At 43.1% G+C, this 63,124-nt stretch overlaps 2 protein-coding genes across 7 annotated transcripts; both read left to right on the top strand.

The window, feature by feature from the left end:
- The first annotated feature begins 13,929 nt into the window (after nt 1–13,929).
- On the top strand, nt 13,930–20,775 carry LOC120440858 (inositol hexakisphosphate and diphosphoinositol-pentakisphosphate kinase 2-like). Its single transcript, XM_039614279.1, has 6 exons — nt 13,930–14,062; nt 18,237–18,770; nt 19,043–19,238; nt 19,464–19,554; nt 19,686–19,771; nt 20,702–20,775. The coding sequence occupies exons 2-6, from the start codon at nt 18,627–18,629 to the stop codon at nt 20,773–20,775; spliced, it is 591 nt and encodes a 196-aa protein (XP_039470213.1). The 5' UTR covers nt 13,930–14,062; nt 18,237–18,626.
- A 3,216-nt stretch (nt 20,776–23,991) lies between these two features.
- On the top strand, nt 23,992–46,528 carry LOC116323947 (inositol hexakisphosphate and diphosphoinositol-pentakisphosphate kinase 1-like). 6 transcript variants are annotated; one of them, XM_039617545.1, is made up of 26 exons: nt 23,992–24,262; nt 24,614–24,775; nt 24,865–24,986; nt 25,068–25,169; nt 25,761–25,847; nt 25,926–26,001; nt 26,102–26,211; nt 27,097–27,182; nt 27,273–27,398; nt 27,912–28,033; nt 28,191–28,373; nt 29,368–29,509; nt 29,628–29,851; nt 31,719–31,846; nt 31,930–32,044; nt 32,142–32,249; nt 32,812–32,940; nt 33,031–33,171; nt 33,462–33,555; nt 35,255–35,380; nt 37,363–37,425; nt 41,107–41,166; nt 41,810–41,989; nt 43,310–43,447; nt 43,549–43,662; nt 44,685–46,528. In XM_039617545.1, exons 1-26 carry the CDS (start codon nt 24,236–24,238, stop codon nt 45,308–45,310), a joined length of 3,591 nt encoding a protein of 1,196 aa, XP_039473479.1. In that variant the 5' UTR covers nt 23,992–24,235; the 3' UTR covers nt 45,311–46,528. The 6 variants fall into 6 exon arrangements, with proteins under 6 accessions (XP_039473479.1, XP_039473529.1, XP_039473604.1 ...); XM_039617595.1 differs by lacking the exon at nt 41,810–41,989 and having other exon boundaries at nt 23,996–24,262; XM_039617670.1 differs by lacking the exons at nt 37,363–37,425; nt 41,810–41,989 and having other exon boundaries at nt 23,998–24,262.
- The last annotated feature ends 16,596 nt before the right edge of the window (nt 46,529–63,124 follow it).

The following is a 63,124-nucleotide window of genomic DNA, read 5'->3' as shown; positions in this document are numbered from 1 at the left end:
ACCTAGTGTGAGTGCACTCTTTGTCTGTGCTGGTTCAAGCTCCCCTTGACCACGTCTTTGGTACTGGTTCAGTCCAGAACCAGGAGCCTCAAACCTTGAATTTGACAAACTGCAGAATCAATTTCACATTAAAATATTTTTTTAAATCAAAGTTTCAGTAGAGTGGCTTTAGTTTGCAACTCCTCCTTGTGTTCCAGTGTTAAAGGAAATAAGTGTTTTCAGCAGGGAAGCCCTTATGAAGTTTTTTTTAGCCTTTGTTCATTTTTTAGTTGTATTTGTTTTTATTCACTATGTGAGCTGATATTGCATTTCAAACAAAGAGCAAAGAAAAAGCTGATAAAGCTCACCTGTCCTAAATGAATGTTTTACTTTAACACAGTTGTTATATAAGTTTGATGGGTTTCAAGCTACTTCCTTTTGAACTTTTGAGACCTGAGAAGCTGTAGTCAGGAAGTCTGCCCTCCAGTGCTGACAGGATTGTGTTAGAAACCCCCCTGGAGAACTTCTCCTGGAAGCACAGCCTGTTTATTTTTGCTTGCTATGTGAAAGAGTGGAACTGCAACAAATCTCTTGTTGGAGTCTAAAATTTAATCCGGTCAAACAGAACAAGTTAAATTTGATGTTTTGTGTTTATTTTGGAATTTTTTTAGGAACTGAGGTGTTGCAGAGTTTACAGCATCAAGCTTAAAAGGAAAAACAAACACTGGCATGAAGTGACTTTGGCCAAGGACTCTGTAGTCCACAGGAACACAAAGTGTTTAGTCAATGGGAGAACATTTACTAAAAGAAAACTATGTGCACACCACGTCAAAATAAAAGGAAATGTTTTATTTCACATTTGCGTGAGCAATAGATCCCCAGTTTGATCCCGGGAGGAGTCCGAAACGGGCAGCCCAAAGTAGCATTAGCCATCTTAGTGCACATGTTTAAGACAGAAAATGAGCCCAAATCACGATGTTTTTCTCAGCTGGGCCCACCGGTTTGACCGTCTTTATTTAGAGGGACGATTCGCTACCAAATCTGGGTCAGGCACATTTGATGATGATTGAAATCAGGCAGGGCATACATGGAACGCCATAACCAAGTGGCCGGCATAGTGTACAGGAACATCTGTGCCGAGTATAACCTGGAAGTCCCGAGGTCAAAATGGGAGACGCCCCCAAGGGTGATGGAGAATGACTGAGCTAAGATCCTGTGGGACTTCCAGATGCAGACGCACAAAATGGTGGTGGCTAACCAACCGGACATAGTGGTGGTAGACAAACAGAAGAAGACGGCCGCAGTGATCGATGTAGCAGTTCCCAATGACAGCAATATCAGGAAGAAGGAACACGAGAAGCTGGAGAAATACCACAGGCTCAGAGAAGAGCTCGAGAGGATGTGGAGGGTGAAGGTGACGGTGGTCCCCGTGGTAATCGGAGCACTGGCGCAGTGACTCCAAAACTAGGTGAGTGGCTCCAGCAGATTCCAACATCTCTGTTCAGAAGAGCGCAGTCCTAAGAACAGCTAAGATACTGCGCAGGACCCTCAAGCTCCCAGGCCTCTGGTAGAGGACCCGAGCTTGGAGGATAGTTTGAGACTGTTTCCTAAATCTAAAAACACTTTTTAATGTGTCATCATGACAGTGTCACAGTTTTGTCAGCCAATATATCATCTTAAACATCCAGCTACCTTCCCATTAAAATGAGATTGGGTAGTTAATTTGTTTATGGTGTTTGTCATAGAGCTGTGTGTCCTGTGGAGGACAGAGCAGACCTTCTTCTGCTGGGCCAAAAACACAGCTAATAAAACACAAGTTCCCTCAACCACACCACTGCTGGGTCCACTCCCAGAGCCACTGATTACTCTATCAAGGCACTACTGTTGAGACATGTGTCCCCACCCTTTACAAGAAGTCTTATAAGTGTTTTATATGACTTTCTGACCCCAAACTCATTGAAGTGGGCCAAGCAGGATGTGTTTACAGGTGGTGGCAAAAAAGGTTAAAGCTACTCTAGCTTCTTCATAAAGCGAACCCTTTGAATAACTAGCACAATTTGCACCTGTATTTATTTTTATTTATTTTTTTCTAGTATATGCAAAAAATGTAAATGAGGAAGTCACTCTACCTGTTTAGATACAGGCAATGAATAAACATAAATGATTTCAGGTAATTTTATAATGATGTCACTAATGGCTACCGCAGACCTCATTATTCACAAATAGGTTTCTGACCTGGTATTTTGAAACTTTTCTATGTTTCGGCCATAAATGGCTGCATGTTTGGAAGAAAGGGTGGAGTGCTAAGCTATTAGCTGATGCTAGCAACAATGGTTAGCAAGTGGTGCATCCATGTAGGGTGCATGCACAGACACATATAAACGTAGTAGCTAAGTAAGATACAAATATAAGGCTTAACTTTCACTCACCAAAGAGCAGAAATCTTCTTCCACAATAGGTCAAATATTTGTTCTATAATTCATTTTAAAAAATCAACCTACAGCAGGCCCAGAGGCGCAATTTCATAGAAAAAGGCCTAGCAAACAGCCGTTAGCTAGTCTACACCCATCAAAGTGGCCACAGCTAAACCAGCTTAACCAGTATCCAAATGGTAGACTTGTGAACTTTCGGGACTAATAAAATACCTTACCTTATGTTATCTCGTAAAAAATATTCACCCGTTGTACAGTTTAAGAGGAAAACTACCTACTGAGGAGTGTTTGACATTTTAATACTAGAGTCTATGGGAACTGGTTCACTTTCCACTGGTTCACCGCGATGGCCAGAATCCTTATAAGAATATTATAATGAAATTATAATAGAATATATGTTTAATTGGTGTTGAACAGCAGTCAGTTAGTGGAATTAAACTTCTGAGGTGTCAGATATTTAAATAGTTGTTGGGGAATTTTAAGGCTCATTTCAAGATATCATCCCTATCAGTGATGAACTGAAGCTTATTGTTGCAGTCAACTTGTGCTATGATCTCCAAATCCACGGTAGGATACACTGATCGTGTTTTTCTAACAAAAAGAGGAAATCCATCATCTCGTTCAGCAACCTGGAGACAGGAAGCGCAGCAGCAGCAGCAGCAGCAGGCTGGTGTCCAGCGGCACAGAGACTGGATCTGCATTCATAATGAAACCTCTTGACGTGCGCTGACCTACTGGTGTAAGTCGCAGAGAGTGTAACGCCCCTGACTTCGGCAAATGGAAGCCATATGAGGGTGGAGGGCAGCAGAGGCCTCCTCACAGAGGGTCTTTGTGGCAGACGCTGGTAGTAGTGAAAGAGAATACGCAGATCATTTAGATTTATTTGACTGAATGTGTGACAACAGATGTCTCTTCACCTGACAGCCTGCTATACTCTATACACTGACAACTAAAAGGTAGTTTTATTTCTTACCAGCAATATTTGTGGATGTGGGTGTCCCCACTCCTCTGCACGTTCACTTACAGAAGAGCCTTGTTACCACCCTATTGAGCTTGCTGTTAATAAAATGCTCTTTTCATAGCAGCCCTCTACAGCCGCCCATTGGCCTGCACACAAGTATGTAACCAAGTAGCCCGTGGTTACACGATCCTGTCTGCACACAGTGGCTCAGAGAAACACCGACGTCAAAGCTGGCATCAACAGCAGCAGCAGCGGCAGGACGGAGGTTTTGTTCCAAGAGTGTAGGGTCACCTTTTAAAAATGCTGAACCTCTGAATTTAAGGAATTAAACATCTCTAATTCCTGAAAGGTGGTTTTAAAAGCCTTGAATTCAAGCTGAAAGTCTGCACTTCAATCACACCTTGATTGATTTAAAATTCACTGTGGTGGTGCACAGAAGCAAAATTACAAAAGTTCATACTTTAAACAAAACATATATGGTTTTAGATCATCTTCTGTATGTCCTCCTGTCCTGACTCCTGTTAGGTTTCATGCTTGATACCTTCAGTCAGCAGTCTTATGTGGAATTCCCATGTTCTCCATGAGCCTGGACAGTCTGAGCAGTCCAATGCTCAGAGTGACTACACAAAGTTGTGAGTGTGAAGGAAGTTTTAGTTCACTACCTCAGAAAGTACAGGGTGGGCCATTTATATGGATACACTGTAATAACATGGGAACGGTTGGTGATATTAAAGTCCTGTTTGTGGCACATTAGTATATGTGAGGGGGCAAACTCCTCAAGATGGGTGGTGACCATGGTGGCCATTTAGAAGTCGGCCATCTTGGATACAACTTTTGTTTTTTCAATAGGAAGAGGACCATGTGACACATCAAACTTATTGGTAATGTCACAAGAAAAACAATGGTGTGCTTGGTTTCAATGTAACTTTATTCTGTCATGAGTTATTTACAAGTTTCTTACCACTTATAAAATGTGTTCAATGTGCTGCCCATTGTGTTGGATTGTCAATGCAACCCTCTTCTCCCACTCTTCACACACTGATAGCAACACTGGAGGAGAAATGCCAGCACAGGCATCCAGTATCCGTAGTTTCAGGTGCTGCACATCTCGTATCTTCACACCATAGACAATTGCCTTCAGATGACCCCAAAGATAAAAGTCTAAGGGGTCAGATCGGGAGACCTTGGGGCCATTCAACTGGCCCACGACGACCAATCCACTTTCCAGGAAACTGTTCATCTAGGAATGCTCGGACCTGGCACCCATAATGTGGTGGTGCACCATCTTGCTGGAAAAACTCAGGGAACGTGCCAGCTTCAGTGCATAAAGAGGGAAACACATCATCATGTAGCAATTTCAAATATCCAGTGGCCTTGAGGTTTCCATTGATGAAGAATGGACCCACTATCGTTGTGCCCCATATACCACACCAAACCATCACTTTTGTTGGTCCAGCAGTCTTGGAGGGATCCATCCAATGTGGGTTAGTGTCAGACCAATAGCGGTGGTTTTGTTTGTTAACTTCACCATTCACATAAAAGTTTGCCTCATCACTGAACAAAATCTTCTGCCTGAACTGAGGGTCCTGTTCCAATTTTTGTTTTGCCCATTCTGCAAATTCTGTGTGCCGATCTGGGTCATCCTCGTTGAGATGCTGCAGTAGCTGGAGTTTGCAAGGGTGCCATTTGTGAGTAGCTAATATCCGCCGAAGGGATGTTCGACTAATGCCACTCTCCAGTGACATGTGGCGAGTGCTACGCTGTGGGCTCTTGCTGAATGAAGCTAGGACAGCCACTGATGTTTCTTCATTAGTGACAGTTTTCTTGCGTCCACATTTTGGCAAATCCAACACTGAACCAGTTTCACGAAACTTAGCAAGCAGTTTGCTGACTGTAGCATGGGAGATGGGTGGTCTCATAGGGTGTCTTGCATTGAAATCTGCTGCAATGACCCGGTTACTGCGTTCACCAGATATCAACACAATTTCGATCCGCTCCTCACGTGTTAACCTCTTCAACATGTCAATGGCTGTGAACAAAGAGAAACTTGTAAATAACTCATGAAAGAATAAAGTTACATTGAAACCAAGCACACCATTGTTTTTCTTGTGACATTACCAATAAGTTTGATGTGTCACATGGCCCTCTTCCTATTGAAAAACAAAGTTGTATCCAAGATGGCCGACTTCTAAATGGCCACCATGGTCACCACCATCTTGAGGAGTTTGCCCCTCACATATACTAATGTGCCACAAACAGGACTTTAATATCACCAACCATTCCCATGTTATTACAGTGTATCCATATAAATGGCCCACCCTGTATAAGGCCAGACTGTTTGACGCTAGATCCCATCAGCAGTGAGCGCTGTAGAACAAGACAATGAACTAAGAACAACCCCAGGTTTCTCTTCAGCACTGTAGCCAGGCTGACAAACAGTCAGAGCTTTGTTGAGCCAACAATCCCTTTAACGTTAACTAGTAATGACTTCATGAACTTCTTCACAAATAAAATTTTTATCATTAGAGAAAAAATTACCAATAATCATCCCACAGATGTAATATTATCTACAGCTACTTTTAGTACCATTGATGTTAAGTTAGACTCTTTTTCTCCAATTGATCTTTCTGCGTTAACTTCAATAATTACTTCCTCCAAACCATCAACGTGTCTTTTAGACCCCATTCCTACAAAACTGCTCAAAGAAGTCCTGCCATTAATTAATTCTTCGATCTTAAATATGATCAACCTATCTCTAATAATCGGCTATGTACCACAGGCCTTCAAGGTGGCTGTAGTTAAACCTTTACTTAAAAAGCATCTCTAGACCCAGCAGTCTTAGCTAATTATAGGCCAATCTCCAACCTTCCTTTCATATCAAACATCCTTGAAAGAGTAGTTGTCAAACAGCTAACTGATCATCTGCAGAGGAATGGCTTATTTGAAGAGTTTCAGTCAGGTTTCAGAGCTCATCACAGCACAGAAACAGCTTTAGTGAAGGTTACAAATGATCTTCTTATGGCCTCTGACAGTGGACTCATCTCTGTGCTTGTCCTGCTAGACCTTAGAGCTGCGTTCGATACTGTTGACCATAATATCCTATTAGAGCGATTAGAACATGCTGTAGGTATTACAGGTACTGTGCTGCAGTGGTTTGTATTAGAGATGGCACGATACCACCTTTTTATGTCCGATACCGATACCGATATCATAAATTTGGATATCTGCCGATACCGATATGAATCCGATATAGTGTGTTTTTTAATCAATAAAACTGTTTTTTTAATATCTTGCTGCATTTTGTATAAGTTCATACTCAAGTTTAAATAAACAACAACACTAAAGCTATTCTGTTATACTTGTGTGTAAAAAATACACTGCGCCCAAAATATTTCATAGTTCAGCAACACTGATCAATCTAATAAACCTTACCTAACTTAAAACCTAACTTAAACCTACTCCATCCTTCCTATTCTGGTATTTTAAAGAGTACTTAGCAGAAATATTAAGTAACCTAACTAATAGGGTTGCAAACTCCCAGCAAAAAAAAAATAGGGAACCACCCCCCACCCTCCACCTCATGATGCTTAATCGATGTAATCAACTTTAATTTGATGCAGGGTGAAAAAAAATGCACAGAAACAAATTATTTTTCAAGAATAATTAAATAGAGTCAACATCTTTCTTCAGCAGAATTGCAGAATTCATAGATGGAACCTTCCCAAAGGAAAAAGTACTATAGCTTACTAGGGTATATAGACTTAACAGTTACTATATACAGTAATGGACTTCTATACATTTTACATCAGATTAAAATTTTGGGTGTAAGATTCAGATAATTATTTATTAAAAGCTAGACTATGGGCAGAAATCTGTGCCATCAGAAACTGAATTTGAATAAGTTAAATTTGAATTTGAATTACTTGGATTGAATCTGAATTGTAACTTGAATGAAAGCTTTTGAAAACTGAATTTGAATTAGTCTAATTTGAAATTGAATTTATGGTTTGAAAATGAATTGATTTGCTTTGAAACTGCATTTTATCTTTTAAAAATTCAGCTCTCGAATAATTTCAGATTCACTTCTCACCATTCAGTTTCAGTTCTACAATTCAATTTCAGTTCCAAAATTCAGTTTTTGGGACTTACATCCGGTTCGGTTCAAGCGCGAGATTAATAGAACTACGGACTGATAGCGTTACTGGACGGAATCTACAGCGTCTTGAGCTGAATTAAGACTTCAGTGTTAGGATGCCTGGGTCGTTCGGTTCTAGTCTTTGGTTTCTTTGAGTTCTGTCTTATGGTTTATGTCTCTGTCTTCTCTAGTTGCTCTGTCTCCCCTGTCAGCTGTATCCCCTTGTTAAGTTCGCGTCTCTGTGTTATGTTTCCTGTTTTACTTTGAAGTCCGTGTTTCATATTTGTGTATCTGGTTTTGACTTGATGATTTGCCCCAGCTGTTGTTTAAGCCCTGTGTTTTCATCAGTCCTTGTCGCGATCTACCCTTAACTTGCTGTGTGTTTTGTCTACGTAAGTGTATTTTGTATTCTTAGTTTTGTTACACTTTTGGGTTCAGCATTAAAGCTGTTTTGAGTCTGAGTCTGCAAGGTCCTCTTCCTGTTCACACAGCCTACACTTCATTCAGAAGTCATTCGTCATGTCGAATGACCAGCGGATAAACTCTCAGGTTGGTAATAAATGTATTACATGTATAAGAACAAGCGTCATGTTAACAATTGATAGCCGTACAGTAACCTTTATGCTTATTGTAGCTGCTAGCTAAAAACGCTAATTTAGCGTAGTTTGCCCTGAATTCAGCTTTGACAAACAAATATGATCGACTGTTTCTAGTAGAATTCCAAAGTTGTCATCTTGTACCCTGTCAGAGCCCTGTATGCTTGCAGAGACCCCTACAGTAGGGAAACATGCAAAACAGTGTCCAAACCTTTGTATTTGAGCTTTATTTATGTCTTACACAGCATCCCAACTCTTTAGCTAACTTAATAACTTTAGCTAAAGTGAATAGTTAGTCTAATTCATTAGTGCAGCGTTACTGGATCACCTCTGTTTGAAGTGATATAATATGATATACAACTATCACTGAAACAGCAAACTTTGTAAATAAACAAACAACACTTCTCATTCTCTAAACGTTTGGCCACAGCTGTAAATTACACTATCAGTGCTTGTTCACTCTTGACAATAATTACATTTCTAAATTCTCTTTGTGCATTTACAGGTAAACAATATCTAATATTTTATCTAAATGACTGCTTTGTCTTTGAAAAGGTGAAGAGCCTGAGGCCGGTGACAGTCCAGTTCTACTCTAAGTACATCCTTACGGTGGCTCACAGGACAAGGCTACATTCCTGTCCTGCCAGAAGAGAAGAGAAACTTCAGTCTTCATGAAGTTCAACCACACCTGTCATATGGAATATGACAGGGGTCTCAAACTCCATTCCTCGAGGGCTGGTGTCATGCAACTTTTCCATGCCCTCGAGGACTGGAGTTTGAGACCCCTGCTGTATGGTGTTCATGCAGTTTTCTACCCCACAGTTACAGCATGTCTGACTGCCTGTTCAGCATATGCAAAAATATATGATGAGTTTAAGCATGTGATGACTAAGGCCTTCCATTATGGTGTTTGTCATCACATGTCACAGACATCTGGATGATCATTTGGAATAAACAAAAAAACAAAAACTTGTTACTTCATCTTTTATCTTTATTATTATTATTATTATTGTTCTTATTTTTACATTTTTCATTGTTAGGCATTGGGTTTATTTGTAGTAGTCCTTTCCAGCTTCTCTCCCTCTTCCATATTACTGTGTCAGCTTGTCAGCATCTATTTGGGGTTGGGAGTGGAACAGGAAGTAAGGAACAGAAAGTGCCATTTAAACCAGGAGAGGTTCTTATATTTCAGAAGAAGGGATTAATTCAAAAGAAATGACCTCAATGCCATATTTTATTTAGGAACCCTAGAGAGCACTTTGCAAAATAACACATTCTTATAATTTCACCCTCAGATGAACCAAGCTACGACTGTCAGGGAAGGTGATGTAGGTACAGAGCATGTGAGAGTGGTTATGTCTCTTGTCTAGATGAAGGCACAGGAGGGATCAATGGCACGGCGTAGAGATTCAGTATCTTCAGTCTTCAGTGGACACTCCATTTCTGGCACAAAACACCTGTAAAAGATGGTCGATTTAGGAGGAGACCCGACAACTTCAGCCTGTCAAACATAGCAATGGAGCAGCATGTTTTTAAAAAAAACAACTAATAAGCATGCACTCAGTACCCTAAGAATTATTATGATAGTTAAACACAGTGATAGTTGTATATCATATTATATCACTTCAAACAGAGGTGATCCAGTAACGCTGCACTAATGAATTAGACTAACTATTCACTTTAGCTAAAGTTATTAAGTTCGCTAAAGAGTTGGGATGCTGTGTAAGACATAAATAAAGCTCAAATACAAAGGTTTGGACAGCGTTTTGCATGTTTCCTTACTGTAGGGGTCTCTGCAAGCATACAGGGCTCTGACAGGGTACAAGATGACAACTTTGGAATTCTACTAGAAACAGTCGATCATATTTGTTTGTCAAAGCTGAATTCAGGGCAAACTACGCTAAATTAGCGTTTTTAGCTAGCAGCTACAATAAGCATAAAGGTTACTGTACGGCTATCAATTGTTAACATGACGCTTGTTCTTATACATGTAATACATTTATTACCAACCTGAGAGTTTATCCGCTGGTCATTCGACATGACGAATGACTTCTGAAGTCTTAATTCAGCTCAAGACGCTGTAGATTCCGTCAGTAACGCTATCAGTCCGTAGTTCTATTAATCTGCGCTTGAACCGGAACCGGATGTAAGTCCCAAAAAACTGAATTTTGGAACTGAAATTGAATTGTAGAACTGAAACTGAATGGTGAGAAGTGAATCTGAAATTATTCGAGAGCTGAATTTTTAAAAGATAAAATGCAGTTTCAAAGCAAATCAATTCATTTTCAAACCATAAATTCAATTTCAAATTAGACTAATTCAAATTCAGTTTTCAAAAGCTTTCATTCAAGTTACAATTCAGATTCAATCCAAGTAATTCAAATTCAAATTTAACTTATTCAAATTCAGTTTCTGATGGCACAGATTTCTGCCCATACTAGACATTTTAAATGAGAATAAGAAAGAAAAGTATGTCTTTGTGCCCCCTTTTCCCTGTTCATGCCCTATCGGCCCCCCTGGCTACACTTTGCTAGATCCGCCCCTGCACAGTTACCAGCCGTCAGCTACGTAGAAAAGGATCCTGGTGTAGAAAGTAATATTAAATACATTCTAACAACAGCTTATCAAGCTTAAACGTGCTGCTGTTGTTCAGCCGCTGGTTTCCTCTTTCTGGTGCAAAGTGGGCCAAAAACAAAGAAGAGAGACGGACTCGCGACAGAAAAGCCGATCAGCTGATCATTGATCAGTTTCACGATTGAAGTAGCAGCAGGAGAGAGAGAGAGAGAGAGAGGCAGTCGCTCCATATATCGGTTGTTAAGCTTAACGTGGGAACGCTTTACAAACATTCAGAGATGAACTTACACACTTGCTTTACTTCTCTCTGGGATAACTTCCTCGGAGATGAAATGCTGGTTTGGTAGCGAGGCTCCAAATACACACAGCCGCTCTATCACGTGAGGCACACTGCTCTGACGTGCTACGGTTATGAGCCGAGTTAAGCCATGTCGCAAGTTTTGTGAGATGCTTTTTTGATATTTAATGGATCGGATTACATTTTTTATTTTTCGCCGATATCCGATCCAGTAATTTAGGTCAGTATCGGACCGATACCGATACGTAATATCGGATCGGTCCATCTCTAGTTTGTATCATATCTATCTAATAGACTCCAATTTGTACATGTAAATGGAGAGTCCTCTTCACACACTAAGGTCAATTATGGTGTTCCACAGGGTTCAGTGCTAGGACCAATTCTATTTACATTATACATGCTTCCCTTAGGCAGCATCATTAGAAGACATAGCATAAATTTTCACTGCTATGCAGATGACACGCAGCTCTATCTGTCCATGAAGCCAGGTAACACACACCAATTAGTTAAACTGCAGGAATGTCTTAAAGACATAAAGACCTGGATGGCTGCTAACTTTCTGCTTCTTAATTCACATCAAACTGAGGTTATTGTACTCGGCCCTGAAAATCTTAGAAATATGGTATCTAAGCAGATTCTTACTCTGGATGGCATTACCTTGGCCTCCAGTAACACTGTGAGGAACCTTGAGTCATTTTTGACCAGGACATGTCCTTCAATGCACATATTAAACAAATATGTAAGACTGCTTTCTTCCATTTGTGCAACATCTCTAAAATTAGAAATATCCTGTCTCAGAGTGATGCTGAAAACCTAGTTCATGCATTTATTACTTCCAGGCTGGACTACTGTAATTCATTATTATCAGGATGTCCTAAAACTCCCTGAAAAGCCTTCAGCTGATCCAAAATGCTGCAGCAAGAGTCCTGACAGGGACTAGAAAGAGAAACATATTTCTCCTGTTTTGGCTTCCTTCATTGGCTTCCTGTTAAATCCAGAATTGAATTCAAAATCCTGCTCCTCACATACAAGGTCTTAAATAATCAGGCCCCATCTTATCTTAATGACCTTGTAGTACCATATCACCCTATTAGAGCACTTCGCTCTCACACTGCAGGCCTACTTGTTGTTCCTAGAGTATTTAAAAGTAGAATGGGAGGCAGAGCCTTCAGTTTTCAGGCCCCTCTTCTGTGGAACCAGCTTCCAGTTTGGATTCAGGAGACAGACACTATCTCTACTTTCAAGATTAGGCTTCAAACTTTCCTTTTGCTAAAGCATATAGTTAGGGCTGGACCAGGTGACCCTGAATCCTCCCTTAGTTATGCTGCAATAGGCGTGAGGCTGCGGGGATTCCCATGATGCATTGAGTTTTCCTTTCCAGTCACCTTTCTCACTCACTATGTGTTAATAGACCCTCTGCATCGAATCATATCTGTTATTAATCTTTGTCTCTCTTCCACAGCATGTCTTTATCCTGTTTTTCTTCTCTCACCCCAACCGGTCGCAGCAGATGGCCCCGCCCCTCCCTGAGCCTGGTTCTGCTGGAGGTTTCTTCCTGTTAAAGGAGTTTTCCTTCCCACTGTCGCCAAAGTGCTTGCTCATAGGGGTCATATGATTGTTGGGTTTTCTCTGTATTTATTATTGTGCGATCTACTGTACAATATAAAGCGCCTTGAGGCGACTTCTGTTGTGATTTGGCGCTATATAAATAAAATTGAATTGAATTGACCTCCACAAGCTATAAGAACCACAGAATATGAATATTATATCAAATATTAGTACTTTTATTTAAAACAGAATCAATTAAAAAAGAGACAAATGTTAAAAAAGCCCTGGTGCATGTGGCTTGCCAACCCAGCCAGACTCATGAGAAAGCAGCCAGTGGCTTCGGTGGTCCTGCTGGATTCAGCAGCATCCAAGATTACACAGGAACAGGTATTTGCTATACTAAAACCTTGTAAACCTTGCCAAACACAAAGGGTTTTCCAGTTTTCCACTCGTAGATCAAACATGTTTGTCACTTTGTATTATCAGCCCACAACAGGCACCCAAAGGGCCTTTCCAGAACCCTCCGTTAGGACAGTTACTGAAGAAGATGATTCTTTTTCCCATTCCCGTTTGTGAAGTTGAGGCCTGAGTTCGAGGCTTACTGCTCCCAGTAGTTCTCCTCTGTGTTTCTGCCTGTTGACCTGAGACCTGACGTTTAGGGTGGGACTTTTAGCCAAAACCCACCTTCTTCCTCTTTGCCCTTACCAGCTCTGTGCAGCTCTCTTTCATGCTTCTCATTACGGAGGAGTAAAGGCTTTGGATTCCCAGCAGTCCTCTTTCCCATTCCTGCTTTTTGAAAAGCAGAGGTCTGGGGTTGAGGGAGCAGCCTCCTCTAATCTCTGTCCACAAAAGGTACCGGTGGAGTGGGGAAAAGACAAGCCAACAAGAGTAGTGACAGGAGCACGTAAGGCTACTCTCCTGCTGAAAGTCTTCTTCTGTGACAAGAGAAAGAGGCTGACCTTTATCATCTTCTAAGTCCTCATCCATGGAGTTTTACCCAGAATCCTCGCTGGTCCAGTAAAAATAACCACTGCTTCAAAAATTAAATACTATAGTAAATATCACATCATATTTCAATCTTATCAGACAGACTAACTACAAGCTTGTGCTTGTGTTTGTTTTGAAATTCTAAAAAACATTTCTCTCCTCCTCTTAAGCTCTGGAAAAAAAGCATAACAAGGGTTCATTAAGGTGAAAAAACTTTAAGATAACTGACAAAAGTATTTGCTGGTCTGCCTTCACACACATATCAACCTGAGCGACATCCCCTTCTTAATTCATGGGGTTTAATATGATTTATTGGCATCATCGCTAGAGGTCGCTAACGATCCTTTTTTTTGCGTTGGACTGAGTGTCCCTTATTGGCTCACGTGATTTTTTTTTACGTTACGCCTCCCAGGAAGTTCGCCTTTCTGATTGGCTGATTCACACGCTCATCGGCCTATGTCAACCTGAGAAAAATAAAAAGATTGGTTTCACATGCAAACTGTCAAGGGACGGAAGAGAGCCGATGGCAGTGGTAAATCTTCCAGTAACACCGTGAGTTCTCATTTTTGTCCTAAATCCCTGAGAACGGAAACGTGATTGGCATGTAGCTAGTGTTAGGCGTTACCACTGATAGTTGCTGGGCTAGCTAGAATGTGCTTCAGAAGCAGACAGAATGGCCTTGGGGAGACTTGTTTACATTGGCGAGCCAGCTAGCTGAATGCTAACATTAGCTAAATGTCAAAATGAAAAATGAGAAAATGAACGGCACCTAACGATAATTTCTTCACCGAGTGAGGCTTTTGCATTCAACCAGCTTTAGCGGTTTGGGGGTTAAATGTGGATATTAATAATGAGTCACGTTTGTGTAGCCTACATTTCGGGACAACAAGTCCTTTTGGCATACAAAGGTATTTAAAGTCGGATCCCTACATGTCAGGGGTCGTTCATGTGAACTACCCACCAGTTGGCTCTCTCCCGCCTTGGGTGTTATATTCATGTAGTTGAACCCATCAGGCCTTCTTCCAACTGGAACCCGAGCCGCTAAAACGTCTTTCTCCATGCTAATAATTCAGTCTCTTCTCGTAGTTAGTATCACTGTGTTTAGCTGTGTCAGTAGCTTTACTGACACAGGGGCAAGCAGGTTGTTTTTACTGACACGCGGAACCAAGAACCGGTTTGGTGGAGCCCACTGTAAACAAGAAAACTATATTCAAACATATTACTTTCATTAAAATTGGTTTTCGATATCTTGTGCTGTGCCCTTGTAACGATGGTATCACATGAAAAGGGGCGCTGGAAATAGTTTTGTATCGATACTTTCTCCACTATTGTGTAAAACTAATATTTAAATCATTGAGGAACGAAGTAGCAACACTGCAGTGGAAAATCACAGCGTTAAGCAGAACTGCATTAATACAAGTACAGTGTAAAGTAAATGCAGAACGAGCTATTTGCCAGTATAATCTTGGATCACAGATGTGCACAGGTCAGCAAAATAATAACTTGAAAATTAATTGAGTGGAGCACAAAGTACAACATATACTCACAAAATACAGTAGAGTAGAACTGCAAGTATATCTAAGGTTTACTTTAGTACAATACCTGACTAAATGTACTTGTCTCATTAAATATGTCTAATGTGATACTGAAATTCATTTGTTTAGGTCAGCAGCTGATGGTGGATAAATCATCCATTAGTTTTCTATAGACTGAAAACATGACCTGACAAAGGTCTTGTTTTCTCTGACAACAGACCAGCATGAACAACATTGTGTTTATTATTAGTTATTACAAAGAAAAGCATCAACTTCTCATATTTCACTAGAAGAGACCAAGAAATATTTCACTCTTTTTTTCTTTTTTTCTTTTCAGACATTGAACATCAGTATTGTTTGCTGTACTTCAAGTGTCACCTGTTTAAGACATTGATTTATTCTTTTTTTTTTTGGTAATACAATCAGTGTTGCTAAGCAGCAGTTTATCTCAAAGCTTCCATACATACCATCCGCTGACCGCAGGGGGTGAAGATTTGTCAGGAAATTTTTTTTCAATTTATCACGCCCGCTCTAAAAAAATAAAACCAAGTCAAGAGGAGAAGATTCGTTCCCTTTATAGAGAAGAAAGGAAGGTTTGTATTCTCAGCTCTTCAGCTGTGTTGCTATCAGCAACACCAGCATTTGGCAGTAAAAAGTATCTACACACAGTCTTAGGCTTACAGTCTTGTTTAAGTGGTCTGAACCTCCACTGTCGAGTGTCTTGGCTCCCCATTAAACATTAAAAGGAAGCCGGAAACTCAGTGATATGAAAAAAGTTTTATCTAAACAGACTGGGGAGTCTGTTCTGCTTCAATGTTAAGTCAAGCCGCAGTTTGTGAGACAGAAATCCCCAAAATTAGGAAAATGGCATCTATAAAGAAACGTAATAATGCTGAATTGAATTCTTGTCTCATCGCTTTGGTGAATTTGAGCCATCTTCCTCCTCCCAGTCGGAGTTGGTGGTGCAGTGTTATCTGTAAAGTACTTGCATCAGTATTAGAATTGTTCTGAATAATCTATTAATGACTTCAGTCCATTGCCCCAAAAACAAACAGCAACAACAGTATTTTTTTTTTTATCTTTGTAGATTTAAAAACAAAACATATTCCTAGGGTTAAAGCTTTCCCACATGTTTTTTTTATCTTCAGGGTCGTTACATATCACTGGGAATGATTTGGAGCGTTCTTTTTATACAGGACCCTTATAGACAGATATAGACAGTCCTGTTTCAGGCTGTAGAAATAGACTAGTTAAGGAAAATTGTCAAATAAATTAGTAATGAAAACTAAAGCTCTGTCATATTTAAAAACCCGCTAAAATGAGTAGAACAGGGCTCAGCTCACAACAGCTCTGTGTTAAACTGTGGAATTTAAACTAAGACTAAATCACCTCAATAGTCTTATGAAAAAAACGAAGGACTTGATGACCTTGGTGTCCTCAGTGGGAACTGCAGCCCTGCTGGTAGCTGGAGTCAGCAGGTGAAAGGAGCAGCCTAATGCTCAGGTTCTCACACACTGATCCACTTTGGTATGAAAACAGTTTAATTTAAATCACCCAGCAGCCAAAATGAAAGCGTGAGAGTGAATTTCAGCAGAAATGCAGTATTCATCAAAACAGGCTCGACAGGTGCTGCAGTCATTCAAAGCTGACTTTGAAATGTGTGTCTGTGTGAGTCTGTGTGAGTCTGTGTGAGTCTGTGAGTGTCTGTGTGTCTGTGTCTTATTATCTTAATATTTCATGTGTGAAATGATCAAAGATTGTCCCTAATTACACAGCTCAGTTTGTTGTTGTTGTTGTTGTTGTTATTATTATTATTATTATTATTATTATTATTATTATTATTATTATTATTATTATTATTATTATTATTATCATTGTAAAACAAGGACACCTAGAAAATTGTGATTTTGTTTTCTACCACATGTCCACACATATATATTTAAAACCAGTACCCAGTATATTTTTCAATATAAGAAATGCTCTGAACACTCAGTTTCAGATGCTTATTTTTTCTTGAATGGGTTCTATGTGATGTCAGTAAGAGCTGATATTCCTTATATGGTCATCTGGGCTACAGATGCCCATATAAGGTTCACCCTGCTGTTTTAAACTTTCGAATTTAAAAAAGAAAAAGCTGTTTTAAAAGGATGGTGCAGGCAGATTAAACAGCGTGTTTAAGACAGTGGCAAACTGAAGGGCATTATTACCATTACATTGTGTTCCAGTGAAGATCAGTATGGATTATTGTGAGCATGCAGAACAAGTCCAGGGGAGTCCGAGCTGGGAATGAGCTGTCCCTAAAACGATTGAACAACAACAAAATCTCAGTGGCGTCCTGCTGTTGTGTTAACTAATGAAAGCCGTTACGTAAGAGCAGTGAGTTTTCCGGTCACTGGAGGCTTAAAATAACCAACCACACTCTGCAGAGAGCTTGGCCTTTTTGTGTGTGTTCCCTGACTTTGAAATCCTCGGGTGTTTGTGTAATCGAGTACTGGTTCGTACTCTCATTGGGAGCCTTTGGAGCTTTTGCCTGAGTGACTGTGCCTGCTGCTGAAGTGGTTTGTTGTTCAGCTGTGTCATCTAGTGTGCCAGGGAGTAATGAGGAGTTGTGGTCTGTGGTCTGCTGACGTTCCCGTGCCCATGACCGGCTTATGTTGAGCAGAACAGAGCTGACGGCCAGCACCAGGCTGCAGCGTCACTTTAATGTGTAATCCAGTAATGACGAGGCTAATTCTGCTTAATATTGGGTGAGATTTGGAGCGTCAGGCTTGATGTTAATTTTTCTAATAAACACAAAGTTGTTATGGAGCTGAAAGACTAAAATGAAGACATTTAAATCAAACCACTGTTTGCATATTGGAGCTGTGGGGGGGTTAAAACAAAGGATTTTGTGAGTTTAACATGTCTGGATTCATTTGTCAATCCTTTTTGTTTCAATGTTGGTAAGAAAGAGTTTCTAGGTGTTTTTGCACACTCAGCAAATTGGCTTATTAGAACAAAGCCTCCAGGGCATGCTGACCACCACGAAAGTGAAATGAAATCATGAGCTAAACATAGTGTGACATTTATAACAGCTAATATTTGTAACCTGGTAACAAACAGACTACAGGCAGTGCAGATGAGCATTGCTCTGCACTGTGAAGCACAATCTCATAAATGTAGCTTTGATGTTGTGCTCTCGTTCGTTGCAGGACTGTCAAGTTTGCGTACAAATGGACGACGAGACCGTCGTTACACAAGTGGAGCTGTAGCTCATTGCTGGAGACTGAAGTACGAGCGAGTTGTTTAACACGTGAGTTTGCTGAATGAAGAATGAAATGCTCGAGTGAAGTCGTCACCACGGAGGACCGGCCTGGACCATAATTTCCTACAAAACCTTTTATGCTGGAGTGCCCTTCGTTCAGTCTCGTCTTGCCGCTCTGCCTTGCGCACCTTCGTCCACCGGCTCTGCTGCGTCGCCCCGGCAGAGCAGTCCCATCCCTCTCCCCAGGCCTCGCGCCCTCCCATCGGCGGCCCGCTCCGGCGGCGTGTTGGTGTACGATGGCGCGGCGGGATGCTGAGGGCTGCCGTGGGGGACTGTGATGTCAGAGCCCAACAGCCCGGGCGAGAGCCGGTGTGGCGCTCCCAGATTCTTCGTGGGCTGCGAGGACGATGAGAGCGAGGTCCTGGAAGATAGCATAAGGACAGATATGGAGCTGTATGAGGACGACGAAGACACAGACTCGGTGGGTGACTCTCCCGTCACAGCTGATTGTCACTGATTAGTCAGCAGCAGGAAGCTCTAAGCTATCACGTTGTAACCATGGCAGGCGTAGTGACCAGTATATCCATGGCTTTTGACCAGTCGATTAATCAGAAATAATCAACTGGAGAATGTGAGGCCCAGCATAATTCGTATTTAGCTTCGATTAAATACGTTTAGCTGTGCATGGATTAGCAGGGTTGATGTATGTAGAGCTGAAAGTTTACCTGGCGTGTTCTCCTCTTCCTCATTCAGCCCCCAGAGCGACAGATTGTCGTCGGGATCTGTTGCATGATGAAGAAGTCAAAGTCCAAGCCGATGACCCAGATCTTGGAGAGGCTTTGCAAGTTCGAGTACATCACTGTGGTCATCTTCCCAGAGGACGTCATCCTTAACGAGCCCGTGGACAAATGGCCTCTTTGTGACTGCCTCATCTCCTTCCACTCCAAGGGTACAGTGCCCTCCCCAACTGAAACACACATGCAAAAACACAACAGACTCACTGTGTTTCTTGTTTCCCTGCTTTGTCACATATTGATGATGTTTGTGTGACTGCTGTGTTTACCATCTTATAAAGTTCCCAGGCATTCATACACTGAACTGAGTGGCTCTCTTATAGTCAAGATTATGGTTTAAGAGTCTGTTTCAGGTTTCTCTGCATGTTTGTGTAAAACAGGATTTCCGCTGGATAAGGCCGTGAGCTATGCCAAACTAAGAAATCCTCTGCTCATCAATGACCTGAATATGCAGTATTACATACAGGACAGGTGCGCTCTTTTACCGAAACTCTCTATTTCCATCATTTGAACTAAATACACGTGAAGAGAATCGGGATATGTGAAAAAAAAAAACAGTCAGTGCTTGTTCCTCTTTTTGTTTCTTCATTTGATTTTGACAGGAGAGAGGTGTATCGCATCCTGCAGGAGGAAGGGATTGATCTACCACGCTATGCTGTGCTGAACCGTGACCCCGATAAACCAGATGGTCAGTCTCCTGCTGATAACAAGTCACTACATGTATGCACTGAGAACATTTGTGACGATGCCTCGGCAAAGAGTAGATGTTTCAGTTGAGGGGCCACATGCGTCTTTCAGGTCCCGTCAGGTCTCTTCTGGACTTTATTCCCCATATTTGTTACAGAATTTTAGATGCTGCATATCTACTATATATAGTTTCTTGACCTTTACTTGTTTAGTTCAAGACAGATTTGTCTGGAAGTAAAACATAAACGAATGAGTTAAGGTCATAAGGGTATTTGTTTTGTTGTTGTTCTTTCTGGGCACGTATTAAGAAAAGGCTTTTAGAAGCAAGCTTAAGCATCATATGCTCCTAAAAAGTAACTCCACAGGCTGAGGAAGTTCACCAAGGGAGTTGGGGCAGGTCTCACTTGTTGTTACAAAGTTACAGTCTGTTTCATGGTTGCCAATAACAGTGTTTCATACGTTATAAAAATGTTACCTTGCCACCATTAATTCTAAAACTTTAAAAAGCTCAGAAAAACAGCCCAAAGCTTCCATTGTCCATGCAGCATCCTTGGGTCTGTTATGGAAGGCTGTACTTGTGTTATTTCAGCTGACGGATAAATATAGTATCAAATTTGAAGCAGTCACAAGTGTCCCGTACTTACGTGCTGTGGTATGTTGGCTCTAGCATCCAATTCCCGTTTAAACACAGTGACACAAACTCTCCTGATTGATGAACGGTCAGATGTCTTAAGTGTCCTTATCCTTGACACTAATGACTGTGTTTTTTAAATGAGTGATGAGTATCACGTGGTCAAAAGGGTAGAGCTGCTTCACAGGGCACTAGAGTAAACACGGCAAGGTTGAATGTCATGTATGTGTAATATTGGGTGGTAATGAAAATAGGCTGCGTGCTAAATAGATGCATTTGATCTGTGTGTGTCTGTTTCAGAGTGCAACCTCGTAGAAGGAGAGGATCATGTGGAGGTGAACGGAGAAATCTTCCAGAAGACTGTGTTTTGTTGAGTGATGAGTATCACGTGGTCAAAAGGGTGTGTGCTTCCGAGGACCAAGGTTGAATGTCAACGTCTACATCTATTTGATCCCAGACATCGTAGGCTGGAGGGTGGAGGTGAGCGGAGAAATCTTCCAGCGACTCTTCATTAAAGGTCTCTGATTTCAGAAAGGTCTCTGATTTGGCCCTTGTGGCTTTTTTTCTCTATAAATAAACATTTCATGCAATGCGGTTAAAGTATGGAAAGAAAAAACAAAAACGTTTTGTTGTTGCCAGAAGAATTCAAAAAACCCAGTGTCACAAATGGACCAATCAGAGAACACGAAACAGAGAGTGCATTTTATTGGCTGATGTATTGTGCAGTGTGCAGTGCAGCAGCAAAGTATTCAATTTGTTTTTCACCTCAAAATGATACACACAATAACCTGTAATGACAAATATTCACAGCCTGTTCTCAGTTCTTTTGTTGAAGCACGTTTGGCAGCAAGTGCAGCCTCAGATCTCTTTTAGTCTGCTGTTACAAGCTTAGTGCATGTTCAGGCAGTTTCTCCCATTCTTCTTTGCAGAACCTCTCAGACTCCATCAGGTTGGATGTGGAGCGCTGGCGCACCTTAGATGTTCAGTCGGGCATTCATAGAGTGGTCCTGGAGCCACTCCTTTGTTATTTTGGCCATGTGTTCAGGGTCGGTGTCCTGTTGGCAGATAAACCTTTGCCTGAGTCTGAGCCAGAACCACCACCATCACTGCACAGTTATTTATGTGCACGTCGCAGCCTGTGGGGCTGGTTCCATTCACAGCCCTTCCCCTAAACAGCAGCCCAACTCATCAGAAAGCATAAAGAATTATTATTATAGAATAATATATCAAGCAAACCCTTTAGGGTCTCTCCAGTAATGGAGACCAGTAAACATTTGGGTGACAGTCGCATGATGCAGCCTCAGAGAAGACATCCCAAACTGTAAATCCCACATCTTCAGCGGCCCCTGAGGGGTGACTGAGGTTACTGTGGCCATGCTCAAATTTCCTCACATGATCTCACCACAGAAAAGCCTGAAAAACAAAGTTTATTTAGAAGCCTGGATATTCTGTGTTCTGACTGAGAGATGACACACTCTTGGTGTAAGTGAAGCCCAGCCTACACAGGCTTTTTTCTCTGCTTCGCCTCTGCTGGAGCTGCATGTTAGAAAACTGATTAAATATGCAAACGGCCTGAGCCCCGCCAGGCTCTGCGGGGATCGGCTTCGACACTCGCAAACGGCTTCTGCCATTTCCTGCTTGCAGGAGGTGAGGTATGTTTGACACCCATCCAGAAGAACCAGAAGGGATGGAGATGTTTCCCTAAGATTTTCAACCCTCAAGGAGGTGGACAGGGCCAGTGAGCGACATCTTAGGGGAGCTGTAGCTCATGGTGGGAGAGAAGCATCTCTATCTGAAAGGCTAAGGCTCTTCTCTTAATGATATACAGGGTTCAAACCGGTGCTTGAAAATACTTGAATTTTAATATTGTATTTCAAGGTGTGAAAAGTGCTTGAATTTCAGATGTGGTGCTTAACCCTTAAGAACCCACAGTGACACAGGTGTCACCGCCCCTTTACACATTGAGGATAGTTTCTGTTAATGTTTCAAAATTGACACTCCCATAGTTTTTATGACGGTAAAACATGGGTCTGGGCTCTTAAGGGTTAAAAGTGCTGGAAACTGTATTTCATTCATCTCCAAAAGTTGATTCTGTTCATCTGGACGTAGCGTTTTGTGGGAGAAACGTTTCGTCACTCATCCAAGTGACTTCTTCAGTCTCAGCTGACTGCAGGTTTCCCCAAACCTTATAAACAGTACATTTGCATAATGACTGAAACCAGCCCACTGAAGGAACAATGGGCTGTGAGGTCAGTTCCTTAATCATAATTATGCAAATTCCCATGACCATTGATCAACAATCACTGACCAAAACCCACTGATCAAAGAACACTGATCAATGGGCATGAGTCCCATTCACAGAGAGTTGGGGAATGGCTGCAATCACAGCATTGTAAGATGGTGACAGATGGACCCTTAGGCCCCCTCCTCGATTCAGAGATGGTCTTTTGCATAATTATGATTAAGGAACTGACCTCACAGCCCATTGTTCCTTCAGTGGGCTGGTTTCAGTCATTATGCAAATGTACTGTTTATAAGGTTTGGGGAAACCTGCAGTCAGCTGAGACTGAAGAAGTCACTTGGATGAGTGACAAAACGTTTCTCCCACAAAACGCTACGTCCAGATGAACAGATTCAACTTTTGGAGATTTACTTTCCTGGATGATTGAGAACGCATCAAGATGTATTTCATTCACCACAAATAACTTTCTGACCGAATAGTTTTCATATCAGACAGAGGAATAAGATGAGTCGCAAAGTCTAAAAGCAAACTTTCTTTGCCTGACCTCCGAGCGCTTCTGCAGGTCAGTCTGTTTCAATGTGTGACCCCGCCCCTCCCCGGACAGTCGGGGATGAGTGCACTAACATGCCTGTCCACAGAGTCATGGTGATGTAACTGCTCTTTTAACTGTTTGGTGTCTTTGCTTTGTTTGGTGTTTGTAGACATGGTTTATATGAGGTTGTAGCTGAGATTCAGAGGTTTCTGTGACGATACTCATGTCAGCACTTTTATTTCTGACCTCATGTTATAACAGATTAAACGTGATCTCCTCTCTTTTGCCCCCATTTTTGGGGGCATGGGTGCTTAACTAGTTAAAAAACAAACATCTGTCTCCTATTTTTGTGTCACACAGGAATGAAGCATCAGTATCTGATGAGCAGACTTATTCATTTGGCCTTGCTGTGTATTATTGTGGTGTTTGGTGCAGTTCTGTGGGGTTGTTGTGGTTTTTTTTCAAGTGGAGATGAATATCTCTGACAAGTTGATTTGTTCACATTTTCAAATCGTAATTTTTAAGAGAAATGTGTTTTTTGAGTTTGGACACTATATGCATAAAGTGCACCATATATGCACCATTTCCTTTTTCAGTTTTTGTCTGTGGTGGCATAAAGAAGGACATGTAAGTCAACCTAAAATGATTTGATTTTGACATGGCCTTACTGAGGTGATGCTAAGTAAAACATGCATTCTTTTTTTTTTTTTTTTTTTTTTTTTTTTTTGGTAATGTGCTGGAAAAGCTTGAAAATGGACCTTGAAAGTGGTTAAAAAGTGCTTGAATTTGACCCTGAAAAATGCATATGAACCCTGGATATGGGACGACTGCTGCTCATCAGTAATTGCATCGTCTTTGATCCACAGCAGCATTGTCAAACACAGTGTGGCCTTTAATTTAGAGTTTGATGGGTTTTATGGAAACCACGCAGAGGTGAACCTCATAAACCGAGAGCGGCGACTCAACAACTCTCTGGGTTTTGTAGATTGGGAGCCGGAGCAGCGTCTACTCGCCAGAGAGCAGCGTGAGGAAGACGGGCTCTTACATCTATGAAGAGTTCATGCCAACAGATGGCACAGATGTTAAGGTAGAGTTTGTTTGTTTTTTATGTCACAGAGTACATGGCAGATAAAATATGTGCAAAGAAGATTTTGTTAATGCTAATAAAGCAGCTGTAGAAGTCTCCAAAGGATTTCATCAACTGTCACGTTAATGCACGTTAACCTGAACTGTGCTGGTGTGTTCAGTAAAACCGTGATTTGGAGAGAAATCCTTGAGGTCATCTATCGTGGCTGTCGGGCAGCTGGAGGCACAGATCGTCTTTAGGCGATGTGTCAATAAAGGCCTCCAGTGTAAAACTTCATCAAGTCACACGACAAGGGGACTACCCACTTGGGTCATCTCTCAGGTTTTTGTGGGCGTTTTCATTTCATGTCAGGTGTACACGGTGGGACCGGACTATGCTCATGCCGAGGCCCGAAAGTCTCCTGCTTTGGACGGGAAGGTGGAGAGAGACAGCGAGGGCAAGGAGGTTCGTTACCCCGTCATGCTGTCAGCCATGGAAAAACTGGTGGCTCGTAAGGTCTGCCTGGCATTCAAGGTATGTGCAGTTGATACGTCAGGCGTGTTACAGTTTTCTGGTTTCTTGTTGTGGAGTATGAACCATGTCCTCATCTGCTGTCACTGCAGCAAACAGTGTGCGGCTTCGACCTTCTGCGGGCCAATGGACACTCCTACGTGTGCGATGTCAACGGTTTCAGTTTTGTGAAGAACTCGATGAAGTACTACGATGACTGTGCCAAGATCCTCGGGTACCACCTTTAGTTCTTTTCTCTTTTCTGGTGTTCACTGTCTTGTTCTGATCTGATGATGGAGTCTGCGTTTCTCTGCAGGAATATTGTGATGCGTGAACTGGCTCCGCAGTTTCAGATTCCTTGGTCTATCCCTACTGAGGCTGAAGACATCCCCATTGTTCCCACCACTTCAGGGACCATGTGAGTCATAACAGGAGCAGACACAGAGGACTAGACTTGCATAGTTATCACAGACGCCTGATTGCAGCTCGCACTGCCAAAACCAGTCATTAGATTTAGGGCCAATTATTTTTTTTCACATACAGCCAGGAAGGTGTGGGTCACTTTTTTTCTCCCACTTAATAAATTCAATCATTTAAAAAAAAATGAACAAACTACATTTTACTCCATTTTTGCCTAATATAGTAAAAGTAGTTTCATAAATGCAAAAAAATAAGAAATTCTGTCATTTTTAAAAAAGCAGAGTTGCTTCCTCAGTTTAACATAATAACGGTGTGTCAGCTACAGTAAATGACAGTAAGCATTCCCCTGAGCAGAGCACGCAGCAGCACACAAACTAAAGCCAAACAGATTTCTAAAATCATCGGTGTTGGTTTAAGCGTGCGCTGCATTCAGCACATTTTCACACAGTTCGTCCTGATCACACTCCCCGAAGCTCAGCTGCATAGCAAAAGTGCTGCCTTAGTTAGTTGCAGTCACTACAAGCACAGCTTTATTGAAGAAACGCGTCATGTACACAGATTTATACTGATGCAACTCAAATCTCTGCAGGATGGAACTTCGCTGTGTCATCGCCGTCATCCGACACGGAGACAGAACGCCCAAACAGAAAATGAAGATGGAAGTTCGCAACCCAATGTAGGCCTGCGTCTCTGTTAATATGCTCCTGTTTGCTGCAGGTTAAAGATTTTTGATTAACGTCTCTGATGCTTCCAGGTTCTTTGATCTGTTTGAGAAATATGGAGGATACAAAACTGGGAAATTAAAGCTCAAAAAACCAAAACAACTGCAGGTAAAGGAAGAAAACAATAGCCAAGGTTTCATTTGTCATGGCGGCCTCTGTGAGGACAAAGTGTGTGTGAACACGAGTGTGTGACTTTGAACCCTGACAGGAGGTGCTGGACATCACCCGGCAGCTGTTAGCAGAGATCGGGCAGCAGAACGACTGTGAGATAGAAGAGAAGAAGTCCAAACTGGAGCAGCTGAAGACGGTTCTGGAGATGTAAGTGAGAAGCATTTTATTAACTCCTGCGCTTATATTCATTTACTCTGTTTCTGGCTCAGCTCGGCAAACTGTTTGACTAAAGCAGGGGTGTCAAACATGAGGCCTGCTGCCCCACCAGGTGACTTTAGAAAATGTGAAGGAGGCCTTAAAATGTTGACTTTTTCTGCTAACATTCACACTACAGTTAGTAAAAACAGACACCCCCCAAGATTTGATATTACAAATTTCAGTTTTTACATTTTCTACAAGTTCAGTTTCATAATGACTGGACAGTCTGGTCAATGAACTGACAGGTTTTGTTCCTGTAATTTGACACACACGTTTATTACAGTTTAAACTCAAACAGTCGTGTCGACACATTTGTGTCAGTGACTCCAGCAGCATTTCTTTATCACGTGGAAACACTGAGACACACTGAGGTATAAGCACACTTCTTTGTCTTATATTCGCATGTCTCTGGGATTAAATAAACTTCTTTATGCTGACAGGAAGGAGTGTTTCAGTCTGGACCTCGATATAAAACCAGTCTGACATCCTCTGAACAATAATGAGTGAACTTAAAAACGAACCTTTCTAAAGGATGGGGATCGTTCCCAAAGATTTTTATAAAGCTTCTTGTTTTGTTGAAGGTGTTTTGTAGATCTCTTTCTCTGTGTTTATGACCGATGGGTTTCTCAGAAGTTACCAGTTCACTTCTTTTCTACATTTTCATAAGTTTTCAAAGTCAGTCTTTCTGTTATAACACTGCTCAAAATATTTACACTCACAGCCAAGGCCGTATTTTGGTAGCCATCATAAAAGCAAGCCCCTCTTTCCTTATCAGAAGTGACTTGTCATGCATTGCTAACCGTAAGTATCTTTGGCTTTTTCCCCATAACAAAGGTACGGTCACTTCTCGGGGATCAACAGAAAAGTGCAGCTTACTTACCTGCCCCATGGGCAGCCCAAGACCTCGAGTGAAGAGGAAGGTAGGAAGACAAAGACATGTTTTATGGCTTCTTCCCAAAGGAACAAGCTAAAGATGAGTGTTGACTGCCCGCCTCTGTGTTCATTTCCAGACACTCGTAAGGAAGGGCCATCGCTGCTGCTGGTGCTGAAGTGGGGGGGGGAGCTGACCCCCGCTGGCAGAGTGCAGGCTGAAGAACTGGGGAGAGCCTTCCGCTGTATGTACCCCGGAGGACAAGGTGAGACACACACAAGCCTGTTTCCTCTGGAACATGGTGTTTACCACACGCAGTGCTGCTGGCATTGTAACTTTGAGCAATAAGCTGGTGATGGAAAAATGAACATGCTGAAATCTCAGGTCCGTGTTGTTAACTCACCAGTTACATGTTATGTAAGGTCTTAAACAGAGAAATGATTTAAAACGAGCCACAAAGCAGCATCAGTCCCACACAGCAGGCTGCTGATGCATAGAAGCTCAGAGCTGTGTGAAATAGAAACACCCATAAATGTGTTTATTTTAGCTAAGGTGCCAGCAGGACCCTTACATACATGTAACATCAAGTTTTTTTTACATGCTTGGGTCATATGTGTAAATACTTGTTGGCGCGCTACTAAAACTTCAGTTTTTTATGCAGTGTGTTCAGCACCGTCTTCACTCTCTGTGCAGACGAGCTTAAAGTGTGTGTGTGTGTGTGTGTGTGTGTGTGTGTGTGTGTGTGTGTGTGTGTGTGTGTGCATACTGTGTTCTGTAGGGGACTATGCTGGATTTCCAGGCTGCGGGTTACTGCGCCTACACAGCACCTACAGACACGACCTGAAGATATATGCGTCTGATGAAGGCAGGGTGCAGATGACAGCTGCTGCTTTTGCAAAGGTACGCAGCATCCTGCTGTTCTAAGAGCTTCAGTCAGCACAGAAGTGTAATAACAGAAATAGGAAGGCTGAGACCTTTGAGCTTTAGTACAAGTCACGGCACACACCGTCCAAATAGCGGACGCGCAGTAACTAGTGAAATGTGTCTGTGTGGGCAGGGTTTGCTGGCCCTGGAGGGCGAGCTGACTCCCATCCTGGTGCAGATGGTGAAGAGCGCCAACATGAACGGGTTGCTGGACAACGACAGCGACTCGCTGAGCAGCTGCCAGCACCGTGTCAAAGCCCGGCTACATGAAATCCTGCAGAAGGACAGAGACTTCACCGACGAGGACTACGACAGGGTGACTGACCAGCTGTGTTTACCGTGACATGCCAAAGCAGTTTGTGTGGTTATGTTTGAGAACATGCGTGGTAGTAGGGCTGCACAAATAATCCGATTTGAATCTTAATGGCAAAGTGAAAGCAAGTTGAGTATTCTGTAAGCCACGGCCTGATGCTGTGGCTGCATGTGCGAGTCCCTGCGCTGCAGTGATGATGGGAGAAACAAGAGTCTGTCTGAGACAAACAGGAGGTGAAGAGCTTGGTTCTACAAGCGGATCATCAGCTGCTGTCTGGAAATGTCTGGATTTAGGGCAGGTGATGTTAACTTTTAACAAATCATATGCAAAGAGCTCTGCAGAGGTGTGCCTGCACCACAAAGCAGCACATCGACCTTATTCAGCAGCCTGACAGCACAGCAGAGACCACAGCGTGATGAATGTGCATGCAGGCCAGGAGGAGCGGTGCAGTGGTGATAATGTGAATCGTCCGAGTCAGATCTCCATAACTGTGAGCCCGTACAGCACGTCAGCATATCTGTAAATGTCACAAAGCCACACTGCATTTGGATCGCATGTGGCCAAAGACGTGCAGTAACCAGTGTGAGAACAAAGGCTTCAGGACGTTTTTTTAAGATAATCTTTTTTAAGCGATTCGCTGAGTTTAGGTGATTAAGGATGTTTGTACATAAGCAGGGATGTCACACAGCATATGTATGTGAGTCCAATACAAGTATTTGTGTCACTAATACCAATGAATTCATACGATTTCCATATTGATCCAAATACTGTGGCACTGATTTGCAGTGATACAGGGTGCGCCTCCCTGTGTGTCACCACATGGATCATGTTCCTTGAACTAAATATTTCAGTATTAATCGTTCATTTTTCATGTCACTTCTTTTTGCGTGGTTGGAAGTTTGGCTCTTTTAAGCTTTTGTAAAGTGAAAGTAGTCGTTCGGTTGAGAGAGCAGCTTTTTAATAAAAGCTTTTGCTTTTCTCCATGTGGCTCCTACAGCTAGCACCAACCTGTAGCGCCTCTTTGGTGAATTCAATGAAGATCGTTAAGAACCCAGTGGCCACATGTGATGAGGTTTACGCCCTCATTCAGAGCCTCACCTCCCAGATCCGCAAAAGGATGGAAGACCCCAAGTCTGCAGGTGAGCTCAGGCCTCAGCACGCGTTCTCAAGCTTAAATAAAAACGCCAACATTTTGCTTTTGGAGCTCAGAGTCCCTGAAAGGTGCAGCGAAAGCTGAAAACATCTGTTGCTCACCAGACCTGCAGCTGTACCACAGCGAGACCCTGGAGCTGATGTTGCAGCGCTGGTCCAAGCTAGAGAGAGACTTCCGCATGAAGAACGGCCGCTACGACATCAGTAAAATCCCCGACATTTACGACTGCGTCAAGTACGACGTCATCCACAACGCCACCCTCGGCCTCGAGGACACCCTGGAACTGTTCAGACTGTCTCGAGCTCTGGCTGACATCGTCATCCCACAGGTGAGGGGGCGGGGGGAGACAATTAGGACGGTTCTGAGCGACAGATCCATGCGTTAGTCTTTATATGACTGATGTGCCAATAAACACATGAAACAAGCAGCTCCTCCAGGTGCAAGGAAAAGATGACATGTTGCTGAGGCTAAAGGTTTTATGTGACGGCAGAATCATTTGTGCTGCACTTTACAGCTGATGTTGACTTTGTTTAAAAACACTCAGTATATGTTGAGTGCTATTGTAAACCTATATATAGGCTAGAGATGGCACGATACCACTTTTTTATGTCCGATACCGATACCGATATCATAAATTTGGATATCTGCCGATACCGATATGAATCCGATATAGTGTGTTTTTTAATCAATAAAACTGTTTTTTTAATATCTTGCTGCATTTTGTATAAGTTCATACTCAAGTTTAAATAAACAACAACACTAAAGCTATTCTGTTATACCTGTATGTAAAAAATACATTGCACCCAAAATATTTCATAGTTCAGCAACACTGATCAATCTAATAAACTTAAACCTGCTCCATCCTCCCTATTCTGGTATTTTAAAGAGTACTTAGCAGAAATATTAAGCAACCTAACTAATAGGGTTGTAAACTCCCAGCAAAAAAAATAGGGAACCACCCCCCACCCTCCACGTCATGATGCTTAATCGACATAATCAACTTTAATTTGATGCAGTGTGAAAAAAATGCACAGAAATAAATTATTTTTCAAGAATAATTAAATAGATTCAACATCTTTCTTCAACAGAATTGCAGACTGCACAGATGGAACCTTCCCAAAGGAAAAAGTACTATAGCTTACTAGGGTATATTAGACTTAACAGTTACTATATACAGTAATGGACTTCTATACATTTTACATCAGATTAAAACTTTGGGTGTAAGATTCAGATAATTATTTATTAAAAGCTAGACATTTTAAATGAGAATAAGAAAGAAAAGTATGTCTTTGTGCCCCCTTTTCCCTGTTCATGCCCTATCGGCCCCCCTGGCTAAACTTTGCTAGATCCGCCCCTGCACAGTTACCAGCCGTCAGCTACGTAGAAAAGGATCCTGGTGTAGAAAGTAATATTAAATAAATTCTAACAACAGCTTATCAAGCTTAAACGTGCTGCTGTTGTTCAGCCGCTGGTTTCCTCTTTCTGGTGCAAAGTGGGCCAAAAACAAAGAAGAGAGACGGACTTGCTTCAGAAAAGCCGATCAGCTGATCATTGAGGAGTTTCATGAAGTAGCGGCAGGAGAGGGAGAGAGAGAGAGGCAGACGCTCCATATATCGGTGGTTAAGCTTAACGCAGGTACGCTTTACAAACATTCAGAGATGAACTTACACACTTGCTTTACTTCTCTCTGGGATAACTTCCTCGGAGATGAATTGCTGGATTGCTAGCGAGGCTACAAATACACACAGCCTCTATCATGTGAGCACACTGCTCTGACTGCTACGGTTATGAGCCGAGTTACGCCGTGTCGCAAGTTTTGTGAGGTGCTTTTTTGATATTTAATGGATCGGATTACATTTTTTATTTTTCGCCGATATCCGATCCAGTAATTTACGTCAGTATCGGACCGATACCGATACCTAATATCGGATCGGTCCATCTCTAATATAGGCCCACCTATGTAAAATATGATTGATGATGGTAGTGCTGTGATGTGCTGTATAGCTGCTAAAACCAGTGAAACTAAAGGAAAGTTTAGTTTGTGCACAGCTGATATTTTCACTGTAACAAAGTGTAAAACTTTCTTAAGCACCTGAAAATCACACAGTTTACTTTAATTACTCTGATATACTCTGAGTATATGTTAAAGTCGTGTAGTATTTTAAGCACATTTGTCTGTTGTTGTTTTTTTGCAGGAATATGGCATAAACAGAGTGGAGAAACTGGACATAGCATACGCCTACTGCCTCCCACTGGTCAGAAAGATCCAGCTTGACCTGCAGAGGACTCACGAGGACGAGTCTGTCAACAAGCTGCACCCTCTGTGGGTCTAAGATTAGGATTTATGTGACTTAAATAGCGTTCTGACCAACGGGAGAATATTTGACCTCGGTTGTACGTTTGCAGGTACTCTCGAGGGGTGATGTCTCCTGGACGACACGTCAGGACCCGTCTGTATTTCACCAGTGAGAGCCACGTCCACTCCCTGCTCAGCATTTTCCGCTACGGGGGCTTGCTTGATGTAAGCAAATGTCGATCTCACTGAGCTTTGAATGTTTTCAGAGGAGGCACAAAGCTGAAGCTGACTTGTTCTGTGTGTCTGTATACATGTGCAACAGGAGGAGAACGACCAGCAGTGGAAGCGTGCCATGGATTACCTCAGTGCTGTCTCCGAGCTCAACTACATGACTCAGATTGTCATCATGTTGTATGAGGACAACAATAAGGTGTTTTTCTTTCCTTCTGATGTTCTGACTGTTTGTGGCAGACGTACAGTCACATGGTTCCATTTGTGACATGCTAGCTTTATAGCGTTTCTTCTTTTTATTTGAGTAATACACAGCTGTTTCAGGAGTGCAGCCATCTTTATCTTCTCCTGTTTGAACACCAGCGATTAGTCAGACCCCCCAGCCAAGCTTCACCTGATACCTGGTAGTTGCAGAGTGTTGTGCAGGGCAAATCAGAAATCTCAAAATGTTAGAATATTTTTATGATCAGTCTAAAAACAATAAGCAGCTGAAGGTGTGTCCATGCAGTCGGCTTGAGGTGAAGCTCAGGTTGCTTTGACAGCGTCGTGTCTTTGGTTTGGGTGTTTCATGATGATCATCATCTGCAAAACCGTCAGGTCAGCAGCCTTTGCCATAAATGTGGTTGAAGGTACTGACCTACGCAGAGATCCATGGTATTTATGCTGTTTATACTGAATTTGAGATGCCAGGTTTCAATTGTAAGTTATATTAAAGGCTCACCAATTACAAATTTCTAATAACCGATTTTATCTCGCTACAGGACATCTCCTCTGAGGAGCGCTTCCATGTGGAGCTTCACTTCAGCCCCGGGGTGAAAGGTGTTGAAGAGGAGGAGAACGCTCCCACCGGCTTTGGCTTCAGGCCCGCCTCTGCAGAGGTAGCACGGCAGGTGGGATTGCATCAAAGAGTCTTCCTCGTTGCTTTTGTGCAGGTGGCAGCGTTTGCCGTCAGTTTTATACAGTATGTCTGCTCAATCCAGAACGGGCAAAAACAACCCGACCCCAGCAGCCTGGAGGACCTGTCACGGGATGAAACCGACCGGGCTGTGCCGCTGTCTGAGCCAATCACCATTCAGAGGAAGTCCCCACTTATTCGCAACCATAAGACTGGATCCATGGAGGTGAGACTGGCACTGAATGCAGAAAGAAGCAGACCCAGAATAGGAGTTTTAAAATTGTTTCAACAGCTCTTCACTGTAGACACTATAAACAGTGTAACTGAACTCTCTGTTAGTTCCTATAGAGAAGGTGCATTGTTTAAGTTTGCCTGTGTTTTATCCACAGAAGACTTGGTTCCTGTGGTTTTAGCCTCTGGTCTTATCTACGGCTGTATTTCACTAAAAAAAGTAGCGGTGGCTGGTACGTGATGTAAAACATGCTTGTGGTATGTGTGGCGTGTTCTTTCCACCAGGTCCTGTCAGAAACGTCCTCCTCCAAAGTCGGCAGTTACCGCCTCTTCTCGCTCTGCTCTCGTCAGTCCCCGGAGATGAAACAAAGCGGATTAGGTAGGTATTGTAATGCTCTGTTGCCGCGGCAACTGTGTGACAGGACTGAGTGGGAGGCTTGGGTGCAGCTATTTCTCTCGGGAAGACATTTTTATTAATGGAAATGACACAGAATGAGGGCTGTGCTCATTGCTCTGGGAAATGCACACAAGCTTTTTTAGAGCTGAGCATTTTGCAGGTTTGTGATTTCATCAGCATTCAGAGGTAAAACATCCCTCTGTAACAGGGCGGCCTAGTTAACTGAAATAAAATGAATCCTGCATGGATACACGTGTCTGACACTGTTGCTAATTGCTGCTGACATGATTTGAAGGAATCAGAAAGGAAGTCATTTTGAGGTTGTTTCTGCTCCATTCATGCAAACTAAATATGATGAAAATGATTGGTCACCAGTGTCTGTGTGAATCTTGTATTCCGAGTTAAAGAGTGAACCTTTATGCAGGCCCATAAAACCTTGGAGCTTTCTCTGCCTCGGAGCAACTCCAGGGGCTGACTGTGATTGAGCTGTTGAAAAATCCACCTGAAATGTTTCCTCTCTGTCACTCTCTTTCAATGATGTGTGAATGACGTCTGAGCTAAAGTCTGAAACATGGATATTGCCAGGTTTGCTGTTAATCCTTCTCAGTTAACTTCTACACTGCGTCTGCACTGGAAGCAATTTGGAGCGTTGTGGTGACCAGAGACCACCGAAGGTGAAAGACACTCGGTGATTTCAACAGGCAGAGTAACTGCTGGCAACATGAATCGAGCAGGACCACAGAAAATTTTCTCTCTTCCAGCCGAGCATTGAAGTGGCTGCTAACGTGAGGATACTGTCAGCTGACAGATCTGGTAGTAAATACATTCGAGCGGGGATTTCAGACTCCTACATTTCTGTCATTGCGTAAAGAACTTGAATTAAACATGTATTCCCTGAGTTATTTTAATGTAAGAAAAACAAGTGCGGTTTCATCAGCACACCTTAGTTTTTCGACATGATAAAGACATGCTGCTTCAGGCTTAAATTATGAGAAATAAATGTGTAAAATTACAGAAATGTTCTGTTAGCTCGTTGTGCAGCCTCTTCTCAAGTTATAAAATGGACATTTTGGGGTTTTTTTCATGTGAAAATCATACATTTCTTAGACAGTTACTTTAATGTGTGAATGGCCATGGGGGAGGTGTTTATCATTAGGACAAGCTGTAAAACGTATGAAAATACAGTTAAAAGTTTAAACGTTCTGTCCTCCTCCACATTGCCCACATTGGAGTCTTTCGCAAGCCAGTTCTGGCCCCCAGGCCTTATATTTGACACCCCATGCATTAGAGGGTTACCTAGGCAATCGGGGCTTAGTGTCTGCAGCCAGCCATCAGCTTCAAAGCGAATTGTTTCCAGTGTGGACGCAGCGTACACTCCTCTCCTCTTTCTGTACTACTCTTTGATGTTCTTATTGATGTTTAAAGCATTCTGGGAAATGTAGGAATTAAATATGTGAAGCCTTAGCTACAAAGTTGCACTTGATACATTAAAGGGGACCTTTTATGTGGCGTAGTTCTCCGGCCCCTCGTGAGTGCACGGTCTCCCACGAGTCCTTTTTTCTGCTTGTCTCTTTCTTTTTCCTCTTTGTGTCTCTGAATCTGTCTCTGTCTCTTTCTGGTCAGTTGTTTGAGTAACAGCATGTGATGTAGTAGTGACTAACCCGGCCCGCCCCCCTCACAGGCTCTCAGTGCGCTGGGCTCTTCAGCACCACTGTCCTGGGTGGGTCCTCTAGCGCCCCCAACCTGCAGGACTACGCACGCGCGCACCGCAAAAAATTCTCCACCAGCAGTCTGTCCTACAAAGACGGTACGTGTTTGAGACCGCGCGCCTTCACAAACCTGCCTGCACAGGACAACAGCAAATCAGCACACACCTCCTCTGTGTCGTAATGTGTAAATTATATCTGTCTGACCTGCGATGACGTCTGAAAGCTGCACACGTGAACATGAAACATGTTTAAGCTGGAGTCATTACAGTAGATAATCAGTGGACTGGGACAAATATCAGACATGCCCATACATGTATAGAATTTTTTTTTTTTTTTTTCACATTTTTAGTCATATTTCTGTTAACTCCATATTCATTCTAGTCACCATATCCACTGACTCTTTTGTTTCCTCCTTTACTGCTTTGAGTAAACTTGATGTGCTCCTTTTTAGGATTCCTGCCTCAGGCCAAACCAAAACTTCCAAACAGATGCTGACTATTTAATATGTGCCAAACGGGCACCGGGAAATGCAGAAAGGTTTAGCACGGCTGCGCTAAAATGAGTTTTTCAGGATACACTTCAGAGAAGCGTGGCAGTAGATGTACTCTGAGTTTATGGAGTCTCACGTCTGTTTCTTAAAAAAAAAAAAGTTTTGTAGAATGTCAGTTAAAACCAATATCACTGCAACATCAGAGCTAATTTAGTTAATCAGTAGGTAGGTAACTATTTACACTGCTTACATTGTGGAATTCAGCTTTTAGTGGACGATAGATTCAAAATCTCACCAAAAATCTGAGTTAAACTTTGAAATCGCAGGCGGAACCAAATTGTGTCCTAATGTGGTTAAATGGTGTGTATTATCCTCGTGTCCCTGTATACACTCCCAGTGACATCTGTCAGCTCCTAATGAGCTGACAGATGTTCTTATTACCTGGATCAGGACGTCAGTGAGCTCCTGGACAGTCTTTGGTGGATTTGGATGCACCAATGCATAAGATCCCAGTCAGTGGCATCGATGCCTTCTTCATGCCCACTCTGGTCATGTGAGGCAGGGCTTTGTCCTGCACCAGTAGGGACACAGGACAGTGCCTAATGTCCGAAGCCAGGTTTGGTACCAGGATTTCATCCAGCCACCAGGTAGCAGTACTGACCAACCTGCAGGACCCTTTTTGTTTTGGCTCTCTACCTTGCAATATAAAGCACCTTTGTTCTGTAAGGTAGCACTTATATAGCGCCTTAGCACTATATAAATGGAATAAAGTCATACGCGTCCCCATCACTGTCCCAATGCCTGACTGGTCATGGCAGACGACCTGTTTCACAGTTTTACATTCCAACGTGTTTTTTAATTTCTTAGTCTATCATTATGTTTCTGTTTAGCTGCTGAAGCAACAGAAAACATCATCACTGAGCAGCTAACTGCCCCTCTTCCAAAGTAAGAATCTCATGCTGTACGTCGAAGGTTGTCATGTTGTCCACCAGGTGGCAGTGCGGTATCATAAAGCATCCACCCTCCTGGCTGTCTCACAGTTTGCTCTTTTGTCATCCATCTTGTTCCACCTCATATTCAAGGCTGCAGGGTTCCATTCTGTTTTCAGCCAGTGGACGTTCGCCTGTCAGAGTAGTCGGGGTCATATTTATATTTATGTTCTATGCTGAAGCATCGTAATGTGGGTCAGATTCACTGGTTGCTTTTAAATTGTTGCACACAACCCAGTCAGACTGCACCTGTCACAGTTAAACTTGGAGGCAATGAAAGCAGCATTTAGTCGTGACTATCGGGCTCGTGAATCCTCATGTTTTTAAGTTAAACTCATGTCATTTCACTTTATTAGAAGATGCTGTGCCAGCATTTCGGCCCACAGCCATCTTCAGCCATCTTTAACCATCCTGTTTGAACAGCACCTTCAGTCAGGGCCGCTTCACAGACTGATTCCTAAACCACACATTTGTAGTTGATGACTCTTCTTCTGCACTGCGTCCGCCTTAGACAAGAACAAGAAATGATCAAACCTAATCTACACTTTACTGTGGCTCATAGTAACACTAGTGATTTATTTTTTTTTTTTTATTTCCTCAGAGTTGTTGTCTATGCCGGCAGTAAAACGATTTTCTGTGTCGTTTGCAAAGCATCCGACTAATGGTACGTCTGCTTCTTTCAAGTATTTTTCCACTTCACCTACCTTTGTCTTGCATGTCTTCAAACTTTTATAATTTTTTTATTTACCTTGGATTTTTTTAATTTATTTTGTTTTTTCCACATGGCCCTCCAACATTCCAGGTTTCCATTATCTTTTTATTTCTAATTATTTTAATTATATTTTTGTTTACCCATACGCTTTGGACTTTTCTAACACTACCTGACATTCTCTCTCTAACCAGGGTTCCCACTAGTTTGTAAAATATAGTAAAGTAAATACAGAGACAGGGAATGTCAGAGAATCATACAAAGACCTCACACACATGTGGGAAAAGCCAAATAGGGACTGAAAAATAAAACATTGTTATTGCTGCTGCTCTGCTTTTCAAACTACCAAGTAGAGAAGGGATGTCTTAGAGAAGGGGAGTAGACTGTGCAGCACAGTTTGCCTTCTGTTTTAACAGCAGGTACCAGTTTATATACGTCCCCAGCAGTGCTGATGTAGTTTGGTCCTGACCAGGAGACTCACAGGTTTGAGATCACTGGGCCAGGTGGAACAAAAACGTCTGAATGACAACTATCAAAGATTTTTTTAATATTTTTTTTCATCAACCCTGCCTTATCAGAGGGCTGTTTTATTTATTGTTGGATTTCAAAAAGTTTTGAGGACTTGCTAAAGACAAAGAAGGCTCAGAAATGAAGCAGAATCTTTTACTGTGGGTCAAAAAGCCACAATTGCAATTTGTGTTCAGCTAATTAAGAACCAGTCAGATGTTTACCAGCCAAAGTCTCACGACTCCCTGTGAGGGTCTGTCTGTAGCAGACGACAGGAGATAGATCCGCGTCAGCGTCACCTTCAGGTGCCGGAGCTGCCGGAGCACAGCATGCCGGAGTCAGGAATTAGGATCCATCTGGTAAAGCTCCAACGATTCTTTTCCTCATTCCTCATCTCGATCGCATGCTCTTTCTCTGTGTCGTCATGTTCAGTGTAGCACTCGTTAGGAAGATTTTGATTGGTCACACGTGTTATCAACTCTGGATTGTGTCATTTCATCTGTCTGTCAGCTCAACTTCACGTGGAACAGGTTTGTTAAATTAGATGACAGTTTTTAGCAGTGATACTGTTAAAACAGTAAGAACACAAATCATGTTTTAAACTTCTCACGTCTTTTATTTTGGGCCTGTTGTCATTTAATATCTTACTAAATTAACCCAGTTCAGTGTTTAAGTTCTTGGATTTATTCATTTTTCATGTTTCATTTTATTTTTTTTACAAAGTTGGAAGAATGATGTAGAAGTCGAGCTGAAGTCGGCGTACGTTCCATTTACGATACAACCACCGTTTATTTGCTCATGCAAATGATTTTCAACTTAAGCAAACATGCTGCTGTTCAGTCCTCCAACATCGTTGTGCATCTTCTGCTTCTTCTTCATTTCGGTTGCGTGGCTCAAAACATTGAATTTACCTGAATAGTAGAATAACTTTCTGTGAGAGGCTGCTCCGGCTCCATCGACTCTCTGAAATAATCTCTCTGCCTCCTCAGATGTTGTCCCAAATAAACTGCCCCACTGACATCATGAAATATGCATGAAGGCAGTTTCAACTCCTGGATCAAACCATCAAATTCTCCTTGCTGCTGCTTTCTCTTGAGAACTGGATGAACCCAGAATTGTGCATATTTAGAAAATTTCCTGTTGCTTATTTGCAGCACGCTTGGTGTGTCATGGCCTTTACACATAAAAGAACAATTCTCAGTCTCTTCCTCACAGTGAGGAATACACCATATTACAGATAGTCTTTTGTTTATTTTTTAAGGTTATTGAATGGAAATGTGTTTGTATATTATGAATACATCTTCCAACAAATGAATGCATTCTCGTTAACTTGGAATTTATCCATTCATCCAAAACACTTAGGAGTGGGCACCAGTTTGCCAAAGCCGTCATGTTTCCTCGCCATCTTGAATACAGTAGCAGATATGGACATGGCCACATATGTAGTATGCCAGCTTAGTTATTGCCAATATTGTTACTTAAAGTCAGCAAATTGGACATGTGGGAGGGAGAAAGCTGTAAAAGCTGGTAGTAAGCTAACATGATGCCAGCTAACGTGGGCTAGAGTGTTCTAAACATCACCCTTTGATACAAAGTTTGATTACAGAGTTTATTTACTAAGTGTAAAAGTCCAACAATGTTAGTGAAACTGTCTTTGAAAAGGATCTAATGCCTGTAATAGCAGCTAACAGAGGCTAATGCTAACAGAGGCTAACAGCCTCACACACTGGCACAAAGCCACAAAGCCTTACCGCTTACTCAGCGACAAGCTCAGGATGTTCTCAACAAAATGCCTCAGCGTCGCTGTCATTGGACAGAAATGAGCTTTGCTGACTCGTCTTCTCATTTTGGACTCTATTTCTCAGAGTAAACAGACACTCGGCTTGAATTAAAGGAGCCAAGAAGACCCAATTCAGTTGACTGCAGTCTGCTGACATCTAGCCAATGTATCTGCATAAGGGAAGAGCACTTGCTAGCTGTGAATACGCCAGACTCTATAGTCTAGCATCACTGCAATCAGACATCAAGAAGGCATTATTAGAGGGAGCTTTTGGTTAAAGTTCAGTGCCAATATAGGATCACTCCTCAAGAGAACATGAAAGCAACTTCTGACTGGTAAACATCTGTCAAATCTAGTGTCATCAGGCTCTGTGTTAACACTGTAGCATGGTGCTGAGGGTACGTTACAGTGTATTCTCTAGCATTAATCTCAAACAGCTGTTAAAAAGAAAAGTAAAAGCCACAGTTCACTAAATGATCTTCCCACCTTCTCAGTTTCCTCTGTTAGAAAGCAGCAGAAGATTGTAAAGAGCCAAGGGTGGGAACCCTGTTGATTGATCACCATTACCCCAATAATTCAGTTATTGCCTTTTTTTTTTTTTATTTCCCCCTTCCCAGTCAATAGGTGTGTGTGTGTGTGTGTGTGTGTGTGTGTGTACACGTAACATATACACCTGTGGTCCTTATTGTAGAGGATGTCAGCTGAGCTCATTGTTCAAACACCACAAACAATAATCAGTGTTTAACCCGTCCCTTCTTTCCTCTGAGCTCAGCCTCGGTGATTTGAAACCTGCGACTTTTCCTCCTGGTTTGCTCGTCCAGTCACAGCCGATCAAACCAGGATCAGCTCCTACTGGCAAACTGGGAAAGGCTTAAGGCTTGGCTCATCCCATCTCCTTTGTCTGTTGGGTTTTCCTTTTTAAATTCATTAGCACACAGATGTTCACAAAACCTGAAACTTTCTTTTCCACTGCTTTGTGACGGGTGTTGAGTCAGGGGAGCTGTAGTAACCCTAGCAGCAAGCATGATATTGCTCTGGACCACATCCTGGTGTGCTCAGCTGGCTTTTCTGTCCTCCAAGGAACTGGTTTAAATGGGTTTAATAGACCTGTAGTTGGGATTTATATGGATTTCTCATCTGGGTTGAGCGGTTTCTTTCGTCTTGCTCGTGTAACTAGTGCGATGGCTGAAGGAGTTGTTGCTTTGGTGGCAGGTTTCCCTGAACATCACACACACGAAGACTCTGGATCTATTTAAACGTTTAAAATCGCCCACTTTCTTGCAGACACTGACGAATCCTAAATGAGTTTCTCCTGGTGTTGTTCACATACAGTATGTCATTCACCACAGGAACACAAGATGACACCTCCACCGTTGCAGTGGCCCCATCACCCTGGTGCACTGCGGCAGGTACGAGCACCCCGCACTCCCCCTGCCCCGCGTTGGCGTTTTTGTGTTGCAGAGTAACCGAGCGGCGTAGCCGGGTGGCCCTGATGTGGACAGTAGACGTAGCATTTAACAGCTCCTGGCATCTTTCTTTGGAGAGGTGGTGTCAGACTTAGGCTCTGCGCTTCCTGTTAACGTCCTGCGTCACTCTTGCTCCTTCGCGGGTTCTCGTGGTTCCTGTTACCACAGCTGTTTTAAGGCTGAGATGCTGCAAAGGAGCAACATGATGTGTGTTTGTGTGTTTTTGCTTTGTTTTTCCTTTTTTTACATTTTTTTTCTCTTGCTTTAAGCTTTACTAAAATGCTTGACGATCTGCCGCTTCTTTCTTTTTCCCGACCTTTGGCTGTGTGGCAGCCAGGAGACGCTGCTGGCTGCTGCTTGTCATTTTAGAGTTACCCCCCCTCATACACACATCTTTCCTCTACCTCTGTTCCACCCGTCTCCCGCCGACCTCTTATTTCTCCTCTCATCTGTGTCGTACTTCAGTGCTTCTCTCTCCCCCTTCCTTGCTTAAAACCTCTCGTTTCATGTCTTTTGTACTGCTCCCACTCCCCTCCCTTCTCCGACCACTGCTCTGTCCTTTCTCGCTCTCCCTCTTCTTCTTTAGAGCCCCTGGAGGAGCACCACGTGGCCCAGTTGTTGAGGCGTTTCTCCACCGACCTCAGCCTGGGCTGCCACCTCTCTCTGGACCGGGCACTGGCCCACCACCTCCACCAGTGCTCCTACCACCTCCGCCTCTTCCGAAACTGGCTCATCTCCGGCCACGATCCCCTAGAGTACCTCCACGGTCAGCCCCTGGCCCCGCCCTCCATACCCCAGCCTCACGCTCTGTTACAGCCACAGCTCGCGGTTTAGTTGGGACTGTGCTTGTTCTGTGGTTGACTCTCATGCTTTGCCTCTTGATGTTTCTGCATGCTTGCCTGTTTCTGTGGTTATGCAGATTGCAAGCTGGAGTCGTGTGAGCTGTCGGGGGTTTTGTGGGGGGCATCATTGTTTTGCAGCTACTGTCCTTCCTCTCTGAGGTGGTTGCTGCCTCTCAGGTTTTGATTGCCTTTTTCTTTAGCATAATGTCACATTTTTTCCAATTTAGCTGTAACTACAAGTCAAAAGTAGGGTTTCATGTTAATAACAGCGCTGTGATTGCAGTAAGCCAGCCCGCCCTCCTCCCAGTAAGTTGTGTAGTCTCAGCATCAGCTCGTGGACCTGTGGTCACTGTCCTCTCATTGGTCAGTCACCAGATTTACTTTAATAAGCAGCAACACTGTTAGACTTTCCCACAGGTGAGTTGACGGCGCAGCCTGTGCAGCACCCTCTTTGTACTGCACTGTCTGTTCAGGTGTCCATGTGCCATCACAACACACGACCACCGGCACACGTGTGCGTTTGGGGTCAGCTTCTCTGTTGGGGTTCGTGGGAATGCCAGTCGCCCTTCCACCTGACCTTAACCAGCATGTGATTCCTGCTTGTTTGCTGTACTGTGGCGTACACTCACCACCCCCTCCCCCCCAGCCCGTGCAGCTGAGCGCAGTACGAACACCCTCTGTGGAGGTTGTAGAAGGCCGAGGCAGGCTGCAGTTTGATGCTTTGTGATTGTGAACGGCTCTGGTGAAATGCGGCTTGGTTGTGAACTAACAGCGGATGAAGCGCCTTGGATGACGAGTCGGGGCTGAGCTGCGGTCTGGACGGCTTTGACTGCTAACGTGCTGCTGTTGCAGCTGTGTAACAGGACTGAGCAGAAGGGCTGACGTTGTGTATTTTTTGCGACCTGCTTGCTTTTGCAAATCCAGCGAGACGTCTGAGATACGTAGACTCGTTCCGTTTTTGATATGGTGTCATGTTGTCTTGGCGTCCAGCATGGTTTTTTGCAACTTGCCTGGGTCGAAATGAACCACGGAGGCTGGCGGGAGTCCACACGGGGTTAGAGCCTGTTCTGAAGCAGGAGCAGGATTTCAGAGCACTTTTTTTTTTTTTAGGTGTAGTGATGGGTGGCGTTGGGGGCAGCGGTGTTGGGTGTCAGCTGAAGTGGTTCTGCCTGCTCTTCTTTTGACTCCCTGGGCCGACTCGGGGCTGATGGGCCTGCGGGCCTCCTATCTCTCTTCTGCCGCAGGCTTTGAAGGATGCTCCATGGTGCCCTCCATCTATCCTCTGGAGACGCTGCACAACTCGCTGTCTCTGAAACAGGTTAGCGAGTTCCTCACGAGCGTGTGCCAGAACGCGGGGGATCCACACACTAGGACCACCAGAGGTGAGAGACACAAACCGACACACTCCTGTTTGTATTTATAGACATCGTAGCCACACCTGACTATGCTCAGCCTGACCTGCGATCCCTCCGTCTCTTTGTAGCTCTGTCAGCCATGTTTGGCGCACACAGCCAGCCATCAGTAGACTCGTACATCCCTCAAAGAGTCCTCTCTTCCTCCATCTCGCTCAGATCTCGTTCTGACAGACCTCCTTGGTGTGAGTATCGCAGCACATCCTCCATCTCTCAGGATCTGACATTTCTAGGTTTCTCTGCTGTGTCACTTCCAGATGTTTGTGGATTATTTATGGAAGCCTGTTTCAAACTAAGCTCACAGTTTAGGCTGTGATTTGTATTTATGTATTTTTGTCATAAATAAAGACTGCAGAAACCAGTGAACCGACCAGAGACCCACCCATGTGGGTTTTTCAGGGGCGATACACTTGGATTCAAATAAAACTTTAATCATTTGTGATGCATGTGAACAGCAAGGAGGAAATAGACTATTTAAAACTGTAGAAATTGGTTGTATCAGTAATAACGATATTTATATATTCAGCAATGAGTCTGACAGGAACAACAGATAAAAATGAGCATCTTTCTAAGTCTGCCCCTTTTACACGATGAACCTGTGTTCATGTTGCATCTAATTTTCTTTTGTCTTCTTATAGTTTAACTGTTTCTTTGTTTTTTTACCACTCTCATGGCTTTATCAAAAAACATATATTAAATGATTGTTATGACAATTGTGGTTTACCTGCAGTTGTTTTGGCTACTGCCTAACTTAGCCATTAGCATAATCTTACCCGTTTGCTGTTTAATTTTATTTATACAGCACCAAATCACAACAACAGTCACCTCAAGGTGCTTTATATTGTAAGGTAGACCCTACAGTAATACATACAGAGAAAAACCCAACAATCATATGACCCCCTATGAGCAAGCACTTTGGCGACAGTGGGAAGGAAAAACTCCCTTTTAACAGGAAGAAACCTCCGACAGAACCAGGCTCAGGGAGGGGCGGGGCCATCTGCTGCAACCGGTTGGGGTGAGAGAAGGAAGACAGGATAAAGACATGCTGTGGAAGAGAGACAGAGATGGTAGCATAGCCTTAGCAACTGTAATCTGTAAACTGCTAAATACAAACCACAGCAGTCACCCAGGCTGATGAGGGGTGATCCCTAGAACCAGTGTGCACAGTCTTCCTCTGCAGATCAAACCTTCTCTTCTGTCCCTGCAGACAGCAGCGGTCCATCCAGTACCGTATCCAGCGCTGGGCCCTCCTCTCCCACCACGGCTGACACCTCCCCGAGGTTCAGCTTCAGCGATAAGATCTCCCTGACTCCTCAGAGCAGCGAGGAAACCCACTCATCTCAAAACCTTTCTGCTCAGCTTGCACCTGCGGTTGCCTCACCAGCCCACGAATCAACCGACTCTGCTGTTCCAAACCTCACCGAAGTCCCTTTGACTCCAAATAACTCACCAGAAGATGATCCGGAGCCGTGTGCAGTCACCGACCAGAAGCCCGACAACCCTGCGCCGCTGCTGGAAGTGGAAGAGGGGCCTTCGTTAGCTGCCGATCCCTCAGATCCCACCAGCCTCAGGCCTCCATGCTCGGCTTTAGCTGAACTCTCTCTGGGTCGGATGGAGGGTTACTGCCTCCCGGGCTCCCTGCCTGTGCTGCTGGAGCTGAGAGAGAGCAGCAGTGAGGCAGGCTCCAGCTCCCAGACACCCCAGTCCCCAGAGGGGCCTGACGAATTCTTTGACACCCATGAGTCCATGGAGTTGTGGACAGACAGTCCAGAAAGCCTCCCACATCAAGAGACGCCCCTGGAGGCTGGACGCACTAACACGGGCGAGCCGTAGAGCAACACTGGGGCAACTGCTGTGGTTCTAGCATTCATCATTAATATGAACAGCGTAGTATTGTACTGAGCTACAACTATCCAAGCCTTCCCTTTTCTCTCTTGTGACTCTGATGAGTGATCTCGGGCAGCTCTGTGTTGGAGAATCAGATGACAGAGCTCACATGCTGTTCATCGCCTGCTCGGTCCTCTGGTTCAGTCCATCCACGTGTGAAGATGGGACAGCTTGGGAGAAGGTCAAGCTAAATAGAAAAGCTTTTTGTTACTGTCACCTGTACGCTGTTATAAATGCCTTTCTTTGAATGATTGTAGACACGCGGTGGGGATGAGTCTTAAATGTGCTATTAGGCTCAAAGCTTGAGCTAAATGAGGCTGAAAAGCTGCAGAAAATTGTCCAAGATGATTTTCTTTTTTCCTTGATTTATTGTGACCATAAAGTTACTGATTAATGGAGCTTTAAACTGTGTTACGTGTGCTGGATGTATATCTACTTTCACAGTACCAGCTTTCAGGGCATGTTGATGTGGCTAATGATCGCTAGCGAGCTTTCTGTTTGTTCCTCAGTACAGGAACTGAAAGATCAAACGCAGACTCTGAAAAATACAATCAGCAAATCTTCTGCTTTTCGTCAGTCTGCAGCGTCCCTCCGGTGCCAGGCGTCCGTGGCACTGCATGTTTGATTTTTAAAGAAGCTGAAGCTGAGTGGAAGTGTTCAGTCTCCGGGTCAAACCGTGTGTGCACTGCTTACTGCCAAAGTCCTCAAGCCTCATTACAGAGTTAATATAATCAGTAGGAAATGATAGAGGAAATATTTATTTTGAAACGGCATCTAAAAACAAAAGTCTGTATTTTTAATACCCACACATCGGATATGGAATTGTACCACAGCTAATGTGTATATTTGTGTTTTTGTAAAGTCACGACGTGATGCAGCAAGGATCCGAAAGCTAATCTTTTATGTCATCACTGAACAAACGGGAGGGGCATTTTACATTCGGTGTGCTTTTTAATGTGGCGACCAGTTATGTAGCAGCCGTGTGCGTGGAGGCGGGCACACGCGCTTGATTCAGGTAGTCGAGGACGCTGACGTGCAATTCCGCATTCAGTCAGTCTGGTTTCATGTTACATCACAAAGTACTGCAGGTGAAAACCATGACTGTGAGTTTGGGAAACTCTGACCTGTCTGTGTGTGCAGAATAAAAAAACCTGACACCAGTGTGGCCCTGCTGTCTTCTTGAGATCATGTTTTTTGTGCCCTTCTGACTTACTTATAGCCTGCAGGTTCTATCCCTCAGATATAAGACTGACAGGCAGTTGTGACCCTCCCTGGGGGGCCTGCAGGGAGGGTCCTTTGTCTAAAGGACGTCATCTTTGGTTTCTGCAGCTTCCATTTCACTCCACACAGTCGCATTGAAGCTGAAGTTTCATGTAGCCAAACTGTTGGGAGCAAAAGAGAATTAAATCTCCAAAGTAACGAGTAACAACCATCTTTAAATACTAATTTATCTGGATCACTCAGGAACGAGCTGTCCCAGCCTGGCACTGGGGCCAGTGTTCCCAGAAGTTTATTCGCCATGGTCGCTGATGGGTTCCCAGAGCAATAAACTACTGAAGCAACATGAAGCTGTCGGCGTGTTGCTGAACAGAATGTGGTTGTGTGGATCATTGATGCAAACGGGGGACGAAGGCCGCATGCTCCGATCCAACAGAGGAGCTGCTGCAGCTCAAACTCCAAAAAGAGTCTAATGCTGGTTCTGGTAAAAAGGTGTAATAGCGGGTCTCGCCACTGGCGATATGAGTGCCTACAAAGTGGCCTCATACGGCGCGCGGTGAGAGATGCCAAACGCCGGTACCGGGAGCGCGTGGAGTCTCGCTTCCACCAGGGCGACACACGGAGTATGTGGCACGGACTACAAAGCCAGGGACACTGTGCCGATCAACGCCGACTCTGCATTCACCAACGAGCTGAACCAGTTCTACGCTCGTTTTGAGGTTAGCCAGGCAGCTAATGCCATCTACCGCCTGACTACCGAGGACAGTGACGTCATCAGCGAGAGACCGGTGATCAGCATTGCGGAGCATGACGTCCGAGCGGCACTGAGGAGAGTGAACACAAGGAAAGCGGCGGGGCCAGACGGCATCACCGGCCGTCTGCTGCGCTGCTGTGCTGACCAGCTAGCAGGTGTGTTCACGTCCATCTTCAACGAGTCCCTGGCGAAGTCTGTGGTCCCCACATGCGTCAAAAGATCCACCATCATCCCTGTGCCCAAGAACAGAAAACCCTCATCCCTGAACGATTACCGGCCAGTTGCACTGACCTTGGTAGTAATGAAGGTGTTTGAGAGGCTGCTGAAGAACATCATCTCCTCCTCCATCCCAGACTCCACAGATCCGCTCCAGTTCGCCTCCCGACCCAACAGATCCACTGAGGACGCCATCGCCCACGTCCTGCACACCACCCTCAGCCACGTGGACAAGAAACAGGGTAACTATGTGAGACTGCTGTTTGTTGATTACAGTTCAGCATTTAACACAAGAATAATAATAATAACTAGAAAGCGAAAATTTCAGAAGAAATTTTATGTGTGCCTATGCCGCTGCTAATCACTGTAGTTTGCCATTCATACGGCTACAGAGAGCAAAACTCAGAAGAGCAGCCATTCTCCACCATGAACTATGGTAAAAACAAACACCGCTCACGCTTCACAGATGACAGCTTACAGTTTTGTGTAAAGATGAAGTTACTTTGTACAGCGCCGATTTGCAGACGCTGTGCACACAGGTTCATGAGCAGAAGTCCCATTGTACCACGGCAGACCCGACAATGTTTGCATGAACACACTTTGAAGCATTACATTATAGACCACTTTTCACACATGCATTCACTTTTTGTTTTTGTTATTTTTACACAGTGTTCTGAATTATGAACAATGGTCTACAGCCAATCTTGTGTATTATTATACAAACTTTGGTTGTGAGATTCAGATAACTATTTAATAAAAGCTAAATATTTTATATGAGAGTAAGAAAGAAAAGTATATCTTTGTGTCCACCTTTCTCTGTTAATGCCCTAGCTCCCCCCTAAAAGCTTTGCTAGATCCGCCCCTGCACAGTTACCAGCTGTCAGCTACACAAAAAGGAGCTTGGTCTTTGTCTCTCAAAAACAACTCATAACTTCCCTTCAACTCATTCATGTCACCTAAAGTGTAAACCTGTTTCTCCATCACCAGTTCAGCTCTGATGATTCAGTAAGGACATCTCCTGATTTCATCTTCATGCTCCAGCAAACATCAGCTGATACTAGAAATTGAAATCCAAAGAATTCTAACAACAGCTGATCAAGCTTAAACGTGCTGCTGTTGTTTAGCGCGATAAATAAGAGCGAACAGCCGATCATTGATCAGTTTCATGATTGACGTTTCAACACGCAAGAGAATGACAGGGGAGGCTTCGTAACGACAGAATAAATCATAATGTTTTCTCTGAATGTGGGACGATTCCGTTTGTACGGCACGGCAACTCTATGAACTAATCCTAATGAATAAAATAAAGTCCAACATCAGTAACTTAGTGCGCACACAGCTGTATATAAACTCCCGTGGCATTACGATTGTAAAAGGTCAACGAAAATAAATTACACCTAAACTCGGTTTATATCTGACCCAAATAGAGTGCAGTTCATAACTTCTTACCTGAAATTCAGTTCACCTCACGCTCCTGCCTTCGGTTTCCAGCATCAACGGCCCATATAAACGCGAAAATAAGTCCAGCTAAAACACATACTGTCGGCGAGCGACCGGTGCTGACACGAGTTTCACCCGCCTCAATATAAGCCAAGCCTGGGTGCTTTTTCACGAAGGGTCGCTAGCGGCGCGAGCTAACTATGCTAGCGGCGCTAGCTAGCTAGCCGCTATCAGCAACACATAAGAGAACTGCTGCTAAATAAACTACACCTAAACTCGGTTTATATCTGACCCAAATAGAGTGCAGGTCATAACTTCTTACCTGAAATTCAGTTCACCTCACGCTCCTGCCTTCGCTTTCCCTGATCCACGATTGACCTCCGCGTTAGCAAACACCGGTCGATCGGGCGGTCATGGCATGTCCTTTCTGTCATACACCGTGGATAGCTGCCCACTGTTGTAGCTCCGCATTATAGCACCACCAAACAACTCAGTTATTTTTTCCACATCCAGCTGTAACTCCGATTCTGTGCGAGCATTTGCGAGAGACCGGGAGGTGAAAGGAGAGAGAGAGTCCCTCGCTGTCCATTTGCAGCCAAGTCGCGGCAGCTAGCTAGGTAGCCGGCTAGCTGTCAGGCAGGACCGAGGTCGTCAGAGCATTGTCGCTAATATGGGATGTCTTGATAAAACAAGCAGATATTTGAAGTTTACACACCTACATTCTCGCCTGAAAATATCTTAAAAGTTTATTTTGTGACCTAGAAACACTAATAAAAGACATATAAAACGAAGTGGTGGCCGCCATTGTTTAACTCGGCAGAGGTGTGCTATGAATTGTGGGATATTGAGTTTTCCACCAAGCATTACCGTAACTTTTGAATGATTTGCGCAACCTTAAAAATTCCAATGGCTCCTGAAAGCGGCGACGCTGTGCGCACCGTTGAAATTGTCATCATTACGGTAATCCAAATAAGGGTAGACAGGCTGTACCACTCCCGGCATACCACTAGAGAGAGCCAACACACCACAAATGAAGTCTGTTTATTTGGCGCCAAAAGATGAATTGGCCTAAATTTGCACTAAAATATTAATATTTAAAAAACTATAAAATTCATAAAGACCAAAAGTCATAGCACACCATTCCAGATCCAGCCGCACAAAATGAGGTAACATATATGAAGCTTTTCTCAAAACTGCGGGGCGAGATTCGCTGCAAAATTTCAGGCGGAAACTGAAGAATAATAATAACTAGAAAAATGTGCATTTCCTGCGAAAATGCTGTGTGGATGCCTTAACGCTGAAGCTGTCTGCTGAAAAGCTGAAAAAGATGAAAAGTTGCATGGTGGTGAAAAAAAACATGGCAACCTGAGCAGGATTCGAACCTGGCCCTGCTGGTCTCAAGGCAGCTGCTCATCTCACTGAGATAAACTCACTCTCTCAAAAAAGAGGAGGAGAGACCGACAATTCTGGTAAAATGAGCAGAAGCTGCTGAGAATTGTGCTGAGAAGAGGTGAAAAGGCTGAAAATTTTGCAGAAAAGAGGTAAATCAGCAGAATTTCTGCAGAAAAGAGGCAGAACAAAAGAGAAAACTGAAAACAGGTTTTGCCATGACCGGGATTTGAACCTGGCCCTTCTGGTCTCAAGGGAGCTGCTCATCTCACTGAACCATACTCATTCTCACAAGAACAAGAGATGGAGCAACTGACAATTTTGCTAAATGAGCAGAAGCTGCTGAGAATTGTGCTGAGAAGAAGTGAAAAGGCTGAACATTTTGCAGAAAAGAGGTGAATCAGCAGAATTTCTGCAGAAAAGAGGTAAAGAAGCAATAAGTTGCGCTGAAAAGAGATGAATCAGCAGAGTTTCTGCTCAAAAGAGTTTTGTTTTTCTGAAAACAGCCAAAAAACCTGGAATTTGTGCTGAAAAGGGGTGAAAAAAATGAAAATTTTGCCTACAGGGGTGAAGAAGCTAAAGTATACCAAATCAAAGTATTTGTGCCAAAACAGTGTTTCTGCCATATTGTGGTACTACTACATTACAACATCAATACGGATTAAAGATGGACCCAGAAACACCTAATAAAAGACATATAAAACGTAAGTGGTGGCACGCTTATTATTCACACTTTCCTGTGGCGTGCTATGAGTTAATGGGATATTGAGTTTTCCACCAAGCATTACCGTAACTTTTGAATGATTTGCGCAACCTTAAAAATTCCAATGGCTCCTGAAAGCAGCGACGCCAGTGCGCATTTCGCTGAAATTGTCATCATTACGGTAATCCAAATAAGGGTAGACAGGCTGTACCACTCCCGGCATACCACCAGAGAGAGCCAACACACCACAAATGAAGTCTGTTTATTTGGCGCCAAAAGATGAATTGGCCCAAATTTGCACTAAAATCTAAATATTTCAAAAACTATAAAAGTTATAAACACCAAAAGTCAGACCATACTAGTCCAGCTTCAGCCGCACAAAATGATGTAACATATGTAACCCTATTGTCAAAGCTGTTTGGCAGAGGAGCGCTGGAAAATTTTCACTAAAATATTAATATTTAAAAACTATAAAATTCATAAACACCAAAAAGTCATAGCACACCATTCCAGATCCAGCCGCACAAAATGAGGTAACATATATGAAGCTTGTCTCAAAACTGCGGGTCGAGATACACTGCAAAAATTTCAGGCGGAAAAGGAAAAAATAATAATAATAATAAGAACTAGAAAGCGAAAATTTCAGAAGAAATTTTATGTGTGCCTATGTCACAAGTTATTCAGTGTAGTTTGCCATTCATACAGCTACAGAGAGCAAAACTCAGAAGAGCACCCATTCTCCACCATGAACTATGGTAAAACAAACACCGCTCACGCTTCACAGATAACAGCTTACAGTTTTGTGTAAAGATGAAGTTACCAGACAGCGCCGATTTGCAGACGCTGCCAGCACACAGGTTCATGAGCAGAAGTCCCATTGTACCAACGGCAGATCCGACAATGTTTGCATGAACACGCTTTTGAAGCATTACGTTATGGACCACTTTTCTACACATGGTTGCGGTACTCCAAACAGCTGGCTGTAGCTTTTTCAACTCACAGCCCGACACACACCCAAAACAGCCGAGAGAGCACAGACTACGCCCGAGAGGCGTGATTGCAGGTGCCGCTCAGGTGGGTCCACCTCCCTGCAGCGGCACTGCAGACCACGCCCGCCACACACATCAAACACGTAAAATAAATATTTATGCACTTTTGCATCTACTTTCTGTTTTTGTTATTTTTACACAGTGTTCTGAATGATTAACAATGGTCTACAGCCAATCTTGTGTATTATTATACAAACTGTGGTTGTAAGATGCAGATAACTATTTAATAAAAAGCTAAATATTTTATATATGAGAGCAAGAAAGAAAAGTATATCTTTGTGTCCCCCTTTCCCTGTTAATGCCCTCACCTGGCCCCTGGCAAAGCTTTGCTAGATCCGCCCCTGCACAGTTACCAGCTGTCAGCTACACAAAAAGGAGCTTGGTGTTTACAGGGAGTGCAGAATTATTAGGTAAATGAGTATTTTGTCCACATCATCCTCTTCATGCATGTTGTCTTACTCCTGCTGTATAGGCTCGAAAGCCTACTACCAATTAAGCATATTAGGTGATGTGCATCTCTGTAATGAGAAGGGGTGTGGTCTAATGACATCAACACCCTATATCAGGTGTGCATAATTATTAGGCAACTTCCTTTCCTTTGGCAAATGGGTCAAAAGAAGGACTTGACAGGCTCAGAAAAGTCAAAAAATAGTGAGATATCTTGCAGAGGGATGCAGCAGTCTTAAAATTGCAAAGCTTCTGAAGCGTGATCATCGAACAATCAAGTTGCTTTCATTCAAAATAGTCAACAGGGTCGCAAGAAGCGTGTGGAAAACCAAGGCGCAAAATAACTGCCCATGAACTGAGAAAAGTCAAGCGTGCAGCTGCCAAGATGCCATTTTGCCACCAGTTTGGCCATATTTCAGAGCTGCAACATCACTGAGTGCCCAAAAGCACAAGGTGTGCAATACTCAGAGACATGGCCAAGGTACGAAAGGCTGAAAGACGACCACCACTGAACAAGACACACAAGCTGAAACGTCAAGACTGGGCCAAGAAATATCTCAAGACTGATTTTTCTAAGGTTTTATGGACTGATGAAATGAGAGTGAGTCTTGATGGGCCAGATGGATGGGCCCGTGGCTGGATTGGTAAAGGGCAGAGAGCTCCAGTCCCACTCAGACGCCAGCAAGGTGGAGGTGGAGTACTGGTTTGGCTGGTATCATCAAAGGTGAGCTTGTGGGGCCTTTTTCGGGTTGAGGATGGCGTCAAGCTCAACTCCCAGTCCCACTGCCAGTTTCTGGAAGACACCTTCTTCAAGCAGTGGTACAGGAAGAAGTCTGCATCCTTCAAGAAAAAAACATGATTTTTCATGCAGGTCAATGCTCCATCACATGCGTCCAAGTACTCCACAGCGTGGCTGGCAAGAAAGGGTTTAAAAGAAGAAAAACTAATGACATGGCCTCCTTTGTTCACCTGATCTGAACCCCATTGAGAACCTGTGGTCCATCATCAAATGTGAGATTTACAAGGAGGGAAAACAGTACACCTCTCTGAACAGTGTCTGGGAGGCTGTGGTTGCTGCTGCACGTTAATGTTGATGGTGAACAGATCAAAACACTGACAGAATCCATGGATGGCAGGCTTTTGAGTGTCCTTGCAAAGAAAGGTGGCTATATTGGTCGCTGATTTGTTTTTGTTTTGTTTTTGAATGTCAGAAATGTATATTTGTGAATGTGGAGATGTTATATTGGTTTCACTGGTAAAATAAATAATTGAAATGGGTATATATTTGTTTTTGTTAAGTTGCCTAATAATTATGCACAGTAATAGTCACCTGCACACACAGATATCCCCCAAAATAGCTAAAACTAAACACAAACTAAAAACTACTTCGAAAACATTCAGCTTTGATATTAATGTGTTTTTGGGTTCATTGAGAACATGGTTGTTGTTCAATAATAAAATTATTCCTCAAAATACAACTTGCCTAATAATTCTGCACTCCCTGTATGAGAGTAAGAAAGAAAAGTATATCTTTGTGTCCACCTTTCTCTGTTAATGCCCCTACCTGGCCCCCTGGCAAAAGCTTTGCTAGATCCGCCTGCACAGTTACCAGCTGTCAGCTAAATAAAAAAGGAGCTTGGTGTTTATTTCTCTCAGAAACAGTTCATAACTTCCTTCAACTCATTCATGTCACCTAAAAAAGGTAAACCTGTTTCTCCATCACCAGTTCAGCTCTGATGATTCAGTAAGGTCATCTCCTGGTTTCGACCAGCCGCTTCTACAGCTGTGGCTCCAGCAAACATCAGCTGATACTAGAAATTAAAATCAAATGAATTCTAACAACAGCTGACTGCTTTAAACGTGCTGCTGTTGTTTAGCGCGATAAACAAACAAGAGAGAAAAGCCGATCATTGATCAGTTTCATGACTGAAGTTTGAACAGGCGAGAGAATGACAGGGAGGCTGTCATAAAGTTCAACATCAGTAACTTAGCGGGCACACAGCTGTATAGAAACTCCATCGCGTTAGCTACACACGCAGTACGAGTTATTATAACTGATTGTAAAAAGTCAGCACAACGAAAATAAACTACACCTAAACTCGGTTTATATCTGACCCAAATAGAGTGCAGGTCATAACTTTACCTGAAATTCAGTTCACCTCACGCTCCGACCGGCAGCCGCCTGCTTCTCCTGCCTTCGGTTTCTGATCCACGATCTACCACCGTCGATCGGCGGTCGCCGCCGCCTGCTCCTCGCATGTTCTTTCTGACACACACCGGTGGATAGCTGCCCTCGGTTGTAGCTCGGCGTCAGCGATCACCAAACAACTCAGTTATTTTTTCCACATCGACCAGCATCTGGACAATCCACCGCCTTTTCACTGTTTGTACCGTTATTAAAACCCTCATCGCTCATAAAAACGAAAAAATAAGTCCAGCTATGACCCTGAGTCAAAAAGACAGCCAGCTCGGGTTAGCTAGCTACCTGTCTAGCTCTTTGCAGGCAACCGAAAACATCAGAGCTAATATGGGATGTCTTGGTAACACGAGCAGATATTTGAAGTTTACATCTGGCCAATCCACCACCTTTCACTGTTTATACCGCTACTAAAATGAATAAATAAATAAATCATCGGTCCATATAAACGAAAAAATAAGTCCAGCTTAAACACATACTGTCGGCGAAGCCGACCGGTGTTGACACGCAGTTTCACCGCCTCAATATAAGCCAAGCCTGGGTGTTTTTTCGGCAGGGTCGCTAGCGGTGCTAGCTAACTATGCTAGCGGCGCTAGCTAGCTAGCCGGCTATCAGCAACACATAAGAGAACTGCTAAGCAATAAACTACACCTAAACTCGGTTTATATCTGACCCAAATAGAGTGCAGGTCATAACTTCTTACCTGAAATTCAGTTCACCTCACGCCCTGCCTTCGCTTTCCTGATCCACGATTGACCTCCGCGTTAGCAAACACCTGTCGATCGGGCGGTCGCGGCATGTCCTTTCTGTCATACACCGTGGATAGCTGCCCACTGTTGTAGCCCGCTATAGCACCACCAAACAACTCAGTTATTTTTTCCACATCCAGCTGTAACTCCGATTCTATGCGAAAGCATTTGCGAGACCGGGAGGTGAAACGACAGAGAGAGTCCTCGCTATCCATTTGCAGCCAAGTGTGGCAGCTAGCTAGGGTAGCCGGGTTAGCTGTCAGGCAGGACCGACGTCGCCAGAGCACTGTCGCTAAATATGGGATGTCTTGATAAAACAAGCAGATATTTGAAGTTTACACACCTACATTCTCGCCTGAAAATATCTTAAAAGTTTATTTTGTGACCTAGAAACACGAATAAAAGACATATAAAACGTAAGTGGTGGCCGCCATTGTTCACTCTGTAGAGGCGTGCTATGAATTGTGGGATATGGAGTTTTCAACACAAGGATAAAATCTTTTCGCTGTACTACTCCCGGTATACCACTAGAGAGAGCCAAGACACCACAAATGAAGTCTGTTTCTATGGCGCCAAAAGCAGAATCTTCTCAGGAGCCTAGAAATTGGCCTAAATTTGCACTAAAATCTAAATATTTCAAAACTATAAAAGTTATAAACACCAAAAGTCACACCATACTAGCCCAGCTCCAGCCGCACAAAATGATGTAACATATGTACCCCCTATTGTCAAAACTGTTTGGCAGAGGAGCGCGAAAATTTTTACTAAAATATTAATATTTAAAAACTATAATATTCATAAACACCAAAAGTCATAGCACACCATTCCAGATCCAGCCGCACAAAATGAGGTAACATATATGAAGCTTGTCCAAAACTGCGGGTCGAGATACACTGCAAAATTTCAGAAAACTGGAAAATAAAAGGAAAATAATAACTAGAAAGCTTAAAATTTCAGAAGAAATTTTATGTGCCTATGCCGCTGCTAATCACTGTAGTTTGCCATTCATACGGGCTACAGACAGCAAAACTCAGAAGAGCAGCCATTCTCCACCATGAACTATGGTAAAACAAACACCGCTCACGCTTCACAGATGACAGCTTACAGTTTTGTGTAAAGATGAAGTTACTTTGTACAGCGCCGACAGGCAGACGCCAGCACACAGGTTCATGAGCAGAAGTCCCATTGTACCACGGCAGACCCGACAATGTTTGCATGAACACACTTTGAAGCATTACATTATAGACCACTTTTCACACATGCATTCACTTTTGTTTTTGTTATTTTTACACAGTGTTCTGAATTATGAACAATGGTCTACAGCAGGGTGGGCAATTCCAGGCCCCGAGGGCGTGTCCTGCAGGTTTTAGATCTCACCTTGGGTCAACACACCTGAATCACATGATTAGTTCGTTATCAGGCCTTTGGAGAACAGGATATGTTGAGGAGCTAATTTAGCCATTTAAATCAGCTGTGTTGGTTCAAGGACACATCTAAACCTGTAGGGACACCGGCCTCGGGCCTGGAATTGCCCACCCCTGGTCTACAGCCAATCCTGTGTATTATTATACAAACTTTGGTTGTGAGATTCAGATAACTATTTAATAAAAGCTAAATATTTTATATGAGAGTAAGAAAGAAAAGTATATCTTTGTGTCCACCTTTCTGTTAATGCCCCCCTAAAAGCTTTACTAGATCCGCCCTGCACAGTTACCAGCTGTCAGCTACACAAAAAGGAGCTTGGTCTTTGTCTCTCAGAAACAACTCATAACTTCCTTCAACTCATTCATGTCACCTAAAGTGTAAACCTGTTTCTCCATCACCAGTTCAGCTCTGATGATTCAGTAAGGACATCTCCTGATTTCATCTTCATGCTCCAGCAAACATCAGCTGATACTAGAAATTAAAATCAAAAGAATTCTAACAACAGCTGATCAAGCTTAAACGCTGCTGTTGTTTAGCGCGATAAATAAGAGCGAACAGCCGATCATTGATCAGTTTCATGATTGACGCGTTTCAACACGCGAGAGAATGACAGGGGAGGCTTCAAGTAACGACAGAATAAATCATAATGTTTTCTCTGAATGTGGGACCATTCCGCTTGTACAGCACGGCAACTCTATGAACTAACCCTAATGAATAAAATAAAGTCCAACGTCAGTAACTTAGTGCGCACACAGCTGTATATAAACTCCCCGTGGCATTACGATTGTAAAGGTCAACGAAAATAAATTACACCTAAACTCGGTTTATATCTGACCCAAATAGAGAGCGCACCGGTGCTGACACCCAGTTTCTCACCCGCCTCAATATAAGCCAAGCCTGGGTGCTTTTTTCACCTTAAGGGTTGCTAGCGGCGCGGAGCTAACTATGCTAGCGGCGCTTAGCTAGCTAGCCGCCGCATCAGCAACACATAAGAGAACTGTTGCTAAACAAACTACACCTAAACTCGGTTTATATCTGACCCAAATAGAGAGCGACCGGTGCTGACACGAGTTTCACCCGCCTCAATATAAGCCAAGCCTGGGTGTTTTTCACCAATGGGTTGTTTAGCGGCGCTAGCTAACTATGTTACGCAAGCGCGCGCTATTAGCTAGCCGGCTATCAGCAACACATAAGAGAACTGCTGCTAAATAAACTACACCTAAACTCGGTTTATATCTGACCCAAATAGAGTGCAGGTCATAACTTCTTACCTGAAATTCAGTTCACCTCACGCCCTGCCTCGCTTTCCCTGATCCACGATTGACCTCCGCGTGCTAGCAAACACGGTCGATCGGCGGCAGTATCCTCACCGCCTTTTTATGTCTCGTCAGCGGCATGTCCTTTCTGTCACACACCGGTGGATAGCTGCCCTCTGTTGTAGCTCCACCACCAAACAACTCAGTTATTTTTTCCACATCGACATCAGCTGATACTAGAAATTAGAAGCAAATGAATTCTAACAACAGCTGATCAAGCTTAAACGCAGCTGTTGTTTAGGCGATAAACAAACAAGAGCGAAAAAGCCGATCATTGATCAGTTTCATGATTGAAGTTGCAACAGGCAGAGAATGACAGGGGAGGCTTCGAATCTACAGAATAAATCATAATATTTTCTGTGAATGTGGCACGATTCCGCTTTGTACGGCAACTCTACTAACTAACCATTATGAATAAAATAAAGTCCAACGTCAGTAACTTAGCGCACACAGCTGTATATAAACTCCCGTCGTGCTAGCTAGCGAGAGAGAGAGAGTCCTCGCTATCCATTTGCAGTTAAGGCGCGGCAGCTAGCTAGGTAGCCGGGTTAGCTGTCAGGCAGGACCGACGTCGTCAGAGCACTGTCGCTAAATATGGGATTTCTTGATAAACAAGCAGATATTTGAAGTTTACACACCTACATTCTCGCCTGAAAATATCTTAAAAGCTTATTTTGTGACCTAGAAACATGAATAAAAGACATATAAAACGAAGTGGTGGCCGCCATTGTTCACTCTGTAGAGGCGTGTATATGAATTGTGGGATATTGAGTTTTCCACCAAGCATTACCGTAACTTTTGAATGATTTGCGCAACCTTAAAAATTCCAATGGCTCCTGAAAGCAGCGACGCCAGCGCACCGTTGAAATTGTCATCATTACGGTAATCCAAATAAGGGTAGACAGGCTGTACCACTCCCGGCATACCACTAGAGAGAGCCAACACACCACAAATGAAGTCTGTTTATTTGGCGCCAAAAGATGAATTGGCCCAAATTTGCACTAAAATCTAAATATTTCAAAAACTATAAAAGTTATAAACACCAAAAGTCAGACCATACTAGTCCAGCTTCAGCCGCACAAAATGATGTAACATATGTAACCCTATTGTCAAAGTTGTTTGGCAGAGGAGCGGAAAATTTTCACTAAAATATTAATATTTAAAAAAACTATAAAATTCATAAACACCAAAAGTCATAGCACACCATTCCAGATCCAGCCGCACAAAATGAGGTAACATATATGAAGCTTGTCTCAAAACTGCGGGTCGAGATACACTGCAAAAATTTTCAGGCGGAAAAAGGAAAATAATAATAATAATAAGAATAATAAACCGAGGAATAGTAATATGTGTGCCTCTTGGCATAGGCACACATAATAATAATAATAATAAGAATAATAAACCGAGGAATAGTAATATGTGTGCCTCTTTCCATAGGCACACATAATAATAAACCGAGGAATAGTAATATGTGTGCCTCTTGGCATAGGCACATAATAATAAACTGAGGAATAGTAATATGTGTGCCTCTTGTCATATGCACACATAATAAACTGAGGAATAGTAATATGTGTGCCTCTTGGCATAGGCACATAATAAATCCGACGAATAGTAATATGTGTGCCTCTTGGCATAGGCACACATAATAAGAATAACTAGAAAGCGAAAAATTTCAGAAGAAATTTTATGTGTGCCTATGCTGCTAATCACTGTAGTTTGCCATTCATACGGCTACAGAGAGCAAAACTCAGAAGAGCAGCCATTCTCCACCATGAACTATGGTAAAACAAACACCGCTCACGCTTCACAGATGACAGCTTACAGTTTTGTGTAAAGATGAAGTTACTGCATTACAGCCGATTTGCAGACGCTGTGCACACAGGTTCATGAGCAGAAGTCCCATTGTACCACGGCAGACCCGACAATGTTTGCATGAACACGCTTTGAAGCATTACATTATGGACCACTTTTCACACATGCATTCACTTTTTTGTTTTTGTTATTTTTACACAGTGTTCTGAATTATGAACAATGGTCTACAGCCAATCTTGTGTATTATTATACAAACTTTGGTTGTGAGATTCATATAACTATTTAATAAAAGCTAAATATTTTATATGAGAGTAAGAAAGAAAAGTATATCTTGTGTCCACCTTTCTCTGTTAATGCCCCTAGCTGCCCCTGCACAGTTACCAGCTGTCAGCTACACAAAAAAGGAGCTTGGTCTTTGTCTCTCAGAAACAACTCATAACTTCCTTCAACTCATTCATGTCACCTAAAGTGTAAACCTGTTTCTCCATCACCAGTTCAGCTCTGATGATTCAGTAAGGACATCTCCTGATTTCATCTTCATGCTCCAGCAAACATCAGCTGATACTAGAAATTAAAATCAAAAGAATTCTAACAACAGCTGATCAAGCTTAAACGTGTTGCTGTTGTTTAGTGCGATAAATAAGAGCTTAACAGCCGATCATTGATCAGTTTCATGATTGACGTTTCAACACGCGAGAGAATGACAGGGAGGCTTCAGTAACGACAGAATAAATCATAATGTTTTCTCTGAATGTGGGACGATTCCGCTTCTTACGGCACGGCAACTCTATGAACTAACCCTAATGAATAAAATAAAGTCCAACGTCAGTAACTTAGAGCGCACACAGCTGTATATAAACTCCCGTGGCAGTACGATTGTAAAAGGTCAACGAAAATAAATTACACCTAAACTCGGTTTATATCTGACCCAAATAGAGAGCGACCGGTGTTGACACGAGTTTCACCCGCCTCAATATAAGCCAAGCCTGGGTGCTTTTTTCACGAAGGGTTGCTAGCGGGCGCGAGCTAACTATGTTAGCGCGGCGCTAGCTAGCTAGCCGGCTATCAGCAACACATAAGAGAACTGCTGCTAAACAAACTACACCTAAACTCGGTTTATATCTGACCCAAATAGAGAGCTTAATCTGGTGCTGACACGAGTTTCACCCGCCTCAATATAAGCCAAACCTGGGTGCTTTTTACCTACGAAGGGGTTGCTAGCGGCGCGAAAGCTAACTATGCTGGGAAGGCGCTAGCTAGCTAGCCGCTATCAGCAACACATAGGAGAACTGCTGCTAAACAAACCACACCTAAACTCGGTTTATATTCTGACCCAAATAGAGAGCGACCGGTGCTGACACGAGTTTCACCCGCCTCAATATAAGCCAAGCCTGGGTGCTTTTTTCACTAAGGGTTGCTAGCGGCGCGAGCTAACTATGCATAGCGGCGCTAGCTAGCTAGCCGGCTATCAGCAACACATAAAGAGAACTGCTGCTAAATAAACTACACCTAAACTCGGTTTATATCTGACCCAAATAGAGTGCAGGTCATAACTTCTTACCTGAAATTCAGTTCACCTCACGCCCTGCCTTTTAGCTTTCCTGATCCACGATTGACCTCCGCGTTAGCAAACAGCGGTCAATCGCGGTAACCTCACCGCCTTGTATGTCTCGCTCGCGGCATGTCCTTTCTGTCACACACGGTGGATAGCTGCCCTCTGTTGTAGCTCCACCACCAAACAACTCAGTTATTTTTTCCACATCGACCAGCATCATCGGCCCATATAAACGAAAAATAAGTCCACCTAAGACACAGACCCTTGCCGAGCGATCGGCGATTAAACAAATTTTAGCCACCTCACTATCAGCCAAGCCTGGGTGGTTTTTCATTTAAGGGCGCTAGCTAGTTAAGTTAGCGGCGCTTAGCTAATTAGTCGCTATCAGCAACACTTAAGAGAATTGTCGCTAATATGGGATGTCTTGATAAAATGAGCAGATATTTGAAGTTTACACACCTACATTCTCGCCTGAAAATATCTTAAAAGTGTATTTTGTGACCTAGAAACACTAATAAAAGACATATAAACGTAAGTGGTGTCCGCCATTGTTTGACTCGGTAGAGGCATGCTATGAATTGTGGGATATGTAGTTTTCACCAAGCATGGCACCCTTTAGGCCGTACTACTCCCGGTATACCACTAGAGAGAGCCAACACACCACAAATGAAGTCTGTTTCTATGGTGCCAAAAGCAGAATCTTTCTCAGGAGCCTAGAAATTGGCCTAAATTTGCACTAAAATCTAAATATTTCAAAAACTATAAAAGTTATAAACACCAAAAGTCACACCATACTAGCCAGCTCCAGCCGCACAAAATGATGTAACATATGTACCCCTATTGTCAAAACTGTTTGGCAGAGGAGCGCGGAAAATTTTCACTAAAAATATTAATATTAAAAAAACTATAATATTCATAAACACCAAAAGTCATAGCACACCATTCCAGATCCAGCCGCACAAAATGAGGTAACATATATGAAGCTTGTCTCAAAACTGCGGGTCGAGATACACTGCAAAATTTCAGGCGGAAAAAGGAAAATAATAATAATAATAATAATAAGAATAATAAATCCGAGGAATAGTAATATGTGTGCCTCTTGTCATAGGCACACATAATAAATCCGACGAATAGTAATATGTGTGCCTCTTGGCATAGGCACACATAATTACTAATGAATCAATGCAGAGCGTTGTGTGAGCTCATAGTGAGTAAGAAAGGTGACCGAGTGCATCAGGGGAAGCCACCCGGAGGTTGCATGTCCATTTGCATATTGCAGCGTAACAAAGGAAGGTTTATGCTATGTGCTATAAACCAAGCTTTGATTGCTGCCAAAAGCTGAGTAACAAGTGCCTTTTTCAGGAAGGTGAGCAAACACCTCTTTGTTAGTCAGGCTTTTAAAGTAACGAGGGAGATATTTCATTTCAGGGCTCTTTGCCAGAGATTTTTGTGAAACTTGTTGTAAATCTTGTAAAGCTCTAACTTTTATG

The sequence above is a fragment of the Oreochromis aureus genome, linkage group 1 (assembly GCF_013358895.1).
Source record: "Oreochromis aureus strain Israel breed Guangdong linkage group 1, ZZ_aureus, whole genome shotgun sequence".
NCBI classification, from domain to species: Eukaryota; Metazoa; Chordata; class Actinopteri; order Cichliformes; family Cichlidae; genus Oreochromis; species Oreochromis aureus.
Note: the sequence above shows the minus strand (reverse complement) of the source record. Positions and strands in the feature narration are given on the sequence as shown.

Coding starts and splice junctions, on each gene's coding strand:
- LOC120440858 (XM_039614279.1), top strand. CDS start 18,627: ATGTCAGAGCCCAACAGCCCGGGCGAGAGCCGGTGTGGCGCTCCCAGA. Junction 19,239..19,463: donor CATCTCCTTCCACTCCAAGG/GTACAGTGCCCT, acceptor TGTGTAAAACAG/GATTTCCGCTGGATAAGGCC. Junction 19,555..19,685: donor CAGTATTACATACAGGACAG/GTGCGCTCTTTT, acceptor TGATTTTGACAG/GAGAGAGGTGTATCGCATCC.
- LOC116323947 (XM_039617545.1), top strand. CDS start 24,236: ATGCCAACAGATGGCACAGATGTTAAG. Junction 26,002..26,101: donor AAAAACCAAAACAACTGCAG/GTAAAGGAAGAA, acceptor GAACCCTGACAG/GAGGTGCTGGACATCACCCG. Junction 43,663..44,684: donor TTCTGACAGACCTCCTTGGT/GTGAGTATCGCA, acceptor CTGTCCCTGCAG/ACAGCAGCGGTCCATCCAGT.